Source organism: Triticum urartu, chromosome 5A (genome assembly GCF_056163025.1).
Source record: "Triticum urartu cultivar PI428250 chromosome 5A, HENAU_Tu73, whole genome shotgun sequence".
Classification (NCBI taxonomy): Eukaryota; Viridiplantae; Streptophyta; class Magnoliopsida; order Poales; family Poaceae; genus Triticum; species Triticum urartu.
Genome location: NC_141877.1, coordinates 99,037,169 through 99,109,257, shown reverse-complemented (window position 1 = coordinate 99,109,257; position 72,089 = coordinate 99,037,169).

The following is a 72,089-nucleotide window of genomic DNA, read 5'->3' as shown; positions in this document are numbered from 1 at the left end:
CTGGTCGAAGCGTACGCAGCGTTGTCATTCTGGTCGCGAACGTGTATGTACATATATACTTGTCAATGTAGAGGCGCGCACGTGTCGTAGTAGAGGCGCGCACGTAGCATGTACACGTACATACAGCGGTCAGGGTGCAAGAAAGAAAATACGGCCACGTATGTGTACATACGGGCGAGGTCTCGAACGCCTACTCGCGCATACGTACGGCGAGGGCTGGTGTATATGGCTGGGTCGGAACGGAGAAACACCATCGTCGTCGTGTTCATGGGGAGGCAACGGAATGCGTCGTGTTCATGGGGAGGCAACGGAATGCGTCGTGTTCATGGGGAGGCAACGGAATGCGTTGTGTTCATCGGGAGGGCTTGGACGGAATAGGCGATGGAAACGAGGTCTGGCATACCGTAGAACGGATGAAACAGCCTTGTGTTCGATCGGCCACATTCGAAACGGGATCCTGTTCATTGGGAGGGGTGTGACGTACCGCAAAACGGAGGAAACGGACCTCCTACGGTCGAAACGGGGGTCCTGTTGATCGGGAGGGGTGTGGCGTACCGCAAAAAGGAGGAAACGGACCTCCTACGGTCGAAACGGGGTCCTGTTGATCGGGAGGGGTGTGGCGTACCGCAAAACAGAGGAAACGGACTTGTGTTGGAGCGCTACGGTCGAAACGGGGGTCCTGTTCATCGTGAGGGGTGTGGCGTACCGCAAAAGGGGACTCCATGGGATACTGTTCATCTCCACTGTCGACCTCCTCTAGCCTCCACGGGCTCCGGTTCATCCAACCTCCATGGGCTCCTGTTCATCCAGCCTCCACCACGCGCTACTCCACCGGCTACTGTTCAACCACCCCTCCACCATCTACTGTTCATCTAGCCGTCCACACCACGGGGTCCTGTTCAACCACCCCTCAACGGGCACCCCTCCACCGTCTACTGTTCATCCAGCCGTCCACACCACGGGGTCCTGTTCAACCACCCCTCCAGGGGCACCCCTCCACTGTCTACTGTTCATCCAGCCCTCCACACCACGGGGTCCTGTTCATCCACCCCTCCACGGGCACCCCTCCACCATCTCCTGTTCATCCAGCCCTCCACCACACCACGGGGTCCTGTTCAAACAGAGGCAACGCCACCGCTCACTGTTCATCCAACCCCCCTGCAATGCTAACTATTCATCCCATCAATCAGCTTCAGTTAGCAGCAGTAGCGAAGGAATCGCTCGATCGGGTTCAATTAACAGCCATCGATCGATCGCTTGGGTTCAGTAACGTGTAGCCTGCAGTGCAATCGCTCGGGTTCAGTTATAGCCCAACGCCTCGCTCGGGTTCAGTTAGAGCCAACGCCTCGCACACACGCGCGAACGTGTACGAGAGAAACGCGCATCGCTCGGCCCCCGACCTCCCACCGTAACCAGGAACTCCCGAAATTTTCCTCCCCCTGGCTTCTACCACGGTTTTTCCGTCATGGACGGCCCAAAGAATGTCATGCAGTTGCGTCCCGGCCCGCCCAGGATGAAAAACCGATTTTCTGTCATGATTTTTTGTCATAGAAGTAGGAGCCCACCACATCTATGGTGATACCGGGTTTTATCACAATTATCGTCATAGAAGTGTCATATGTATGACAGAAAAAAATTCGTTCGGCCCAAAATGTCATGGATGTGTCTTTTTTTGTAGTGAATCCTCCAAAATTCCTTCAGAAATCATAGTACATTGCCATTGTAAACTTGGGAAAAGGTGCAAAAAATTGAAATCCCTTATGGTTAATATTTAACAGGAAAGGAACATCACCTTGATATACAGCTTCTTCAGGCACAGAAAGCATCTCATGCAACCGACAACTTGGTCCAGGTTGGGGCCTACAGATTCTAGTGCCAAGACCTTCATTGTGCCCAGAATTTGGGTGAAGCTTTGCTGGATGACAGACAAACATACATCTTCAAAACTGGAAATAATGTTGATATCAAGAAGGAGAGGTATAAGGCGACTGTTGTACCTGAAAGTAGTAGTATTTGACAGACGAGTAGCCCACCACTATCAATTTCGACGCAGAAATGACATTGATTCTTGTTGGACCTTGTTGATCAACTACAAGTAATCTCTCAAGTGAAGGTGTCTCCTCAATGACCATATTGTGGTCCACCTTTTGTGATCTCTCGTTGCAGCACCAGCAACACACATAAATAGTCCGGAGAGTCCTGGAGGTGATGTGCAAGGTACTCGACCAATTCATCACCTGAAGACGAAGGAACTCGAGTGATGTACAACCGCGGAGCAGAGGCTCCATGTCATCCTTTGGGATGTAGACGGCGACAAGCTCGAGGTGCTTCAGTCGTGGAAGAAAAAGAGCGGGCACGTCATTAAGGGGGGATGGCAGTTCGTGAACTTGGCAAGGCGCGGCGTGGGAGCGACTTGGAGCGCAGACGTTGGTAGCAAGCGCATATGCCCATCATTAAAACTGAGCTTCTTGAGCTGATCTATGGCGGGGGATTGGAACCACTCGTCAAGCTTGGCTCAGTCCTTGCCATTGGAACGGAACTTTCCCATGATAAGGCCTTTCATTGGTCCATGGTGACTGCCGAGGATCTCGGAGAATGCATCCAAGCTTTGGCGATAGCCATGGCAGAGCTCGTGGGCGTCGAGAAGGCCGACAGGGGTGAGGAGCCATAGGGGGCACCACCACCGGGAAAAGGTGGCTGTCCTTGCCCGATATTTGATTGGGAGGAGGAATATGATGACTCTCAACATATCACCGGGAAGGTTGTTGATGAAGTCTAGGCCAGCTAGAGTTGCTTGCGGTTCTTTCTCGACCCGCCTCCGCTTGTTGGCAACCTCGTTCTCCACCTCGTCGGCGGCAATGGAAACCTCTGTCTCCATATTCACGCCATGCTCTGGTGCTTCAGCAGCCCCGGTGTCGCCACTCCCTCTGATGGGGCACTTCGGCGGCATCCTCATAGACTAACGGCTTTGAGGACTCAAAGCAGCGTTGAGGATGCGGGCGGAGAGAGAGGATTGTGTGTGTGGCGAGGATTGGGGGTGCGGCCGCTCGGCCGCGCCATTAATACAGACCAGTGGGAGCGAGGCGGAAGGCGGTCCAACCTGTCTCGCTTCCCGGTGAGAACGACTGCTTAATCTCTATGAATGAAATCAATGCTTAATTTCAGAATTTTAGTTGCAAAAATTAGATAGTGCTATTGATTTTTAGCTGCATATTTTGACAAATCGCAATGTATCTTGGTTTAGCGCTGAAGTATGGCTTTAATTTGCATACCGTAATCTAAACCGTTTGCGTTGAAGAGATGCACAGATCATGTGTTGAACAGCTTGCATGCTTCCCGATGAGCCTGCGCACTGGGCTGCGCTCACACACCTCCCGTTCAGTCAAGCAGCTGTCCGCACGGCACCTCCTATAGACATCAAAACAAAGACATGTGGGGGTCACGTGAATGGTCAATAGAACGCACACGGTTTGAATTATACAAACCTTTGAGATATTAAAGTGGCAGCTATTTTTTCAAAATACCTTTGTTGGCTGATTCGAGTGTTCCTTCTCTAAAAATGGACACAAAAAATACCACAACATGTCGGGTGCCATTCCATGATAGCATGCCAAGTTTCATGAATTTCAGACGAGTTTTGGATTTACTAGAATTTAAAATCCAGGTATCTCAACGTTTTGCGGGCAATCAACAGTCCCCTGGTGTTTGAAATTCATTCTCATTTCTTGCATGGGACCTAAGCATGCACCCAAGGACACAAATTTGATTTTTCAACCAATTTATATCCACTAGAGCATGTGCATTTATTTCAAATTTGAATTATGCACATAAAATGCCTAGAAAACCCAGTTAATGTATAAAAATGTACAAACGAACCCCGAAAAATTCCAAAACTTAACACAACACTCCTGTTGTTCTATGTTGGCACTAGAAAATTTTTGAAAGCAATAAGATGCAATGGATATCGTTTTGTCCCCAAAGGTGGCACGTTCCATACCAAAACCATCAGGCTCGTTGTGAGAAGCTCTGGTTTGTGAGAAGCTTATACCCAAACCTGCCCAAAATGGGACAAATTTTTTACCATGACATGTTGATACCACTCCATGATACCATGCCAAGTTTCATGAATTTCAGAAAACTTTTGGATTTAATAGAATTTAAAAACCAGGTATCTCAATGTTTTGCTGGCAATCAACAGTGCCCTGGTGTTTGAAATTCATTCCCGTTTCTTGCATGGGACCTAACACTACAAGAAAAATACACTTCCGTGATGATACGTGTTTGTCACAGTACGTCGTTTTTTTGTCATGCATGTACATCCATGACAAATTTATGACAGAATCAAGATAGTCACACTTGTGCTGTCATAGAAGTGTTCCATGACATTACCAAAATTATCATCACGGAAGTGTCCACTTCCATGACGATAAATCGCGCGTCATAGAAGTGCTTTCGTCAAGGGTGACCGACACGTGGCATCCACCGTAACGGAACGCCATTAAGCTATCGGGTCGGGTTTTGGACCCTATAACCTGTTAATAGCCCCGACCAATGAGGATTTTCCATGTGTAAAATCATCATTGGCTAGAGGAAACACGTGTCGGCTCATCGTCGGGACAGATGTCATCCACTCACTGGACAGAATGCGCCTATGATACGTCGGCACGTGGCACGGCCCAACAAGTTTAAATGGTCCGGCCCAACTAAAGGCCCACAAGATTTTGCGGACCATAATGGGCTGGCCCAGCTAAAGGCCCACGAGATTTTGCGGACCATAATGGGCTGGCCCAGCTAAAGGCCCACAAGATTTCACGGGCCATAATGGGCCTGCCCAGGTAAAGGCCCACAAGATTTTCTTGTGCCATAATAGGCCGGCCCAGGTAAAGGCCCACAAAATTCTTGCAGATCATAATGGGCCAGCCCAGCTAAAGGCCCACGAGATTTCGCAGACATTAATGGGCCGGCCCAGCTGTAGGCCCACAAGATTTTGAGGACCCTAGTAGGTTGGCCCGTTAACTGGCTGCCATGTTTTGGGCCAAATGCCGGCCCATATTTGATCCGGTCTATTAATGGCCTGCCACGCTACGGGCCTAATAGTGGCCCATATGAGATCCGGCCTATTAAAAGCCTACCACGTTCTGGGCCAAATTACGGCCCAGATCAGGTCCGGCCCTTTAAGAGGTTTTGGGCCTAATTATGGCCCATATCAGATTCGGCCCGTCAATAGGACACTATACTTTTGGGCCCACTTGCTAAAGGCCCACTTAGTAATTCGGCCTGATATTAGTTTTGGCCTGTTAAGGGCCCGTTTAACATTTCGGTCCTATATTAATTTCAGCCTGTTAAAAGCCTGTCATATAGTTGGGCCTAACTACGGCCCGGTTTGCATCTGGCCTGCTCGTAGCCGATATCTGATAGGGCCAAACAAGGACCGAGACAATTTTTCGGCCTGTTAAAAGCCCGTCATTTGATTCGCACAATCATGGGCCGGGGTTCATTTCGGGCTGCTGCCGGCCCATGAGCTGATCAGCACGTTTCAGGCCCAACCTACATCGTGATTGCATGACGGCCCGATTATGTACCGTAATTTTACGGTTTGGCCGGTTTACTGCGAAGACATGATATATATACAGTAAAATAACTGCAGCATCGTGAATAAGAAAAAACTATACTATACAATAAAGAAATTATGGCATATTACATCCACTTGGCATCAAAGTTCGCCACTATGATAATAAAGCACAAGGAGACATCAGATTACATACACTGGGCATCAAAGATCGCCACCAGTGCAAATAAACACGCCGACAAAATAAACCGACAACACTTCAATAGAGTTCAAGAAAGGTTAGCCCTGCTGGGGAGCTTCAGCGCAAGCAGCTGAGCAAGATGATGAGACTGTGCTTGTTCAACACTTATATCTTCCTCACTCTGAAAGATAAACAAGCAGACAGATGACATGTTTTGCACATAAAAGTATCAGTGCTGACAATTCATCACATTTCTTACTGACGAATAAAGTGACACAGTTTAAATTTGCATTAACACAATATGGTATTGTTCAGGTCAAGACATGGCAGGAAATGACATTGTGAAGGAGTTGGCAGCTTCACGACACCACTCGATTACAGATCAAGAACTCATATGTATCAATGGTTAGTGTGCTGTCAATTTATACTATTTCAGATTGGCAAATAAAGAGACGATTTAAATAATAGTAGAATGATATGACATTGTTCATAGTTAAGACATTTCAGAATATGACATTGTGCTGTAGTGGGTAGGTTCACCACACCACTGGATTACAGATGAAGAACAGAAGCATACATGCAGTGCAAAAGAAGATCACTTGCTCTGTATAGTTTAATTTACATGGTATGAAGAAGGAAGTTGGTTGTACAACTGAAAACTTAAATTGAGAAAGGACAAACTTTTGTTTATGAACTACATAATAAACTTTAAACAAGCAATTTGATGCAAACACCAAAAATAAACAGTTGTTGCTGTCATGCCTAACCAAATATATACAACAAAGTTTGAAGGCTTGAGATGGACAAACTTACATTATTGATGAAGATAGGCTCTATAAAGGCCTTGTCCATGCTGATGGGAGGGGCAATTCAAGAAGTTCACCATAGAATCTTCTTCAAAAGCATTGCCTTTATTCTACATTTTGTTAAGAGTAAATATAGATGTGATAATATACGAAAAAATGGAGAATATTTAAGATAAGATGAAGAGTGATGCTACATAACCAAGTAGCTATAAATGTAAGTGCAGCGATACAGGCAAAAGGTACAGCCAAGAGCAATGCACAGCTAAACTTCTTCAGTACCAACCTTATGGTAAGAGTAAATATAGATCTGATGTGTAGAAAATGGAGGGCAAAGGAAAATAAGCCGCAGAGTGATGGTACATGAACAACTACCAGTCATTATAAGTACACTGATAAAGGACATCATGTACTTACAAGAACAATGCAGAGCTAAAAAACATTGGCACTGGATATATTCTACACTAATGTAACCATTCATACAGATCAGATAATTTGGAGCGAACAATTGATAAGCAAGCTATCATGCATACTATGGTCACATAATGAACCAGGTATGTATGCAAGTACAGTGATACAGGACAACAGGTACTAACAAGAGCAAAGCAGCGGGCGGCATATTTGCGATATCCTGTCGTTCTTGTCAAACCGGAATTCTTCTTTGAGCAGATTTCCTGCAAAGAAGATCCGTAAGGCACATGCGGAAAAGTAGAAGTTCAAATTGTCATGTGATTTCATAGACAGTACCTCATCCTGGGAATGAGACCAGTGCATAAAAAGGTTATTCCATTCAATGTCTTCTAAATTTAGCATAGGATACTTCACCAGAAATTCGTTTATAGAATTGCCATCAAAGTGTGATTTCCTCAGGTAACACCGATACTGCTGCAATGCTTCCTTGAAAAGCACAAGCAAGATTTGCTCGTCATGACTATCCAGATTGACCCTCGCCTAGTTACAACAATGTAATGTAAATCATTCATGTGTTCAATCAGCAGAAAACAGGAAAATAATAGCCATGAATAATAGCACTTACATGTAAGTTGGTCAGGAAGATGTGAAAATGGTGTTTGTCTTCACAATAATCTTCTGATGATGGGAATATATGCACGTAGTCCCTAACAACATTGAAAGCATTGTCTTTTAAATTGGGAATAAATGGAATGGGGTTCCAATCTGCAGGAATTGGCCCTCTCTGCAGTTGGGATAGGTCTTCGGCCAGTGGACTTGCTGTACTTTTTGCTGGAGTGGGATTTTTCTATGGTACAGCTAGTGCTATGGCAAATGAAATCGGTATACCTTTTGCTGGAGTGCAGGTCCTGTGTGGTGGGGCTAGTGCTGTGGCCAGTGAAGTATGGGTACAGTCTGCTGGAGTCGGTCCTACGTTTTGTGGCACTAGTTGTACAGCCAATATAAGTGGGGTGATGTCTGATTTCTCTGGCACCACCATGTTTTTCAAGGACTTTGTTGGTGCTCCTTCAGGTTCGGCAATCACCCTCTTCCCTTTTGATGTCTGGTGCACAAGAACAACATTTGAGTGGAAAAACATGGTATGATGACAGATGGAATGTGTATTGATAATGGATGGGCATGACATCTCGACATATATGATGAGTAAACTAAGAAGATGGCGGTGCAACAAAGTCGAAGAAATGCAAGACAACATATGCAAGATACCCGCAATCAATAAAACATTGCCAAATTAGAACAGGCACCTTGATGGGTGAATAGGACAGGCCATCTGCATTTGACTCCTCGAGGTTAGAATAGTCATTAGGATCATATTCTGAACAAGAATCAACAGGTGGGGAGCGTATGAGTTTCATTGCATCCAGAATGGCACTCAATGCCTTGGTGCAAATTTTGTAAGTCATTGCAGTGTTTAGCTTCAAGATTGGACTGCTGCTAGTGCGACACAAAGCAGCTACACAGATCATAGTGTAGATATAACGGGAAAACCTTAAGCATCAGAGTAAAATCTGCAAAGTGGAACTTGCTGGAATATATGTGCTAGTATTGCCAGTACGGCTAGAAAGGCTTCGGATACCAGCTCTCTTCAAGTGAAGGTGCGGTACTGTTAATATCAATTTAACTCTCAAAGGCGACGCAGCTCCCCGCATTTCCTTGCTATTCTTATAGGATTCAAGTGGGCAGGCCACTACAAATCCTATTCCTATGTTTACAAGATCCTACGAATCAAAGAGGCTCAAAGTGTCCATCACAACCGACCGTATAGACCTCTACACTGCAAACGTCCCTACTCATCTTCAGCATAAGGAACATACTGTACTACTACCATACTCCCTCCGTTACAAAATATAAGTCTTGGTAGAGATTTCCACTATGGATCACATACAGATGTATTCAGGTACATTTTAGAGTGTAGATTCACTTATTTTGCTCCATATGTAGTCCATGGTGGAATCTATACAAAGACTTGTATTTAGGAACGGAGAGAGTACATATTAAAGAAGAACGGAAGAGGAACATGGTAAAGAAGAGCAAGCAGATTTTGGATAATAAAATGTTGGTTGCGCAGTGCCCACACATGATGAACCAGAGCGCATTAAGAATGCAACTCCTAGCTGTCTCTCGACCATTTCAGGCGGTTGGATGAAGATCCTACGTCTCCTAACCCTTCTTCTTCCTCGTCTCTGATTCTTCCCATACAGAACACCGCACGGGCCGCCGGCCGGACCACCGGCCCCCACCGCCTGTGTTCCTCCGCCACCCCACCCCCAACCCCCACCCGCGTTGAGTTTTCTTCGTTCGGCGAGGCCCCACAACCACCCGAGCCCCTTCGATCGCACCAGCGAACTCCGGCGAGCTCTGAAAAATCGAATGACCCAATTTTGAAATTTAGTCTACTGTGATTTAACTAGTGTGGAATATAAAAGGGGAAAACCATAAGCATTGCGAGTATGGTGTTGAGCGTGCCATGGCGGATTTGAAGGTGCAAACCAGACAAAGGCAACTTCGCAACCAAGACAAGAAATCGTAGTAAAGCAGTGGCGATCTATTTTCTTGCTGTGATAAATAAGTTGAGCAGATACGAAAGAGTACCGCCTCTAGTGCGGCGCTGTGTACGCATCTGCTGAGAATTTGACGGTGCTGCGGTAGCGATGGCTGTCGGCAGCGTGGAAGCAGATCTAGGAGGGTAGACGGTGGCGGCGGGGCACGGTGGACGAGACGGTCGTAGGAGCGGCGCCAGCAAGGTGGACGACGGCGGGGATGAAGCGAGAGGACGGGATGCAAGGATCCCGGTCCGAAGCCGTGGATGAGAGAGGTCGATCTCTTGTAATGGACGGCGGCGTCGGGGTATCAGCTCCGGCATGGTGGAGGAGGACGGCGGTGGATGGGGTGGCGGACAGCGGCGGGCGAAGGAGGGTGGGGTGGAGAGGGTGTTTTGGCACCCACGGAGTACGAATGGGGAAAAGGAAGGTAGAGAGGAAGGGGGAACCATGTATTCAGGGCGCGCTTGTCTGAAATGCGAGGAAATTTTCAAACTTAGCCCCCATTTCAAATATCTACTACATCACAACAACACTAGTCGGTTGGGGATAGGACGGTAATCTTGCATACACCGAATATTTGCCGACAAGTGTTTGTTTTTGGCGCCCACCGTGTATGAATATGAATCGGGGAGGGAGACGATTTCGGCCGAGGAGACACTGTGTTTTGGCGCCCACTGTGTATGAATCCAGGTGAGAGGCAGTTACGTCACATTTGGGTGAAATTACAAACCTACCCCTATCGAAACCTATAGAAATCCAGCATATAGGCTTTGCGTGGCAGGGATAGGCAACAGTGATTTCCATCTCGCAGATTTTGGTTTTGGGCGGTTAGTGCGACTTTCCCCGTTTCGTTCAAATTTTGCAGAGTGCGGGATCCATTTTCAATTGGAATTACATTCTATATACATCATTTTTTATATATACTTTCAAAAGCACAACACCATTTATACATAAATATGGTTTACAAATGGCATGATCTCAGATTCATAAGGTTGTATCCATCAATTTGGATTTTCAAATATTTGAAACCACTTTATGTTGAAATCCAATGTATGCATTCCTCGCTAACTGTCTCCAATTAATGTGTGTTTCATGCGGGTTTTTTTACTTCTCAAACATGTATAATGTGTTTCACACACGCAACATATAGTGTAATCCCGTTTAGACATTAATTGCATATAAACCATGCATTGTTTGTAAATGAAGAATCTATGGATCACCAATATTGATAAACTATATAACATTACATGTGTGCCCAAATTCAAATGAATATTCATGTTTGATACACCAATTTGCGTTATGGTATTATCGATGTCGTGATCTCCAGTTTAAATATTTGAATCCCCTTTAATCCAGATATTCGTCTCATATAGCTATCACTCATGCTTATATAGGACTATCTCTCTGGACCTATACGCGTTCATCGTCTCTCAGGTATCTCTCATGCTACCTGTATGTCGATAATGATCTTTTATCTTCGTAACACACTGACGGTATTCTCTCCCTCGACCTTCATCACTCTATCTCTCTCTAAGTATATCTCGCTCCCTGCTATGTGTCTCTAACTATGATTCTCCATGTGGAATCTCTTTCTCTCACACAAACACAAAACTTTGTCTCCCGGGGTCTTATTTCTCTCTACTATTCCCATGTGTGCCACTCGCACACCCCTCATACAGAGATGTATTTCGCTCCTTAGATATGAGAACCTACGACTCTTCCTCTTCAATATCTCTTTCTCACACACAAACACAAACTCTGTCTCCCAGGGTCTCATAGTTCTCCATTGTTCTCTTGTATGTCGCTCACACACACCCTCTCTCCCTAGAGATATCTTGCGTTCCCTCGTATGTCTCTCTAGCTATCACTCTCGTTGTGAAATATCTTTCTCTCTCGCAGACACAAAACCCCGTCTCTCTGGATCTCATTTCTCTCTGATATCTGTTTGTATGTGACTCACACGCACCCTCTCTCTATCTCTCACACCCACACACATAACACAGCCTACTGATCCACTCTACTCCTATCTCTAACGCACACTAGATAGCATCTTTATCTTTCTACTTATCTGTTTCTCCATCAACCTTCTTTCTCGCACTCACTCTTGATTCCTATCACGCACACAACATATGTTTCTCTCTACATGCAGTCAAGTGCCCTCTCACACACATATATAACTTCACCCTTTGAACCACCCGACGGTCATCTCCAACACCCAAACTAGTGGATGTCCCTCTAGCTAGCATCTCCATCTCTGTATCTATCTGTAGTTTCTCCGTCAACATTTCTTTCTCGCACGGAGTCTTGCTTCCTATCACCCACACTATATATGTCTCTCCATACATACGCATTTATAGGTTGGTCTCTTTTGCACAATCGTTGCGCCTCACTCCCTTTGCTCGCCATAGATGCATGCTCCAGCCCACGCCACTAATCTTAAAGACAAAAACACATGCTCAATTGTCGGGACTTCTTCCATGCATTCTCACATGCATGCATATTGTCATACCGATCCGTCTCTCCCATGTCGTTGATCTTATGACTTATGTCTTCTTTCTTTTATCTCGATCATGCGCGCGCGCACACACACACATCCCACGTATACATGTATACCTCTCACACATGCACGTTCAAGGTCTCTATGTCTCCATACGTAGTTAATTACCCCCAATCCTAACGCCACATCGAATCGTTCTCCTATTTTGTGCACATAACTTCCGCCTGGATGGGTAAAACACACACTCACACTTAACAATCTCCTTCTAGCTACCCCCCCCCCCGCCTCTCACTCTTCCCCTATATCCCCGAAACCAATAAGACCATCCCTTAGTTTAATCCCCGCCTACATGCACCATCGATATATAGTAGTCTTCCTCGGTGTCTCTCGAACAAACACGTTCTCTCGAAGTCAACTCCTCTCATGCATATAGGTCCTAATGCGTTTCTCCAGGCTAACTTTGACCGAACGTTAGAGCAATAATATATGGCATGCAACTTACACAAAGCATACCTTCAATTTTGTATGTCAAAGGAGCTTCCAATAATATAATTTGCATAGTATACATCTCATGTGCTATTAATCTTGTCAATAGTCAAAGGATGTCTTGAAAAACACATTAGGCCCTATATAGATGGAAGCAGGGAGTAGGTCCCATGCAAAAAATGAGAATAAAATTCAAACATCTGGGCATCGTGTCTCGGTCGATAACATTGAGAAACTTGGTTTTAAAATCGTGAAACTTGGCGTGGTGTCATGTCATGGTAGTACCATGCTGTGGTAAAAAAATTGGCAGAATAGGAACAAATTTTGGTATAAGCTTCTTGCAAATCGGAGATTCTCTCAAGAAGGCTCATGGTTCTGGGAGGGAACGTGTCACCTTTGTGTGCATAATTCAAATTTGAAATACAAGCACATGTTCCAGTGCACCAAAGTTGGTTGAAAAATCACATGTGTGTCCTCGGGTAAATTTCTAGGTTCCATGCAAGAAATGGGAATGAAATTCAAAATTCTGGGCGTCGTGGCTGGCTTGGAAACATTGAGAAACTTAGTTTTTTAATTCCTGTAAATCCAAAACACGCATGAAAATAATGAAACTTGGCTTGGTGCCATGACATGGCACCAACAAGCTGTGGTAAATTTGCAGTGCGATTTGCGAAGGCGCACACATTAACAATCAACAAAGTCATTTTGGAAGAAGTGTTGTCACGTTACAATCGGAAACACAAGTATTATTGAAACTGTGGGCATTCTACTTACTAGTACCATTTATGTGCCGCCACACGTCCCCTTTTTTTATTAGCTAGGAGGCGACATGCAGGGTAGCTATTTCAGTACGAGAGGCGTGCGATCAGACCCCTGCGCGTGCTTATTGGGAGGAGAGCCCTTTGACCTCCATCTGCCGTCCACCTCTCTCCCAAGGTCTCCATTAATGGTGCCCGAGCCTCTGTTTAATGGCGTGGCTATGTCTCACTCGACTGAGATTTAAGAGAGAAAAAAGAAAATCTGAAAGCACGGATCTTGATGTAAGATTTGACGGACCTATATAGCATCTACTGCGACTTATAGCAAGACTGATGAATATATAAGGATGATTAAAAAAATTGATCAAAGAACGGCTTGCCCCTTCTGATTTTCATTACTGAAAACCACCACAATTCACAAGAAGTTTAGCACAACTCCAACCTAACACGAAGGACTAAAATCTACCAGATTGAAATCGCAACATCCCAAGAGGCCAACAAAGGCCAATCATCCGCGCTAGAACCGAACATTTCACAACCGATGACACAATCCACATCCTAAACCGATTATTACACCAAAAGAAACCAGGGAACTAGTCTCTGCGGCGAGCGGCAATGAGCTCTTTCGTGTCCTCAAGACCCTGCTTGAGAAGATCCACGGATTCCTCCACCAGCCTTTGGCGCTCATTGCGGAGCATGTTATTGTCGTCCATACGTCTCTTCAACAAGGCACTAGTCTCCTCCTGCAAGTCTGCACTTCGGACGATCTTCTCCCTCAGTAGGTCGCGCTCGGCCCGGAGCCCCTCATTGCCCTCCCTTAGTTGTCGGATGGCGCTGGTAGCCTGTTCAAACGAGGCTATCATGTCGTCCTACAACCTCGCCAAGCGGGAGATCTGATCCGTCTGGCTATGGACGATTGCATGCATGCGCCTGTAACAGTCATTGCATGCCTGCGAGAAATTTACCCAGGCTGCCGCGGCGCGGCGGGACATCTCTACTGCATTTGTGGTGCGGCGGGACATCTCTGCTGCTTCCATGGCGCGGCCGGACCAGTCTGCTGCATCGACGGCGCGGCGGGACCTCCGTGCTGCTTCAGTGGCACGGCGGGACCTCTGTGCTGCTACTTCCGCGCGGCGGGACATGTCGGCTGCTCTCGCAGCGAGGCGGGACATCTCTCGTGCTTCCGCTTCCATGCTCGCCTCTCCCTGGTGGCAATCTCTCGACCCAGAACTCACGCTAGCCATGGCAGACGCAAGGGAAGGATGCTGAATGACTTGTTTGTTTTTGTGGATGAGGAGTTGAGGAGGAATGTGCGGTCATCTTGGCATACTAGTATTTATAACCGAGTACTAATACGCTCCTAAGTGGGAAACTATTTAGGTTGTGATCGGTGTGAACAGGTTTGCAATTCAATATAGCATGGAGTAATTTGGAATGTGACGAGACGCAAGCTCAAAATTTATTGACGGTTCTAGTTTCGAAGTGTGGCACTATTCCCGGAAGGAGTACTTCTTTTTCTACTCCCTCCTTTCTGGTTTTATAGGGCTTATCTCAAAATTTTTGTTTTTCCATTTTATAAGGCTCAATTTGGTTGTCCCCAACACATGTTCAGATTCCAAGGTGCATTAAATCATTGCATGCAAGTATTAAGAGAAAATTGACCAATGCATGTACTTTATGCATGCATGCATTGCAATTAATGCATTAAACCTATCTCTCGGGACTTCTCGCACGCACCATTGTGCCACCCACAAAAACTTGTACTCTGAGTTTAGTAGTACGTTATACAGGAAGAGAAGAGATGCACGCCCGCACTCGTCCTCTCACACACGTGTCTATTTTTTGTCGAAAAGGAGGATGATGACCCCCGGCCTCTGCATCTGCGAGTCACACACGCAAATTATTGAAATATATCAAGTGCAGTGCTTTGATGTGTCGCGTCAACTCGTACATCAACGAGAAGTTTGATTATCCTCTCCCTCGCGGACTTAACTACACATGCCTTTGGCTGTATGACAGGTTGGCCACACACCTGTAGGGCCCACCTGTCATACACGCAAAGGCAGAAGCGTCCCTCCCTCGCCCATGAGCGTGGTGGCTGGCAAGACTAGGAGAAGCTTTCGCTACACGCTCTCCCTCCCGCACGCGGTGGACATGCAGCAGTTCAATCGGTGTCAGATGACCAGAAGCGTACTGTAGTACTCCTCCAGTGAAGTAGTATTCCATCATTGTTCGACTTCCCGAAGAGGCGAAGAGCCAAGCGCAGCCCGGACGCTCGTGTGGCAGTTTCATGTGTATAGTAGTCTAGGATAGCGTGTACCATGCCTGTAAGCTTAAAATCGTTGGGTCAGCTCCATGCTATGTGGCCGTCTCAAAGTTTAAAAAAAATTAAAATAGTCTTCTGGCCCTACCCGAAAACTGCCACGCGTACTGCCCGGGAAAAGCCCTGCCCTCAACTTTTAACTACGCGAAAACAGTTCGAGCTTGTTCGTTCTATATAAATACAATACTTACTGTATGTTTATTCACCCGTGGGGTTGTTCAATGAATGGAGGGGCGGGGAGCACAAGTGAACAATATTGTAGTACTACTAGTAGTAAGTACGAGTCGTACAGTAGTCACCTCAAATAGAGAGTTTCTTTCCTTTAATGCCACGTACACAAATTGAAACGCTTGTTGTGGAGAGAAAAAAGATAATCACTCCACTATATATGGATGCAGGGGCCTGAGCGCTTGCTTTACTAGGGTTGCTCTCTTCATTCTCTCATCCTCTCCAGATATAAACAAGACATCGGTAGTGACATTTTCTCTCTGCTCACCGCTGGTCACAGATCCGGTCAGATCCCTTCGGCCGGTATGTGTAGAGGACTAAAAGGTGCATCATTCACGTGGTCATCGCCGCCGAGGGAGGAAACCCACAGCTGTCGGAGGGGCCCGATCCTCTGCCCATGCCGTTCTCTCTGACACATGGCCGGCTCGGGAGGTCCTCCGACCCTTCTTCCTCCCTGCCGTATTGTCCGCAGATCCGACGTGCCGCCGCCGACATCCCGGCGACCCTCAGGTATAAGTTCTTCGAAAGCGGCCTTGCTCTACTGCCCCAGCTCCCCACATGTTTGCATGTGCATCTTTTTCTACTCCCGTCAACTCTTCCAAAGCCACCTAAATTTTTAGTATTATTAGAGGTAAAGCTACTTCATGCATTCGAATCTAGGGCTTTGTTCAAACAACAAAGAAAGGGGGGAAAGTTGTAGCATGAATCTAGGACTTGATTCAAAGAGGAAATAATATGGTGAAAGTAGTAGAGACCGGATACCCAACCGGTCTCTTGGTTGAAAAGGGAAATAATGGGAAAACGCAGTACAAACTGGATAAGGAACAGATCTATTATTGGTTGAAAAAAGGATAGAAAGTGGTGGCTGGTGGACAAGTCAACAGAGTATGTCCAGGATTAGATTTGCTGCCATCACATAGTAAAAGGTCTCCAGGATTAGACTTGCTGCCCTCATATAGTAAAAGGTCTCAGGATTAGATTTGCTGCCCTCACATAGTAAAAGGTCTCCAGGATTAGATTTGCTGCCCTCACATAGTACAATGTCACTCCAGCTGTTTTCCCCAGTATGATAAGTAAGTTGCTCCTTTATGCTGCTGAGTGTCCTGGTGTCCCCACGGTCCCATGCCCTTAAACCAACTCTTTAGCTGTTCCTGATTTACTGTGTCTGGTAAACAAGCAATGCCACCATTAAAGTAATCCCATATTTGAGGAATCTCATTATTGATCATAATGCTTCTGGTAACATGACGCATCGCTGACGTTTTAAAATTTCTATTGTCCTTGCGTGATTGCCATGAACATAATTAAGATGCTTCTTTTCATTTTGTATATGTGTCGTATATTCTTATTGACCAGCAACTGTTTAATTTCTATATTTTTGTGTAGATAGGGATATCCATTTCACCTTGTTGCTATTGTGACCTTTTGTTGAACTGCAGAAAACACTTTTTTTGGAATGAGTGTCTTGTGCAGTTCAACTAAAATGTCACGTAGGCAACATCTCTCAATTTTGGTGGAACTTCACAAAATGGTGATTGGAGTTTCCAAAATCTCCGTCAAGTTCTGCTAGTAATCTCGTGCAACATTTTATTAGCCTTTGCAAGATGGAGCCGTCACTGTCACCACAATGGCACTTTATTTTAGTGGAACTGCACAAAAGGATAAGAAAATTATAGTTGCACCTTACATGAGCCGGACAACCAACCTTAATGTTCCTCAATTTTAGTGCAACTACTAAAGAAGAACCTGCCAGCTGACAAGAGCAAGTACTTCTTGCTAGCTAAATGATGCAATCTTTGCTTCATTTCAGGTGAACTGCAGAAAAAGGCACATGAATTGAATCATGGAACTCCAGGCAGACCTCATCCAAGTAGAGCTGGAGGTTGAGTTCAAGGAGGCCGCTATTAAAGCGAAATCATGCTCTCCTGTCTCCTTGTTTGTGCTGTGCAAACATGCTGTGCAAACAGAAATACTCATCTACAGATGTTGTGACGGTCAAGAGCATTCGCCAAGTTTTTCGATTATATGACATGGCTAGCCAAGATGGATTTAATCCCGATATTCACTTTATCAAAAGGCTCTAATGGGTTGGTTCTGAATCTTGCAAGCTGGGAATCTGTGAGATGTGTAGGCATCTTTGTTGTACTTATTATTTGGATCTTATTTGTTGGTTCTGAATCTTGCAAGCTGGGAATCAATGAGATGTGTAGGCACCTTTGTTGTACTTATTATTTGGATCTTATTTGTTGGTTCTGAATCTTGCAAGCTGGGAAACATGGCATGATGATGCAGAGGACAGCAACCATAACAAACAGTTCAAACTCGATAGTATTATCTTTTGTGAAAGTGCGACAAATGTGATGATCGTGTGCGTCCTGCGAATAATAATTCTAATTGTTGTGCATGTTGATCCTGTGGCACTGATAGAACGAGCGAATGCATTACTTGTTTTAAGTACAAATTTCTATTAAAGCTAATTAAATTTAAGTAAAGTGACCACTAACTCCTGCTATTACAATACCAATACAGACCCACTCGTGAACCGACGTGTGGCCGAGGGTGCATCTTCTGCCGGGCGTGCAGCGGACGAGGGAGGGGTAGTAACTGTTATCGCCTGTACACAATCAGCTTACTGTTGAATCTGGTTCCCCAAGAGCTGAAAAATGAACTGTTACCGCCGCCTACACACTCGTTCACTCGAAGAGACTCCAATGGCGATCCGAGGGGTGAGCCTACTGGATATGGACTTCAGCAAGGAGTTCCCCTTTGAGTTCGCCGTTCAGTCCTATGGCTGCACCAAGTTGAATGTGATGTACACCAACGATACGGACTCGGTGAAGCTCTGCCTCGCCTCAGTCCTATGGCTGCACCAGGTTCTCGAGCATTCGCCCGTTTCATCAGCACCGCCGACTGCACCTTCGCTACGGTGGAGAGAAGGAAGAACGTGACGATTCGGCCATCTGGTGCAACAAGCTTGTCGACATCCAGAAGCAATACAAGATCATCAGCAACGGGCAGGAGAAGGACTCCGTGGTTGACCTCGCTGAGACCATCGTCGACCCCTGATACGCCAACATGAAAGAAGACGACCTGAACACATGGGAGGTACCTCTGAATCTAGCCTACATAACCTACGCGGCCAAGGGCGCATACACATGCTACGACATGTACATGTAGATCTTGGACATGAGGGTGTGTCTGCTTCCCGTAACCGACGAGTACACAGACAGCCGCAGCGTCATGATCAAGCGTGCCAGGAAGGTCTACATGTTGTACTTTATCCGTTTATAAGAACCTTTATCATGTGAGTGTTTCATGCATTAGCCTATGTGTCGTAATTATCTGTTTTGTCCGAAATATTTCTTTTAAGAACCCATTAACCTGATTGCTTTTTTTAGTGGCAATTTGCTTATGTATGTAAACTAGTTCACTTGTCCGTAAAAAAAACTAGTTCACTCGGCTGTCGTGCTTTGAATCTCCTTCCTCCCAACATATTCCCCTCCTCAGGTGGACCCAGCAGGTCTCTGAATTTTCTCCCACTTTCTTTTTTGATGTAAACTGAGTTTTCTCCCAATACTTTCCCATAGAACCAACTCAACTGTCCCACGTCTAGCCTAAAAAATAATAATACCCCATGTACTATTAACTCATAAAATTAAAATGATATTTTATTTCGGAAGTTGAAAGTTCTTACAAAATAATAATAATAATTGTTCATATATAACTTGGCAAGTTAACTCCTAGTGATTGCGTACATAAGCTTGCAAAGATTTTACTAACGTGTAATCATGTGTTTATGTTTTTATAACATTTCTCCGTCTAGCCCAACATGATATTTTCACCCAGCCCAGCAAGTCCGCGGCTTTCGAGAAAAATGCAAATGGGATTTAAATGGGCTGCATAGATGCTATATCATTGTTTCACCCAGCCCACCAAATGGACTAAAAAACAAATGGACTGACAGCTGGGTCCACGGCCACAGCCCAGTTTTTTTGTGATTTGCCAAGTAAGTCGCTTTGTCAGGCCTATTGGGCTGCAAATATTTCAAGACGAGGAGAGCTTTCATTCGGCTAGCCGAGAAAATGGCCCATCAGTAATGAGAAATGGGATGTACATTTTTAAAACACATCAAACCGGCAATTAGTTTCAAATATCTTTTTTTTCATTTCGAGATTTTAAATTACATTAATTTTTATGCGTGGAGAATTTGTTGGATTTTATATCGATATACATTTATTTTTAAAATCAGTTTGAATGTGAGTCGAAATTTCGGGATTAAAAACAGTTCGGACCGCACGGAAATATGCAAAATTTCGTATAATTTTTTAACCATGGCCACAATATGGGCTGTAATGCTAACAAAAAGAATATGGGCTCCAAAAAAACCTTAAGAATTAGCAAATGGGTTGTATGATGTTTTCCACAGATTTGAGGCTTTCCTAAAAAATTGTTGACGCACAAGCAGTGACTGTTGGATGGCCATCCAACGGCCGTCGTGCTTCTTCAATCTTTGCTCTTCCTGCTCCAGCCGCTCAAACAGGCGCCGGCAGGACTGCCTGCTCCCTCCTCCCCGCGGCTGGCTCTGCTGCCGCGCAGGCCTCACCGCCCCACCGTACTCCCATCGCTGGCCTAGCCATCTCTCTACTCACCCACACCTGCTGTTATTCTCTGGCGACGGCAGAAGAACCAATAAACCCTCGTACAGTCGTACTCCCCTCTGCGTGGGAAACAACTGCCGAGTCTTCCCTGCCTCCGTGTCGTTCCCTTCCCAGGCCTCGCTGTCATCCACCGCCCTGGTGCTCTCGGCACGGCCTGGTCAACGTGGTCAACAACCGACATGCATCTAAAGTGGACTTTACGTGGAGAGGCCGACAGCTGGGTCCATGGCCGCACGCAAGGAAATGCCTCCTTATTACGCGCAAAATAATGATTCCTCCACTTGACATCAGGGACCCACCGAAAGGGCCTTTGTATTTCGTGAAAAAAATGTTACCGCCGCTGACAGCTCGGACCCACCAGCTATATCTTCGCACGCAAGGAAGTGCCTCCTTATTACGCACAAAAAAATGAATACTCCCCCTGTTAGCTGGGACCCAGTATAGTGGCAGGCTGACTCGTGGGCCTACTAAGTTGACGGGGACGGAGGGCTTTGTCAACTTAGTCAATATGCACGATTCTAGCTCCAGTGACCGTATGATGTCCATCCAATGATCGTAGTGCTTCTTCAACCTCTGGTCTTCTTGCTCCAGCCGCCCAAACCAGCGCCGGTCGTGCCTCGTGCTCCTGCCTCCCGTGGCCGGCTGTGATGCGGCGGAGGCCTCACCGCCCCCTACTACTCCCACCACTGGCCAGGCCATCCCTCTACTCACCCACACCCCCTTTTATTCTGCGGCAACGGCAGCCTCACACCGCAGCGAACCAGTGAACCCTCGTACTCCTCTACGTGTGGGCATCCACTGTCGCGTCTTCCCCGGCTCCGTGTAGTCCCCTTCCTAGGCCTCGCCATCGTCCACCGCCCTGGTGATCTCGGCGCGGCGTGGTCAACGTGGTCAAGGAACGGCTTCCATCGGACGTGGACTGTACGTGGAGAGGCTGACAGCTAGGTCCACGGCCATAGCAAGGAAGTGCCTCCTTATTATGTGCAAAATAATTATTCCTCCACTTGACAGCGGGACCCACCGGACGGGCCACCGTATTTCGCGAAAAAACATTTCCCCCTGACTGCTGGGACCCACCAGCTACATCTTCACACGCAAGGAAGTGCGTCCGGGCAACAAAACAATTCGCCCCCTGACTGCTGGGACCCACCAGCTACATCTTCGCAGGCAAGGAAGTGCCTGACAGTCGGGACCCACCTGGTCGAAGCGTACGTAGCGTTGTCATTCTGGTCGCGAACGTGTACGTACATACTGGTCGATGTAGAGGCGCGCACGTGTCGTAGTACAGGCGCGCACGTAGCATTTACACGTATGTACATCGGCCAGGGTGCAAGAAATAAAATACGGCCACGTATGTGTACATACAGGCGGGGTCTCGAATGCCTACTCGCGCATACGTACGGCCAGGGCTCGTGTATATGGCTGGGTCGGAAACGGAGAAACAGCGTCGTCATCATGTGCACGGGGAGGCAACGGAATGCTTCTTGTTCATGGGGAGGCAACGGAATGCGTCGTGTTCATGGGGAGGCAACGGAATGCGTCTTGTTCATCGGGAGGGCTTGGACGGAACAGGCGATGGAAACGAGGCCTGGCGTACCGCAGAACGGAGGAAACGGCCTTGTGTTCGACCGGCCATGTTCGAAACGGGATCCTGTTCATTGGGAGGGGTCTGGTGTACCGCAGAACGGAGGAAACGGACCTCCTACGGTCGAAACGGGGGTCCTGTTGATCGGGAGAGGTGTGGCGTACCACAAAACGGACTTGTGTTGGAGCTCTACGGTCGAAACGGGGGTCCTGTTCATCGGGAGGGGTGTGGCGTATCGCAAAACGGGACTCCACGGGATACTGTTCATCTCCACCGTCGACCTCCTCCAGCCTCCACGGGCTCCTGTTCATCCAGCCTCCACGGGCTCCTGTTCATCCAGCCTCCACCGCGCGCTACTCCACCGGCTACTATTCAACCACCCCTCCACCGTCTACTGTTCATCCAGCCCTCCACACCACGGGGTCCTGTTCAACCACCCCTCCACTGGCACCCCTCCATCGTCTACTGTTTATTCAGCCCTCCACACGACGGGGTCCTGTTCAACCACCCCTCCACCATCTACTGTTCATCCAGCCCTCCACACCACGGGGTCCTGTTCATCCACCCCTCCACGGGCACCCCTCCACCGTCTACTATTTATCCAGCCCTCCACCACACCATGGGGTCCTGTTCATCCAGAGGCAACGCCACCGCTCACTGTTCATCCCCCCCCCCCCCCCCCCGCAACGCTCACTGTTCATCCCATCGATCGGCTTCAGTTAGCAGCAGTAGCGAAGGAATCGCTCGATCGGGTTCAGTTAACAACCATCGATCGATCGCTCGGGTTCAGTAATGCGTAGCCTGCAGTGCAATCGCTCGGATTCAGTTAGAGCCCAATGGCTCGCTCGGGTTCAGTTAGAGCCAACGCCTCGCACACACGCGCGTACGTGTACGAGAGAAACGCGCATCGCTCGGCCCCCGACCTCCCACCGTAACCGGGAACTCCCTGAAATTTTCCTCGCCCTCGCTTCTACCACAGTTTTTTCCGTCATGGACGGCCCAAAGAATGTCATGCAGCTGTGTCTCCGGCCCGCCCAGGACGAAAAGCCCATTTTCTGTCATGATTTTTTGTAATAGAAGTAGGAGCCCACCACATCTATGATGATACCGGGTTTTGTCACAATTATCGTCATAGAAGTGTCATATGTATGACAGAAAAAAAATTCGTTCGGCCCAAAATGTCACGGATGTGTCTTTTTTTGTAGTGTAAGCATGCACCCAAGGACACAGATTTCATTTTTCAACCAATGTATATGCACTGGAGCATGTGCATGTATTTCAAATTTTAATTATGCACATAAAATGCCTAGAAAACCCTGTTAATGTATAAAAATGTCCAAACAAACCCCGAAAAATTCCAAAACCTAACACAACACTCCTGTTGTTCTATGTTGACACTAGAATTTTTTTGAAAGCAATAAGAGGCAACAGGTATCGTTTCGTACCCAAAGGTGGCACGTTCCGTGCCGAAACCATCAGGCTTGTTGTGAGAAGCTCTAGTTTGTGAGAATCTTATACCCAAACCTGCCCCAAATGGGACAAATTTTTTTACCACAGCATGTTGATGCCGCTCCTTGATACCTTGCCAAGTTTCATGAATTTTAGACGAGTTTTGGATTTACTAGAATTTAAAAACCAGGTATCTCAACGTTTTGCCAGCAATCAATAGTACCGTAGTGTTTGAAATTCATTCCCATTTCTTGCATGGGATCTAAGCATGCACCCAAGGACACAGATTTGATTTTTCAACCAATTTATATGCATTGGAGCATGTGCATGTATTTCAAATTTTAATTATGCACATAAAATGCCTAGAAAACCCAGTTAATGTATAAAAATGCCTAAGCGAACCCCGAAAAATTCAAAAACTTAACACAACACTCCTATTGTTCTATGTCGACACTAGAAATTTTTGGAAAGCCATAAGAGGAAATGGATATCATTTCGTCCCCAAAGGTGGCACGTTCCATACCGAAACCATCAGGCTTGTTGTGAAAAGCTTTGGTTTGTGAGAAGCTTATACCCAAACCTGCCCCAAATGGGACAAATTTTTTACCACGGCATGTTGATGCCGCTCCATGATACCATGCCAAGTTTCATGAATTTCAGACGAGTTCTGGATTTACGAGAATTTAAAAACCAGGTATCTCAACGTTTTGCCAGCAATCAACAGTGCCCTGGTGTGTGAAATTCATTCCCCTTTCTTACATGGGACCTAAGCTTGCACCCAAGGACACAAATTTGATTTTTCAACCAATTTATGTGCACTGGAGCATGTGCATGTAGTTTAATTTTGAATTGTGCACCTGAAATGGCTAGAAAACCACTTTAATGTATAAAATATCCAAACGAACCCTGAATAATTCCAATTCTTTTATGACACACATATAGTTTCACTGCAGATAAAAGGTCTAGCAATTCAAACACCGTCCATTGCCGTTGTGACCCCATTATGTAATTCAAATGAAGATGAAAAATCAAGTAGATCCCACATAGTTTATTATCACCAACCGTGTGAGATGTAGTAGAAAATATCCTGGAGCACCGTCGGTGTATAGTACGCCTATGGCTTACGCGAGAAGGTGCGTCGGCTACAGTCCACAGCCAGCGTGTCAAGCACACTAGCTCGCTCCCCAAATACTCCCGTCTCTGCATCACTCGCAATCTTGTAAATATTATTGCCTCGTAATCTAGAAAATATCTACCACATGGAAGGTTTTAATGTTTGATAGCACAAGATTAGTATGTGCGGACCGTGGGCGATGTCTGTTACTCCCGCTCTGCTTCAGTCCCTTGATTCAAATTTTCAACAGCCCCGGCATTTTACTCCCGCCTCTGCATCCCTCGCAATCTCAAAAATATCTGCTCACCCTTGATCCAAATTTTCAGTAGCGTCCTTGTTACTCCCGCCTAGTAAATTTTCAGTTGTCGTAGTATTTCCTCAGACACCACCTTGCCCCCTCCCCTCCTCCACACACACCACACACTCCCCAAAACCTCCGCTCACACACACACACAACCCTCTAAACCATTGGTAGGTCGCCGCCATCGTTGGCACCTCCATCCTCAACCTCTGCCTGTGTGCCGGGGAGCTCAAGCAGCCAATGGCCAAGAAGAGGTTTATCGCGGCTGTCGGAGTAAATGACCACGGGTAGCCTCATCGCCCTGATACGTCTCCAACGTATCTATAATTTTTGATTGTTCCATGCAATTATATTATCAACCTTGGATGTTTTATATGCATTTATATGCTATTTTATATGATTTTGGGGGATAACCTATTAACCTAGAGCCCAATGCCAGTTTCTGTTTTTTCCTTGTTTTTGAGTATCGCGGAAAAGGAAAACCAAACGGAGTCCAATTGACCTGAAATTTCACGGAGATCATTTTTGGACCAAAAGAAGCCCACGGAGTACCAGAGATGGGCCAGAAGAGTCCCGAGGCACCCACGAGGGTGGGGGTGCGCCCCCTACCTTATGGCCGCCTCGGGGACCCTCCTGACTTGTTCCTGACTCCAACACCTCTGATATATACCCAAACTTCCAGAAAGAAACCTAGATCAGGAGTTACGCCACCGCAAGCCTCTGTAGCCATCGGAAACCAATCTAAACCTATTTCGGCACCCTGCCAGAGGGGGGAATCCCTCTCCGGCGGCCATCTTCATCATCCTAGCGCTCTCCATGACGAGGAGGGAGTAGTTCACCCTCGGGACTGAGGGTATGTACCAGTAGCTATGTGTTTGATCTCTCTCTCTCTCGTGTTCTTGATTTGGCATGATCTTGATGTATTGCGAGCTTTGCTATTATAGTTGGATCTTATGATGTTTCTCCCCCTCTACTCTCTTGTAATGGATTGAGTTTTCCCTTGGAAGTTATCTTATCGGATTAAGTCTTTAAGGATTTGAGAACACTTGATGTATGTCTTGCATGTGCTATTCAGGTGATCCACTTGATGTATGTTTTGGTGACAATGGGATATTCAGGTGATCCACTTGATGTATGTTTTGGTGATCAACTTGCGATTTCCATGACCTTGTGAACTTATGCATAGGGGTTGGCACACGTCTTCATCTTGACTCTCCGGTAGAAACTTGGGGGCACTCTTTGAAGTTCTTTGTGTTGGTAGAATAGATGAATATGAGATTGTGTGATGCATATCATATAATCGTACCCACGGATACTTGAGGTGACATTGGAGTATCTAGGTGACATTAGGGTTTTGGTTGATTTATGTCTTAAGGTGTTATTCTAGTACGAACTCTAGGATAGATTGAACGGAAAGATTAGCTTCATGTTATTTTACTACGGACTCTTGAATAGATCGATCAGAAAGGATAACTCTGAGGTGGTTTCGTACCATACCATAATCTCTTTGTTTGTTCTCCGCTATTAGAGGCTTTGGAGTGACTCTTTGTTGCATGTTGAGGGATAGTTATATGATCCAATTATGTTATTATTGTTGAGAGAACTTGCACTAGTGAAAGTATGAACCCTAGGCCTTGTTTCCTAGCATTGCAATACCGTTTACACTCACTTTTACCACTTGCTACCTTGCTGTTTTTATATTTTCAGATTACAAAAACCTATATCTACCATCCATATTGCACTTGTATCACCATCTCTTCGCCGAACTAGTGCACCTATGTAATTTACCATTGTATTGGGTGTGTTGGGGACACAAGAGCCTCTTTGTTATTTGGTTGCAGGGTTGTTTGAGAGAGAACATCTTCATCCTACGCCTCCCACTGATTGATAAACCTTAGGTCATCCACTTGAGGGAAATTTGCTACTGTCCTACAAACCTCTGCACTTGGAGGCCCAACAACGTCTACAAGAAGAATGTTGTGTAGTAGACATCAGCCCCCCTATGGTATTTCGAGACATCGGGGCTAGCCGTGCCCCTCACACCTCCTGGACGAACGACCAGCTTCTTGGGCCAGCTGGACTAGGAGGCCGGCTGCTGGAAGACGGCAAGACATCAGAAGGCGGCCATGAGGGCGCCGACTCCTGGCAGCCGGCCCCTTGTGCCCTCAATGTTTGCACCCACTTAACCACGACGAGATGAGGCGTGGCTACATTGCAGCCTACCACCCCTGAATCCTCGGTGCAACGTGGCCATAGTGCGGTGACCTAAGTGGACACCCCTCACTCTGCGGGGCACTGTTGCCACGTGACCCTTGACATCACCTACGACCTAGGGAGCCATGCTCCCACGACGGGCGGTCGGCACGGCCCGCAGACGGGGGGCGCTACCTGTTCGCGAGCCACCAGAAGGCGACGAACCCCAAGCAGGTAGCGACGAGGGCGGGCTGACTCCTAGTAGGTAGCCCTGTTGGGGAACGTAGTAATTTCAAAAAAATTCCAACGCACACGCAAGATCTTGGTGATGCATAGCAATGAGAGGGGAGAGTGTTGTCCACGTACCCTCGTAGACCGTAAGCGGAAGCGTTATGATAACGCGGTTGATGTAGTCGTACGTCTTCACGATCGACTGAACTTGTACCGAACGTACGACACCTCCGCGATCTGCACACGTTCAGCTCGGTGACGTCCCACAAACTCACGATCCAGTAGAGCTTCGAGGGAGAGCTTCGTCAGCACGACGGCGTGATGACAGTGATGATGAAGTTACCGACGTAGGGCTTCACCTAAACACTGCAACGATATGAATATGGTGGAGGGGGCACCGCACACGGCTTGGAACAATCAACTAGTCTATTCTAGGGTGCCCCCTGCCCTATATAAAGGAGCAACGGGGGAGGCCGGCCGGCCCTAGTTGCGCCCAAGGAGAGGAGGAATCCTCCTCCTAGTAGGAGTAGGATTCATCCTTTCCTAGTCCTACTAGGAAGGGGGAAGGGGGAAGGAAAGAGAGGGAGAGGGAGAGGGAAAGAGGGACCGCGCCCCGTCCGCTAGTCCTATTCGGGATCCCCTTGGGGGGGCACCTCCTGGGCTGCTGCCCTATCTCTCCCCTAAGGCCCACTAAGGCCCAATACTTCCCCGGGGGGTTCCGATAACCCCTCCGGCACTCTGGTTTTCTCCGAAATCACCGGAACACTTCCGTTGTCCTAAAATAGTCGTCCAATATATCAATCTTTATGTCTCGACCATTTCGAGACTCCTCGTCATGTTCGTGATCACATCCGAGACTCCAAACTATCTTCGGTACATCAATACACATAAACTCGTCATACCAAACGTTAAGCGTGCGGACCTTATGGGTTCGAGAACTATGTAGACATGACCGCGACATGTCTCCGGTCAATAACCAATAGAGGAACCTGGATGCTCATATTGGCTCCTACATATTCTACGAAGATCTTTATTGGTCAAACCGCATAACAACATACGTTGTTCCCTTTGTCATCGGTATGTTACTTGCTCGAGATTCGATCGTCGGTATCTCGATACCTAGTTCAATCTCGTTACCGGCAAGTCCCTTTACTCGTTCTGTAATGCATCATCCTGCAACTAACTCATTAGTCACATTGCTTGCAAGGCTTATAGTGATGTGCATTACCGAGAGGGCCCAGAGATACCTCTCCAATAGACGGAGTGACAAATCCTAATCTCGATCTATGCCCTCTCAACAATCACCATTGGAGACACCTGTAGAGCATCTTTATAATCACCCAGTTACGTTGTGACGTTTGATAGCACACAAGGTGTTCCTCCGGTATTGGGGAGTTGCATAATCTCATAGTCAGAGGAACATGTATAAGTCATGAAGAAAGCAGTAGTAATAAAACTGAACGATCATTATGTGAAGCTAATGGATGGGTCTTGTCCATCACATCATTCTCTAATGATGTGATCCCATTCATCAAATGACAACACATGTCCATGGCTAGGAAACTTAACCATCTTTGATTAACGAGCTAGTCAAGTAGAGGCATACTAGGGACACTCTGTTTGTCTATGTATTCACACATGTGCTAAGTTTCCGGTTAATACAATTCTAGCATTAATAATAAACATTTATCATGATATAAGGAAAGATATATAACAACTTTATTATTGCCTCTAGGGCATATTTCCTTCAGTCTCCCACTTGCACTAGAGTCAATAATCTAGTTTACATCGTCATGTGATTTAACACCAGTAGTTCGCATCTTTATGTGATTAGTTCACATCTCCATGTGACTAACACCCGAAGGGTTTACTAGAGTCAATAATCTAGTTCACATCGCTATGTGATTAACACCCAAAGAGTGATCATGTTTTTCTTGTGAGAGAAATTCAGTCAACGGGTCTGCCACATTCAGAGCCGTATGTATTTTGCAAATTTTCTATGTCTACAATGTTTTGCATGGAGCTACTCTAGCTAATTGCTCCCACTTTCAATATGTATCTAGATCGAGACTTAGAGTCATCCAGATCGGTGTCAAAGCTTGCATCGACGTAACTCTTTACGACGAACTCTTTGTCACCTCCATAACCGAGAAACATTTCCTTATTCCACTAAGGATATTTTTGACTGATGTCCAATGATCCACTCCTAGATCACTATTGTACCCTTTTGCCAAACTTATGGTGAGGTACACAATAGGTTTGGTACACAGCATAGCATACTTTGTAGAACCTATGACTGAGGAATAGAGAATGACTTTTCATTCTCTTTCTATTTTCTATCGTGGTCGGGTTTTGAGTCTTTACTCAACTTCACACCTTGCAACACAAGCAAGAACTCCTTCTTTAACCATTCCATTTTGAACTACTTCAAAATCTTGTCAAGGTATGCACTCATTGAAAATATATCAAGCGTCTTGATCTATTTCTATAGATCTTGATGCTCAATATGTAAGTAGCTTCACCGAGGTATTTCTTTGAAAAACTCCTTTCAAACATTCCTTTATGCTTTCCAGAAAATTCGACATTATTTCCGATCAACAATATGTCATTCACATATACTTATCAGAAATGTTGTAGTGCTCCCACTCACTTTCTTGTAAATACAGGCTTCACCGCAAGTCTATATAAAACCATATGCTTTGATCACTTTATCAAAGCATATATTCCAACTCCGAGATGCGTGCACCAGTCCATAGATGGATTGCTGGATCTTGCTCACTTTGTTAGCACCGTTAGTATCGACAAAGCCTTCTGGTTGCATCATATGCAATTCTACTTTGAGAAATCCATTAAGGAATGCAGTTTTGACATCCATTTGCCATATTTCATAAAATGCGGCAACTGCTAACATGATTCGGACAGACTTTTAAGCACCAATACGAGTGAGAAAATCTCATCATAGTCAACACCTTGAACTTGTCGAAAACATTTTTGCGACAATTCGAGCTTTATAGATAGTAACACTACTATCAACGTCCGTCTTCCTCTTGAAGATCCATTTATTCTCAATGACTCACCGATCAACGGGAAAGTCAATCAAAGTCCATACTTTGTTCTCATAAATGGATCCCATCTCAGATTTCATGGCCTTAAGCCATTTCGCGGAATCTGGGCTCATCATCACTTCCTCATAGTTCGTAGGCTTCTCATGGTCTAGTAACATGACTTCCAGAACAGGATTACCGTACAACTCTGGTGCGGATCTAACTCTAGTTGACCTACGAGATTCGGTAGTAACTTGGTCAAAAGTTTCATGATCATCATCATTAGCTTCCTCACTAATTTCTGTAGGAATCACTGGAACTAATTTCTGTGATGAACTACTTTCCAATAAGGAAGAAGGTAAAATTACCTCATCAAGTTCTACATTCCTCCCACTCACTTCTTTCGAGAGAAACTCCTTCTCTAGAAAGGATCCACTCTTAGCAACAAACATCTTGCCTTCGGATCCGTGATAGAAGGTGTACCCAGCAGTTTCTTTTGGGTATCCTATGAAGACGCACTTCTCCGATTTGGGTTTGAGCTTATCAGGTTGAAACTTTTTCACATAAGCATCACAACCCCAAACTTTAAGAAACGACAACTTTGGTTTCTCGCTAAACCATAGTTCATACAGTGTCGTCTCAACGGATTTAGATGGTGCCCTATTTAACATGAATGCAGTTGTCCCTAATGCACAACCCCAAAACGATAGTGATAAATCGGTAAGAGACATCATAGATCGACCATATCTAATAAAGTATGGTTATGACGTTCGGACACACCATTACACTGTGGTGTTCCACGTGGCGTGAGTTGTGAAACTATTCTGCATTGTTTCAAATGAAGACCAAACTCGTAACTCAAATATTTGTTTCCGTGATCAGATCGTAGAAACTTTTATTTTCTTATTACGATTATTTTCCATTTCACCCTGAAATCCTTTGAACTTTTCAAATGTTGTAGACTTATGTTTCATCAAGTAGATAAACCCATATCTGCTCAAATCATCTGTGAAGGTCAGAAAATAACAATACCCGCTGCGAGCCTCAACAGTCATTGGACCGCACACATTAGTATGTATTATTTCCAACAAGTCTGTTGCTCGCTCCATTGTTCCGAAGAATGGAGTCTTAGTCATCTTGCCCATGAGGCATGGTTTGCAAGCATCAAGTGATTCATAATCAAGTGATTCCAAAAGTCCATCAGCATAGAGTTTCTTCATGCGCTTTACACCAATATGACCTAAACGGCAGTGCCACATATAAGTTGCACTATCATTATTAACTTTGTATCTCTTGGCTTCAATATTATGAATATGTGTATCACTACCATCGAGATTCAATAAACCATTTATATTGAGTGTAGGACCATATAAGGTTTTATTCATGTAAATAGAACAACAATTATTCTTTGAGTTAAATGAATAACCGTATTGCAATAAACACGATCCAATCATATTTATGCTCAACGCAAACACCAAATAACATTTATTTTAGGTTTAACACTAATCCCGAAGGTAAAGGGAGTGTGCGATGGTGATCTTATCAACCTTGGAATCACTTCCAACTCACATCATCACCTCGCCCTTAACAAGTCTCTGTTTATTTTGCAACTCCCATTTCGAGTTACTACTCTTAGCAACTGAACCAGTCTTAAATACTGAGGGGTTGCAATAAACACTAGTAAAGTACACATCAATAACATGTACATCAAATATACTTTTATTCACTTTGACATCCTTCTTATCCGCCAAGTATCTAGGGCAGTTCCACTTCGAGTGACCATTTCCTTTGCAGCAGAAGCACTCAGTTCCAGGCTTGGGTCTATCTTTGGGCTTCTTCATGGGAGCAGCAACTTGCTTGCTATTCTTCTTTGAAGTTCCTCTTTCTTTCCCTTGCCCTTTTACCTGGAACTAGTGGTCTTGTCAACCATCAACATTTGATGCTTTTCTTGATTTCTACCTTCACCAATTTCAGCATCGCGAAGAGCTTGGGAATTACTTTCGTCATCCCTTGCATATTATAGTTCATCACTAAGTTCTAGTAACTTGGTGATAGTGACTAGAGAGGTTTATCAATTACTATCTTATCTGGAAGATTAACTCCCGCTTGATTCAAGCAATTGTAGTACCCAGACAATCTGAGCACATGCTCACTGGTTGAGCTATTCTCCTCCACCTTGTAGGCAAAGTACTGTCGGAGGTCTCATACCTCTTGACACGGGCATGAGTATGAAATACCAATTTCAACTCTTAGAACATGTTATATGTTCCGTGGCATTCAAAATGTTTTTTAAGTCCCAGTTCTAAGCCGTAAAGCATGGTGCACTAAACTATTAAGTAGTCATCATACAGAGCTTTGTCAAACGTTCATAACATGTGCATCTGCTCTTGCAATAGGTCTGTCACCTAGCGGTGCATCAAGGACATAATTCTTCTATGCAGCAATGAGGATAATCGTCAGGTCACCGACCCAGTCCGCATCATTGCTACTATCATCTTTCAACTTATTTTTCTCTAGGAACATATCAAAAAAATAAACGGGGAGCTACATCGCAAGCTATTGATTGATACGTCTCCAACGTATCTATAATTTTTGATTGTTCTATGCTATTATATTATCGGTTTGGATGTTTATGGGCTTTATTATGCACTTTTATTTTATTTTTGGGACTAACCTATTAACCCAGAGCCCAGTGCCAGTTTCTGTTTTTTCCTTGTTTTAGAGTATCGCGGAAAAGGAAGATCAAACGGAGTCCAATTGACCTCAAACTTCACTGAACTTATTTTTGGACCAGAAGAAGCCAACTGAGTATCGGAGATGGACCAGGAGAGTCACGGGCTGCCCACGAGGGTGGGGGGCACGCCCACCCCCTGGGCGCGTCCCCCTGCCTCATGGACAGCCCGGAGATCCACCGACGTACTTCTTCCTCCTATATATACCATTTTTGAAGAAATCGTTAACTGGTAGCTGCTCGGTCGGCTGGTGAGTAGGGGACTAATAGGCTAATCGGCAAGTTAATCGGCCATTTAATCAATTAATCGGATGATTTATCAGGTTATCGTCTACTCTGGGACCCTATGAGTAGGGATTAATCGGCAAGTTAACTGGTTAATCGGATGAATTCTTGAACAGGGATATGTCCCCATATACCCTAAAAACTTCGGAGAGCAGAATAGATCAGGAGTTCCGCCGCCAGAAGCCTGCGTAGCCACCGAAAGCCAATCTAGACCCGTTCCGGCACCCTGCCAGAGGGAGGAATCCCTCTCCAGTGGCCATCTTCAACATCCCAGCGCTCTCCATGACGAGGAGGGAGTAGTTCTCCCTTGGGGCTGTGGGTATGTACCAGTAGCTATGTGTTTGATCTCTCTCTCGTGTTCTTGAGGTGGTACAATCTTGATGTATGGTGAGTGTCGGTGTCAAAACCGGCGGATCTCAGGTAGGGGGTCCCGAACTGTGCGTCTAAGGCGGATGGTAACAGGAGGCAGGGAACGTGATGTTTTACCCAGGTTCGGGCCCTCTTGATGGAGGTAAAACGCTACGTCCTGCTTGATTAATATTGATGATATGGGTAGTACAAGAGTAGATCTACCACGAGATCGGAGAGGCTAAACCCTAGAGGCTAGCCTATGGTATGATTGTATGTTGTCCTACGGACTAAAACCCTCCGGTTTATATAAACACCGGAGAGGGTTAGGGTTACACAAGGTCGGTTACAAAGGAGGAGATATCCATATCCATACTGCCTAGCTTGCCTTCCACGCCAAGTAGAGTCCCATCCGGACACGAGACGAAGTCTTCAATCTTGTATCTTCATAGTCCAACAGTCCGGCCAAAGGATATAGTCCGGTTGTCCGGAGACCCCTAATCCCAGACTCCCTCAGTAGCCCCTGAACCAGGCTTCAATGACGATGAGTCCGGCGCGCAGTGTTGTCTTCGGCATTGCAAGGCGGGTTCTTCTCCAGCTTTCGAATGTTTGTAAAGCAGTCTCCGGTCCCATAAATGTTTGGACCTCTAGGCTTCTGTGCCCAATAAGGGCTTTCTCCCACACGTCGAATGAATACGAGGCGCCAGGGTGTTTTCACATTCGCCCCCCTAGCCGGATAAATAAATTGTCTATTAAAGGGTCGGGGATCCTTAGATCCGATCCATACCATCCTCCCCCAGCGAGAGTCCATCAAAGCGCATTCCGGAAAGATCCATTCCAGCATGGCCGACCTCCGCAGCTCCTCCTCCCAGCCCCGAAGCCCTAAGCTCGGTGATTGGGAGAGGTGTTCAGTCCCACACAGCCATTTAGTCGAACTGCAGACTAAGGGATTTCTTCCTCCGGCGTACATGGTGCCCGTTCGAGCCGGGCTTGCCACCTATAATGGCGGGGAGCAAGCGGAGAGCTTTCCCTGTCCCTCTATGGGGGAATGGGTCTGCCTTGTTCCCTATCTATTAAGGGGACTTAGATTTCCAATTCATTCGTTCCTCCGCGGACTCCTGGAGTTCTACGGCCTCCAATTACACAATTTCACCCCCACCTCCATCCTACATATCGCCGGCTATGTGGCTCTCTGCGAGTTGTTCCTGGGCTACGAGGCTCACTTCAAGCTGTTTAAAAGGCTATTTTTCCTCGTCCCTCGCACACAGAGGGGGTCACTTTATCAAGTGGGCGGAGCCGAAATATGGCCCATCGCCGATACCGGATACCTGTCTGGTACTCCAAAGAAGTCACCCGAAGACTGGTCTTCAGAATGGTTTTACATGGAGGACGTTCCCCTTCTGGACCCTGTTCGGCGGGGTCTTCCTGAGTTCAACAATGCTCCTCTGAAGAAACGCCAAAGTTGGCGCCCACGGAGCCCCCGGGTGGAAGACAATGGAGAAGTCCTCTATCTGATGAGCCAAATTAAAGCACTGGCTCGATCAGGATTGACAGTAATCGAAGTTATGTCGATTTGCATAAGGCGGGGAGTGCAACCAGTTCAATATCGTGGGCACCCCTTGTGGTGTTATAACGGGGCAGATGACGCCACCTGCTGCGGGCGTAAGGGTCCGGACAATGCTGCCGCTTTAGCGAGAATTCTGTCCGAATTGTTCAAGGGTGAGGAAGAGGAGTTCACCCGCATCAAGCCACGGGATGGATTCTCCATGTACAATCCTCCAAGCTGGGTAAGTTATATCTCCCTGCTCCCATTTTTCCCGCATTCTTTGTCTTAAGTATTCACCTTGCCACTTTGCGGCAGGAACTGCAAAAAGCCATAAAGGAGGTCAGCAGCCCTTCTCCACAACCAGAGGACCCTGACCAGGCCCTCGACTCCGGACTTGAAGAAGATCCGGTTATATTCGTGGAGCTGATAGACCGGCCGTTCTATCAGTTAAGCTGCGACGATGCCATGGTGGCCATTACGGCTGACTATCCCGGACTGCTCCCTGCATCGCACATAAGAAAAAACAAAAATACCAACTTCAAAACTAGGATCCCCTTTTAGACACTTCACCCACCATATACACATGGCATTTTTACAGGGAAGGCATTTGGGACGACCTGCCGAACCCGCAGCCACGCGCCAATAGGAGGCACCAAGGCCGGGTAGGCCAAAAAGGAAGGCGGTCAGGACGGAGACGTCGGCGCAAAGGTATAACAAACCCTGCTCCGTGGTTGTCATCTTTCTCGAAATATAATGACGCCCGTGTTTCTTTAACAGAAAAAATGCTCGCCGGAATATGTCCGGCGATGTTACCTATCACGCTTCCACCAGCCGGGCGCCAGGACCGGACATAGAAGCGGAAGCCGATATGGGGCGGGCGCCGGATAATCCCCCTACAGAGGATGCAGATAGATTATCCGCTACAAACTCAGAGGTGGAAAGCGCCATGAATCACAGGCGCCGTCGGGCCGTACTCCTGACGCCTGTTTCTCACCAGAGGCATTTGATGCCTTCAATTCTGGAGAGGCGTACCTTAGAGCTGCTCAAGATGGTCTAGCCAGAGCCACAGATCAGTATGTAAAGGATGTACGGGTAAGTAAATCTGATGATTTATATGTATCAGTAGCCCTGAGACTTGAAATAGTTAGCAGAACTGATTTAAGGATCATCTTTATTGTGCAGGTTCTTACAGAGAAGAATACTAGGCTGTCACAGGAGCTAGAGGAATGCAAGACCCAACTGCGGGCTGCTGTGGCCGCATTGCAGGAACGAAAAAAGTCTCCTACTGGTAACAGTTACTTTAAAGAATGATGGTTACCATATAATGTGTGGCATGTCTGCAGATCTAACAACAGATGTTGCAGATGAATCTGGAGAAAATCCGGAGGACCAGCATGTTATGCGACAGCTAGAGGCTGGCAAACGCGTGCTGACTGAGGTTAGGCGAGAGAAAAATAATCTCCAAGACGCCAATATTAAGCTGAGCGTGGAACTAAAAAACGTTCGGGGCCAGCTTGCAGACTTTGAGAAGGAGAATAAGCGGATTCGGCGCGGCATTTTCAGTAAGTGCTTGAACGAATCCTTTTAAAGGAGTTCGGCGAAGAAGACGACTAACAACATTATGTCTGTAGGTATGCTGACGGGTCGTCCCGCGGAGGAAATGCCCGGGTTTGCGGGTGATCTTCTATCCGAGCTGTCACATCTGCACGAACAAGTTCGGCAGGTGATGTAGGGTGTTCTCCAGGCCTTGTGGCCGTCTTTCTCCCTGCCAGAGGGTGTTGCAGAGCTTGCGGAGAAGCTCAAGGGAGCACAGCGGCGCTTCTGATTATGGAAGATATCAGCCTGCCGACAGGGTGCCAGAGAAGCCCGGGCCATGGTGAAGACGCGGTATACCAAGGCAGACCCAAATCACATGGCCGAGGCCGGACCTGTGGGGCCCAATGGAAAAGAGATCCCCGTTAGCTTAGTTTATGGGCAAGTAGAATTAGCCACAATGTATTCCCAACAGGATTGTAAGCTCGACCGCCTGTTGGATGGTATAGAAGAGGAATTTAGTCAGTCTGCATGACTATGTAATGAAAGTGACATGTATAATGCCTTCTAGCCGGATTGTAGATAATTTGTCTTGGCGGACCTTTTCGCTTCAACCTCGGGACCCGAAAGTCTGGAGTGTATCCGAATACCCGCGCAGTTATATAAGAACCGGGGTATGCATGGAGACCAGGCGTAGGGGTCATTAGTGCTTGAACATACAAGTGCCCAACTAGTTATGTTATATTACATGGGTAGTAAGAAACATCTTCCAGGGAGAATAGTTCCGTTAAGGGTTCCTTTCCCTGGGTAAGCATGCCCTAAAGTGCATGTCTGGATTGCGATAGGAAACGCAGGAAAAACATCTGGGGGCAGATATGGACAATAAATAAAAATCATCATTTGTTCACCGACCGAATATTCCCTTAAGAACGCTAGCTTTCGGCCTCACCCAGTCTGAGGTACACATCCGGCTGACCCGGCAGTAACAATCGCAGAGGTGCTCCCCATATGCCCTAGCCGAATTAACGGGAACATAGGGCATAAATACAAGAGCCAGGCAACCCAACTTGGCCAAAACGTAAGTCATATCGATGCATATAGTGGCGAAAAAAGGTACATGCGGAAGCATGACGCATGTGCGGGGCCTGAGGCCCAGATAAATAATTAAGCTTCTGTGAAAGAAGCCCCCAGGTATGATGAGCGCAGCTGGCGCGTCTATAATGTGCAAGCGAGGCACAAGTTGGCCCTTGAAGGCCTAGAGAAAGAATAAAAGAAAGTAAGAAAGAAAAACAAGACAAATACTGTATATGCAAAAAATGGACAAAGGGAGGGGACGAACATAGAGTCCGGTGCTAGGCGTAGAATCTTCGGAGCCTGGACGCGTTCCATGGGTTCGGCTCGAGTTGACTAGTCGATGCATCCCGCAGTCGGTACGCTCCATCGGGCAGAACTTGGTCAATAATGAAGGGACCTTCCCATTTGGGCTCGAGATTGTTCTTTTTCTTATCCAGCAGGCGTAGAACTAGTTCGCCAACGTTATAAGTTTTGGCCCGTACTTCTCTGCTTTGGTATCTGCGAGCCTGTTGCTGATAAAATGCGGAACGGGCTTTGGCTACGTCGCGCTCCTCCTCCAGGGTGTCCAGACTGTCCTGCCGATCGAGCTTGGCTTCTCTTTCTTCGTGCATGCGCACTCGAGGTGAGTAATGAATTATGTCACAGGGCAAGACTGCCTTTGCGCCGTACACCATAAAGAAGGGTGTATATCCGGTACTACGATTCGCCATGGTCTGTAGCCCCCAGAGTACGAAGTCGAGCTCCTCTACCCAGTGCGTGTTAGACTCCGTTAAGGAACGCACTAATCTGGGTTTAATGCCGCTCATTATAAGACCGTTTGCTCGCTCGACTTGACCGTTGGTTTGTGGGTGATAGACTGAAGCATAATCGAGCTTAATGCCCATTTTGCTGCACCAGAGTTTTACATCATCGGCTGTGAAGTTTGTGCCGTTGTCAGTGATGATGATGTGAGGGACGCCATAACGGTGTACGACCCCAGATATGAAGTCTATCACTGGTCCGAATTCGGGTGTTTTAACAGGTTTGGCCTCTATCCATTTGGTGAATTTATCCACCTTGACTAGTAAGTATTTTTTCTTGTGGGTTCCCCCTTTAAGGGGTCCAACCATGTCAAACCCCCAGACCGCGAAGGGCCACGTAATGGGGATTGTTTGGAGGGCGGTGGGTGGCATGTGGCTTTGATTTGCAAAGAGCTAGCAACCGGCACAACATTGGACCAAGTCATGTGCATCTGCCTGGGCCGTTGGCCAATAGAATCATGTACAGAAGGCCTTGCTTACAAGAGCCCAGGCTGCGGCATGGTAACCGCCAAGTCCGGCGTGGATTTCTGCCAAAAGGTTCCGCCCTTCCTCTTCGGAGATGCACCTTTGAAGGACTCCGGTAGTGCTTTTTTTATACAATTCTCCCTTGTGGACCCTGTAGGCCTTAGATCGCCGCACTATGCAGCGTGCCTCATTTTGGTCCTCCAGAAGTTCCTGCATAGTTAGGTAGGCCAGGAATGGTTCTATCCACGGGGCGATAATGGCCATTATTACGTGGGTTGAAGGTGTTATTTCGGTGGCGGAGCCTCCGATTGTGTCAGAGTATTCGATATCGGGCATTTTGGCCGGGTCCGGACTATTGTTACCAGTGTCCCGTTCCCATACTATGGATGGCTTGAACAGCCTTTCCATAAATATGTTGGGGGGGACCGCGTCGCGTTTTGCGCCGATGCGGGCGAGGATATCCGCCGCTTGATTGTTTTCCCGAGCCACATGGTGAAATTCGAGTCCCTCGAACCGAGCTGACATTTTTAGGATGGCGTTTCGGTAGGCCGCCATTTTCGGATCCTTGGCATCAAAGTATCCATTTATTTGGTATATTGCAAGGTTTGAATCCCCACGCACCTCCAGGCGTTGAATGCCCATGGAGACTGCCATCCGAAGACCATGCAACAGAGCTTCATATTTGGCTGCGTTGTTGGAGTCTGTATACAATATTTGCAGTACGTACTGAACGGTATCTCCAGTTGGGGACATCAGGACGACGCCAGCCCCTAGACCAGCCAGCATTTTAGAACCGTCGAAGTGCATGATCCAATTGGAGTATGCGCCGTACTCTTTAGGGAGTTCGGCCTCCGTCCATTCAGCGACAAAGTCGGCCAATACTTGCGACTTAATGGCCCGTCGAGGTTTGTATGTTATGTCAAATGGGAGGAGCTCAATGGCCCATTTAGCAATCTGGCCCGTAGCGTCGCGGTTGTTTATAATATTATTAAGTGGCACTTCCGAGGCTACTGTAATCGAACACTCTTGAAATTAGTGTCGCAGCTTCCGGGATGCCATCAATACCGCATAGGCTATCTTTTGATAATGTGGGTACCGTGATTTGCATGGAGTGAGGACAGTGGATACATAGTATACCGGCTTTTGAAGAGGGAATTTATTTTCGGCAGCTTCTCGTTCGACGACGAGCACTGCGCTTACAACTTGATGAGTTGCTGCAATGTACAACAGCATTGGTTCGCCGATGTTTGGCGCGGCCAGGATTGGGTTGGTTGCCAAAATGGCCTTTATTTCTTCCAATCCGGCTGTGGCAGCGTCCATCCACTCAAAGTGTTCGCTGCGCCGAAGGAGGCGATAAAGGGGTAAAGCCTTTTCTCCTAAGCGGGAGATAAAGCGGTTTAGAGCCGCCACGCATCCAGTTAACTTCTGGATTTGTTTGAGGTCTGTTGGGGTAGCCAACTATGACAAAGCTTCGATTTTGGCCAGATTAGCTTCAATACCTCTACTGGAGCCAATGAAACCCGGGAGCTTTCCGGCTGGTACGCCGAAAACGCATTTTTCCGGATTGAGCTTGATGTCGTATGTTCGGAGGTTGTCGAATGTGAGCCTCAAGTCGTCTATCAAAGAGTCGATGTGCTTGGTTTTGACGACCACATCGTCTACGTATGCCTCTACTGCTTTTCCGATTTGTTTCTCCAGACATGTCTGAATCATGCGCTGATATGTTGCACCGGTGTTTTTTAGCCAAAAGGCATTGTGTTCAAACAGAAGGGAACGTATGGTGTGATGAATGTCGTTGCGGCTTGGTCGGACTCCGCCATCTTGATTTGGTGGTAACCGGAGTATGCGTCGAGGAAACACAATGACTCGTGTCCTGCGGTGGCATCGATAATTTGATCGATGCGGGGGAGGGGGAAGGGATCCTTTGGGCAAGCTTTATTGAGGTCCTTGAAATCGACACAAAGGCGCCAGGATTTATCCTTCTTTGGTACCATCACCAGATTTGCTAGCCAGTCCGGGTGTTTTTATTTCTCTAATGAATCCGGCCTCCAATAACTTGGCTAGTTCCTCTCCCATGGCTTGTCTCTTAGGTTCAGAGAAACGCCGAAGAGCCTGCTTGACCGGCTTGAATCCCTTTAGAATATTGAGGCTGTGCTCGGCCAGCCTGCATGGGATTCCTGGCATGTCTGAAGGGTGCTAGGCAAAAATGTCCCAGTTCTCGCGTAGGAACTCTCATAGTGCGGCATCTACGTCAGGGTTTAATTGTGCCCCGATGGAAGTTGTTTTTGTAGGGTCCGTTGGATGGACTTGGAATTTGACTATTTCATCCGCCGGTTTAAAGGAGGTGGACTTGGATCTCTTATCGAGTATCACATCGTCCCTGTTCACCGTGGAGCGCAGCGCAGTCAGTTCCTCAGCCGCTAGGGCTTCGGATAATGCCTCGAGGGCCAGTGCGGCTGTCTTGTTTTCGGCGCGGAGTGTTGTGTCCGGATCACTAGCAAGAGTGATAATTCCGTTGGGCCTGGGCATTTTGAGCTTCATGTACCCGTAATGGGGTATGGCTTGGAAGATTGTGAAAGCCTCCCGCCCTAACAGGGCATGGTAACCGCTATTGAATGGGGCCACTTGGAACGTAATCTCTTCGGACCTATAATTCTCCGGCGTGCCGAACACCACATCTAGTGTGATTTTGCCTGTACAGCGTGCTTCCCGACTGTGGATTATTCCTCTAAAGGTTGTGCTGCTTCGCTCGATGTGGTTCCAGTCTATTTCCATTTTTTGAAGGGTTTCCTCATAGATGAGGTTTAATCCGCTGCCGCCGTCCATGAGTACCTTGGTGAGTCGAAAGTCATCCACAATTGGACTGAGGACTAGTGCGGCTGGTGCTCGGGCTGTTCAGAATTTAGGTTCATCACTGGCATTGAAGGTAATAGCTGTGTCACTCCATGGATTTATTGCTGCTACATGGCAGATTTCGGCCATGCTGCGGAGTGTTCGCTTGCGCCTATTATTTGACTCAAATGTCTCAAAGACTGTTAACACCGTATTGTTATCCACGGGATGGTGCTCTGTGGCATTTGGGATAAGAAGATCCTCACCACTTTTGGCCACCTGCCGGAGTATCCAACATGCTCTAAGGCTGTGCGTTGGTATTGTATCCGCTGTACTATGAATTTTGCAGGGTCCATTGATCCATCCCTCCAGTACAGTTCCATGCCCTATAGAGGGTTTTGCTTTTTGGTAGTTGACTCGGGTATCTTTTGATAGTGCACCCTTTTATTTCAGACTGGGTTCGTATTTAGGGCCGGATTATCCCAAAAGTTTGTTTCGGTTTTCTAGGCACTTTCCATCGCACGGTACTTTCGTCCTATGGACGCCAAGTCAGCGAAGCGTGATATCTCACGACGATTTATGGCGTTAAGGATTCCCTTGTCCGTGCAATTATTGCAGAAAAATAAGATTGCGTCTTCCTCGGGACAGTCCTTAACCTTGTTCATCGCAAGGAGGAATCTGGCCCAATAGTGATGTACTGTTTCCTGGGGCTCTTGCCTGATGTGGGAAAGATCGCTTATGTTTGGGTGGGTGGGCAGAATTGAATCCGAACCCTTACCCGATCTGGGATCCAAGGGCCGAGGAATTTCCGGTTCCGGGGTGTTGCCCGATAATCCTGGCCCGCTGCCTGTCTCTAAGTTTAGGGATTGGATGATGTCCTCCCGCGAACGGGTATCCGGCTCGGAGAGGTCAGGAATCCGGACATAGTTGGTCCTCAATATGGAGGAGAGGTCGCCGCATTGTTCCTCCACAACTGCAATATGATGGGTGACCGGCGGAGAGATAATCTCCCTTTAATCGGGTTTAAGCCCAATCCGATCATAGTCCGTAGCGACTCCTTGGGCGGCGATGCGATCCAAGAACTCGTTTAGGGAGGCGAGCTCCACCGGATCCATCTGTTCGGCGAGTGCCGATTTGACGTGGAGGCTATTTTCGATGACCTGAGAAGTCATCGTCGGCGCGGCGGCCGAACAGGCGGTCATGATGAAACCGCCTAGCCGGAGAGTTTGGCCGACAGCCAAAGCTCCCCCAACAGTAGTACCGTCTTTAAAGACGAGACGAGACATCCTTCCTTCTGGCGACGGCACAGTGGAGCTCTGAATGAAAGCACCAATGTCGGTGTCAAAACCGACGGATCTCGGGTAGGGGGTCCCGAACTGTGCGTCTAAGGCGGATGGTAACAGGAGGCAGGGAACACGATGTTTTACCCAGGTTCGGGCCCTGTTGATGGAGGTAAAACCCTACGCCCTGCTTGATTAATATTGATGATATGGGTAGTACAAGAGTAGATCTACCACGAGATCGGAGAGGCTAAACCCTAGAGGCTAGCCTATGGTATGATTGTATGTTGTCCTACGGACTAAAACCCTCCGGTTTATATAGACACCGGAGAGGTTTAGGGTTACACCAGGTCGGTTACAAAGGAGGAGATATCCATATCCGTACTGCCTAGCTTGCCTTCCACGCCAAGTAGAGTCCCATCTAGACACGAGACGAAGTCTTCAATCTTGTATCTTCATAGTCCAACAGTCCGGCCAAAGGATATAGTACGGCTGTCCGGAGACCCCTAATCCCGGACTCCCTCAGCGAGCTTTGCTATTATAGTTGGATCTTATGATGTTTCTCCCCCTCTGCTCTCTTGTAATGGATTGAGTTTTCCATTTGAAGTTATCTTATCGGATTGAGTCTTTAAGGATTTGAGAACACTTGATGTATATCTTGCGTGGGATACCCATGGTGACAATGGGGTATTCTATTGATCCACTTGATGTATGTTTGGTGATCAACTTGCGGGTTCCACCCATGAACCTATGCATAGGGGTTGGCACACGTTTTCGTCTTGACTCTCTGGTAGAATCTTTGGGGCACTCTTTGAAGTACTTTGTGTTGGTTGAATAGATGAATCTGAGATTGTGTGATGCATATCGTATAAATGCCGGTGCCACGTTTCAGCGTTGCATGACAGAAGTGCCTCCTCAAGCAACTCGGCAGAAATGCCCACGTCTATGTAGACGATATTGTGGTGAAGACGGAGAAGCACGGCACCCTCCTGGAAGATCTCCAGGAGAATTTTGATAAGCTACGCCATTTTCAAATCAAGCTCAACCGAGAGAAGTGTGTCTTCGAAGTCCCAGCCGGCCAGCTCCTTGGTTTCCTTGTCTCAGAACGCGGCATCGAGTGCAACCCTATGAAGATCAACGCCATCGAGCGGATGAGAGGCCCACCCGGCTGTGAGACATCCAGAAGTTCACCAGATGCCTAGCATCCCTTAGCCGTTTCATCAGTCGGCTGGGCAAGAAGGCTCTTCCCCTGTACCAGCTCATGAAGAAAACCACTTGCTTTGAGTGGAACCACAAGGCAGACGAGGCTTTCCTCCAGCTTAAGAAGATGTTGACCACGCCGCCTGTCCTGGCGGCTCCGGCTGCTAAGGAGCCCATGCTCCTCTACATCGCCGCCACCAGCCGGGTGGTCAGCACTGTCGTTGTGGTCGAGCACCCAAAGGACGGGAAGGCACACCCGGTCCAGAGGCCCGTCTACTACTTGAGTGAGGTGCTATCGGCCTCCAAGCAGAATTACCCCCATTACCAAAAGATGTGCTATGGCATGTACTTTGCCACCAAGAAGCTCAAGCAGTATTTCCATGAACATTCCATCACGGGCGTCTGCATAACCCCACTTGCTGAGATCATAGGCAACAAAGATGCATCAGGCTGGGTGGCAAAGAGGGCCATCTAGCTGGCTCCGTACACCATCCTCTACCATCCTCGGACCGCCATCAAATCCCAGGCACTGGCCAACTTCCTTGTTGGCTTGGCTGAGACCCAGTACCTGCCGCCAGCGCCGGATTCCACCCATTGGAGGATGCACTTTGATGGCTCAAAGATGCGCACCAGTTGTCGGGTGGTAGGTGCGACATATGCCAACGGGTGGCTTATCATTGTGGGAGCCAGTAAGACATCGCCGGTGCCTGGAAACGGGATAAGGCGAAGACATGCACGCCGGCGGATCTTACCCAGCTTCGGGGCTCTACTTGGAGATAACACCCCTACTGCTGTTCTGCGGGGTCTCCGCATGCTCACTAGTCGAACAAGTAGCTACACAATGCTCCTTGAGCTGTTTGGTAGGAGGAGGAAGAAAGGCACGGCTAGCCTGCTTCTTCTCCTTGTGGGGTGTCTAGGACTAGCAGGGGGTCGAACCCTTTGCATGGGTGCCCCGGGGGGGTTTATATAGGCCTACCCCCCGGGGGTACAATGGTAATCCGACTGGGCGCGGGGCCCAGCCGTCTGTAACTGCACTCGCCGGCTTCTACGCCGGCTGCGGGGGCCCACCGACTAGTGAGTCCCGCCGGCTGCCGGCCCCTTGGTCGACAGGTAGGCCCCACTGTCCAGGGCCTGGTCGGCGGCTAGTTACTGTGGCTCCATCTTGATGATGTGGGCTTCGTCGTGGTAGGCGCGGCTATAGTGCCGCCACCCGTCGGGCGATCGCTGTAGCCTCACCGCGTCTTATCTCCTTAATGGGGCGTCTCATTCGAGGGAGGCGGCAAGCCGGCTGCGGGGAGCCGGCTCTGTCTTGGGCCGACTGGTTGGAGGCGTGGCCGCCTTCGGGCGTCTCTCTGCCCGAAGGGGCCCGCCATCTGTGAGCCACGCTGGCGGCCCGTCGTGGGTGACGCCAAGGTCAACATGGCAACAGTGCCGCGCCGGACGGGTCATGCCTACTCCGTACGGCGCACTGTGCCAGGCGTGCTCCGGGATTCGGGGGTGGCAGGCTTCACTGTAGCCACGCCCCGTCGCACCACCGTTAGGTGGGTTCAAACTTTGAGGGTACGATCTTGGCGCTTTATGGGAGCCGGCTTCTTGGAGTCGGCCTCTTGGAGCCGGCTTCTTCGAGTCGGCCTCCCATGGTTTTCTTCATGAGGGGTAAAGTCGGGCCGCCTTCTTCGAGCTGGCCTAGGTGACAGCCAGCAAGGGGAAGGCAGCCCCATGTCTTGGATTCCTGAGAGCCGGACGGGCTCGTAATTTTTTCAGAAGGGCCAGGGGAAGCCGGCTAAGCTACTGGCTATTTACTCCGACAGTAGTCCCCGAAGCTGATCGAGCCTCGAGGCGGACAGAGGGACGAGAAGCTTGGTCAGCTTCCTATCTTGAAGAGCCGGCTTTGCTTGTGCACGCCGACTTCAGAGAGCTCCGGTTCTCGCAGGCGGGGACGCGGACCACGTGGCGAGGAAATCCTGCCAACGCACGCGCGCGACGGGACGTCGCCGCAGGCCCGGGCCCGCCACTCGCAGGCCTCGGTCCGAGCGCGGATCTTCCGTGGCCCACATGGGCCGCTCGTCTTCCCGCGGCGGTTTTTATTCCACCATCATGGCACATTAATCGCGGGACGTGGGGGAGTGGGCACGATCGATCCTCTCGCTTTCCCATGCCACGCCTCCTCGGTCCCGCCATGCGAGCCTATAAGTAGGGGGAGGAGGGGGAGCGATAGAGGTTCGCACGCTCTCTCTCGCTCCGCCCCCTCTCGTCCTTGCTTCTTTCTCTCGTTGCCGCCGCAGCCTCCCGTCTCACCGTCGCGGCGCCTCCACATCGCTTCGCTCCCATGGCGCTGTCAAGCTCGTGGGACGGCTCCAACGTTCATGAGGATCACGTGGAGTTCCTCCGCCAGACTCGACGCCTGCCCGACGCCAACCTCGTGCGGGTCCGTCTGGCGCCGAAGACGGAGATCTCGCCGGCGCCGGAGGAGGGCGAGCGGGTCGTCTTCCGCTCGCACTTCCTGCGCGGCTTCGGCCTTCCGGCGAGCGGATTTCTGCGCTCCTTCCTCGAGTTCTACAACCTCCAGCCGCATCACCTCACGCCCAATGCGGTGATGCTGCTGTCGGCCTTCGTCTCCCTCTGCGAAGGCTTCTTGGGTCTGCTCCCCACGCTGGAGCTCTGGGGAGAGTTCTTCCAAAGCAAACTCGGCACCGTCGTCGCGGGCGTGGCTGCCCCCTGCGGGGCCTTCATTGCCATGAGGAGGGCGAGCGAGAACAACCCATTCCCGCCCATCCCCCTGATCCATTCGGTGAAGATCTGGCAGAAATCATATTTCTACGTGAAGAACGTCGCCGAGCAAGGAGACCGCGTCAACCTGCCGGCTTACGTAGCCGGCCCGCCGGCTGGGAGGCAGCCCTCGTGGAGTTTCCGGTCACTGTCTCAGGCCGAGAACGCCGCCGTCTCCCGGCTTCGGGTGATAATCCAGTCGGAGGGCCTGAACGGGGCCGACTTGGTGGCCGCCTTCGTGGAGCGCCGGATATCTCCTCTCCAGAGCCGGCCCCACATGATGTGCCAGATGAGCGGCCGCTTTGACCCAAGCCGGCTGAGCACCAGGGAGATGCCTCATGCGGAGGTATCGTATATGGTAAACTACATCTCGAATTGCAAGCTCGCCGAAGACTGGCGATACGGCAAGGCGCCGTATTCTCGCGCCAACCCTCCGCCCGTGGTAAGTTTTTATTTTCTTCCTTCTTTTCATTGGTAGCCGGCTTCATGGCGGCCGGCTTCTAATCAGTCGGTCCTTCTTAGCAGAACCCCCTCCTCCCGCCGACGACCGGGATAGCGGGGATAGAACGCCAGTATGCCCCCGACCGCACAGCGGACGACGTCGACGATCCGGACTTGGGGGCGGCCGCCATGGAAGACGCCATCGTGGGGGACGACGCCGAGCCCGGGGGCACAAGGCTCACCGCCAACTTCGAGGACTAGCCGGATGATTTCGAAGCCGAAGTCGCCCCGTGTCGCCAGCCGGCGGCCGACCATCAAGGCGCGGGCTCGTCTATCGCGCCGGCTGCCGGCGGTGGCGCACAGAAGCGTCGGGCCGCTTCGGGCCTCTTCGGCAGTCGGCCGAAGAAGTCCAAAGCCTCCACCGCGGCGACCAAGCGAGACGAGGCAGCTGCGAAAGCGGCCCGCTTCCGCAAGGCGGTGAAGTAGCCTCAGGCGGTCTCAGCGTAAGTCTTCAATTGCCTTGCCGCATGCTCTTCATCATTCTCTTCTTGTTCGAGCATTCTTCATAATTTCTTCCGCTTGCTGGACAGGGCGCCGCTTTCCCTTGAGCGTGGTCCGGGCGGCTCCGTAGTTAGGCCGGCTAGAGGTTCTTCAAGCTCCCGCCGCGTGGACCCTCGCGCCGACCTCAGGGAGGCCATAGAGCGGAACGCCCGTGAAGCGCGGGAGGAGGCGGAGAAGGCGGCCGCCCAGGCGTCGAGGGAGCAGGCCGACGCGGCAGCCAAGGCCCAGGCGGAGGCGGCGACCGCGGAGTCGGAGGCGGAAGGTTCGCGCAACCAGCCTCCGCTGCTCGCCATTCCCCTCCGAGCCGTGGCCCCCGACACTCCATTGCCCTTGGCAGAGGAGATCGTCCAAGACCCGCCGCTAATGGAGAGGAGGGAAGACCCTGTGGTCTTTGCAAGGAAAGCGCCACCAGCAGCGCCAACCGGAGTGGGACAAGGCGGCCAATCGTCAGCGGCGCCAGAGGGGCCGACCGGGGGTGATTCGGAGAACAGAGCCGGCCTCGAGGTGCAGCCGGTGACGGGCCGGCGCGTAGGGGGAGGCGCCGCTCCGCGGGAGTCGCGCCGAGTCGCGGGCGCAGGCCAGTCGGCGGAAGATCTGGAGGCGGCCAGCACTGCCACATCCGAGTGGACTCCCAGCGGGGGGACTGGCGAGCTGAATGTGGCGGCTCAAGGGGTCCGGAGCCGGCTGCAAGCTCAGGCCGCCCTGCTGCAACAGTTCAACCAGGAGTTCTTATCGACGCGAGCCACCATCCGGGCAAGTCCTTCATTCTTGGCTGCTTTTGATTTCTTGATTTCTTCCATGGGGGCATGTCAGCGCACCCACTAGGTGTAGTCCCCGAGATTCGGGCCGACTGCTGCGCAGTCGGGTCGGATCTTTCTCGACGGCTACCTTACTTTGCTTTTTGTTTGAACTTTCAGGAATATCACAACCTCCGTGCTGCCGCCTTCAACTCCCAGTCTCGGGAGTTGAGCCGGAGGACCGACGACCTGGCCGACAGCTGAAGTAAGTACTCGATCTTGTCTGTCTCCTGTGGGGGCGCGTCAGCGCACCCACTGGGTGTAGTCCCCGAGATTCAGGCCGACTGCTGCGCAGTCGGGTCGGATCTTTCTTGACGACTCTTTCCTTATTGGTTTTTCTTTTTCTTTGTCTTCAGGGGCCAACGCCGACTTGAGGAAGGAGCTCGGCGAAGCGAAGGCCGCCCTTCATACCAAGGAGGCTGAGTACGCCGCCTTGGTCCAGGAACGGGATCGCCTAGCCAAGAAGCTGGCCGACCAAGAGGAGAGCCACAAGGCGGCCCTGCAGGCGGCGCATGATAGCGAAGCCGCCTTGAAGGCACAGTATGAGACCGAGGCGGCGAGCTGGGCTGAGACTCGGCGAGCCCTGGATGAAGGCTTTGGCCGGATCGAGGATTTGATCGACGGTAAGCCGCCTTCCTCGCCCCTCCCCATCCCCTTGCCGCCTGGGTTTTTGGCTTATCTTGAGCTGCTGCTTGTTTTTTGGTGCAGACTACTTCCCCGGCTACTCCGCCTTCGCCGCCCAAAGCATTGAGGCCCATCGCGAGGCGCGTCGTCAGGCGGGGGCCAACATTGCGCCGGATGCGAACAGGACGCTCGAGGAGCAGCTCTTGGCTGTCCAGGTGCGGTTGCAGCCGGCTCATCGGATGCTTCGCCAGCTACAACGTGTCGGGGCGCAAATGTTGGCCGCCCTCTGGCCCGGCGAGACGATCCCCCGCACCCCAGGCCGAACTGCCAACTGGCTAGAGGTCGCAGTCGGTCGCTTTGAAGCTTGGAAGGCGTCGGCGGCCCGCCTCGGAGCCGGGCGGGCGTTGGAGTTCGTTCAGGCTTGGTACCCAGGGCTGAGCCTGGACCAGCTGCGCACTTGGCGGATGGAGGCCGATGCGGAGCTGGAGGAGGTGAGGCCGGCTATCGCCCAGTGAGCTTCGACGATCGCCGAGTGCACCGACATCAGCGTTTTCGCAACCGAAATCGATGATGACGGTGTCGCTCAGCCGGAGGAGTGGTTCGGGCTGAACCCGGCGGTGGGTGAGGACTCGGCGGAGGAGATTGCCTCCAGCGACAAGGGCGAGGATGACGAAGAGGAGGACGGCGAAGACGTCGAGCCGGCTGGTGGAACAACCGGCCGACCTCAGGCCGACCGTGCCTCCAGCAACGAGGCGTGTGGAAGCGCGCCCTCTGCGGGAAGCGGCAACCAAGCCGAAGTTCGCCAGCCGGCCGCTCCTTCAGCCGGCACGACCGTCTCCGCCAACCAGTCCGGCTCGTCGGTCGCTCCGCCGTCTTGACCTGCCGTCTCTATCTTTCCTGCTTGTTGTCTTTTGAACAATCTTCATTAAGTTTTCGTAGTTCCACCCACTGGGGGTGTATCCAAACTATGTTGAATGCTGGCCTCTCGGAGGTATTTTATGTAAATATTATTATGTGCATGTTTGGTTTCCATTCGCGTATGCTTTTTATCCTTAGGCTTTTTCCTTTGCCGCCTTCCCTCTTTGGGGAGGCAAGTACTTGAGCTTTCTTGGATTGAAGTGAAGTGAATGGAAACCGGCCGGCCGGCTAGTCTGGTAGCCAGTCGGCGGTGGGAGAAAAAACCGGCTTTTGTTATATTAGTCCGTTAGTCCCTAGCCATTTTTCGTGTGGGCGCCCGTTCCTGCCTTTAACTCTTGCCAGCCGGACAGCCGATTCTTCGAACTGCGACTTTTGGCAAGAGAAGGCTTGGGAGCCGGCACACTACTTGTCTGACTGCGGGTAGGACTTCTAATATAACTCCAGTCGGCCAGTCCCCGAGCCGACTAGTCGAACTCGATGTCGGACGGAACAAGTAAATGAAATGACAAGGTCATAAGCATGATACTTTTCATTCATAGATAAGGGATGGCAGTCCCCGAGCCTTCCTCGGGGAGCCTATTGTCTTGCACTTAATACAAAAGTTAGCGCGGTACATACTGCATTTCAACTGTAAAATCTTCGAAGGAGGTTGGCGTTCCATGGTCGTTCCGACTCCTTGCTGAAGTCGTCTCTCTTGCGTGCCTTTGGCTTCTGTGCGTCGATCAGGTAGTAGGAGTCGTTGCCTAGAGCTCTGCTGATGACGAAGGGGCCTTCCCAAGGGGCTGAGAGCTTGTGCTGGCCGGCTGTTCTCTCGATCAGCCGGAGCACAAGATCGCCCTCTTGGAAAGATCTTGGCCTGACCTTCCGACTGTGGTAGCGGCGCAAACCCTGCTGGTAGATGGCAGACCGGCTGAGGGCTAACAGCCGGCTTTCTTCCAGCAGGTCGACGCCGTCTTCTCGTGCTTCCTTGGCCTCCGCTTCCGTGTACATGGTTACTCGAGGCGAATCGAACTCGATGTCAATTGGGATGACCGCCTCGGCACCATATACAAGGAAGAAAGGGGTGAAGCCGGTTGACTTGTTTGGTGTAGTGCGCAGGCTCCAGAGGACAGCCGGCAGCTCATCGAGCCAACAGCCGGCTGAGCGCTCCAGAGGTACGACCAGTCGAGGCTTGATGTCGGAGAGGATGAGGCAGTTGGCTGGCTCGACCTGGCCGTTTGACTGCGGGTGGGCGACGGATGCTAAGTCCAGTCGGATACCTTGGGCTGCGCAGAAACGTGCCAAGGCTCCTTTGGCAAAATTCGTTCCATTGTCGGTGATGATGCTGTGTGGCACGCCGTACTGAGTTGTTATGTCTGCGATGAACGTCACAGCAGTCGGCCCATTCAGCTTCTTGATCGGCTTTGCCTCAATCCACTTGGTGAATTTGTCCACGGCGACGAGCAAATGCGTCATGCCGCCGCGCGCCATCTTGAATGGGCCCACCATGTCCAGTCCCCAAACGGCAAAGGGTCAAGTGAGGGGAATGGTCTTGAGTGTCGAAGCCGGCACGTGTTGCTTGGAGCTGAAGAGTTGGCACCCTTTGCAATGTTTGACTAATTCTTTGGCGTCATCCAAAGCAGTCGGCCAGAAGAAACCATGGCAGAAGGCTTTGGCGACAAGTGATCTTGAGGCCGCATGGTGGCCACATTCTCCTTGGTGAATGTCTCTGAGGATTGCAATGCCCTTCTCTTGCTCGACGCACCGTTGGAGGATTCCAGTGACACTGCGCTTGACTAGTTCTCTATTAACGATTGTGTATGCTCCGGCTCGATGTTGGACTTGTCTTGCTTCTGTTTCGTCAGCCGGCAGGTCTTGGTTTACTAGGAAGTTGAGGATGGACTGAGCCCATGATGGAGCCGCGACTTCTTCTACTGCCAATGTGGCTACTGCCACCAGGGTGGGCGGGCTGGGTGGTGAGATGCTGGAGTCGGCCGCCGGCTGTTGTGCAGGTGCAGTCCCCGGGCCGGCTACGGCGGTCCCCGAGCCGGGTGTGGCAGTCCCCGAGCCGGTTGCCGAAGTCCCCGAGCCGGGTGTGGCAGTCCCCGAGCCGGTTGCCGAAGTCCCCGGGCCGGCTGCGGGAGTCTTGGGGTCGCCTGCTTGGTCCTTCGAGCCGGACCCGGCCGCATCGGGGTCGGACGGCACGAAGATGGAGTCGGACTCTGGAGACGGCTTGATGGACGGCTTGAGGAGGCGTTGTAGAGCGACGCCGGTTGGAATTGCTTGCCGCGTAGAGCCTATTCGAGCCAGGGCATCGGCTGGGTCGTTGTCGGCTCGCGGTACGTGGAGGAACTCGCATCCTTCAAAGTATCCGCTGAGTTGTTGGACCAGGAAGCGGTAGCTCGCCATATTTGCGTCCTTGGCATCCGAGTCGCCGGATGATTGCTGGACCACCATGTCCGAGTCGCCATAACATAGGATCCGGCGAATGCCAAGTTCTTTGGCAAGCCGGAGCCCGTGTATGAGCGCCTCGTACTCGGCCACGTTGTTGGAGGCGGCAAAGTGGATCTGTAGCGTGTATCTGAGCTTGTCTCCTTTGGGAGAGGTAAGGACGACGCCGGCTCCCAAGCCGGTGCGCATCTTGGACCCGTCGAAGTGCATGCGCCAAAGGGTGGAGTCGGGAGCCGGCGGCAGGTACTGGGTCTCGGCCCAGTCGACGAGGAAGTCGGCCAATGCTTGGGACTTGATGGCGGTGCGAGGCTGGTAGAAGATCGTGTAAGGGGCCAGCTCGATGGCCCATTTCGCCACCCGGCCGGATGCGTCCCGGCTGCCTATGATCTCGGCCAGTGGGGCGGTGCATATGACCGTGACGGGATGGTCTTGAAAGTAGGGCTTCAGCTTCTTGGCGGTGAAGTACACGCCGTAACACATCTTCTGGTAGTGCGGGTAGTTCTGCTTTGAGGCGGACAGCACCTCGCTCAAATAATACACCGGCCTCTGGACCGGCTGGGCTCGGCCTTCTTCTGGGCGTTGGACTACGATGACGGTGCTGACCACCCGGCTGGTTGGGGCGATGTAGTGGAGCATGGGCTCTTTCTCAGTCGGCGCCGCCAGAACGGGCGGCGTGGCCAGCATCTTCTTCAGCTCGTGAAAAGCTTGGTCGGCCTGGTCGTTCCACTCGAAGTGAGTGCTCTTCTTCATGAGGCGGTAGAGGGGGAGAGCTTTCTCTCCGAGCCGGCTGATGAAGCGGTTCAAGGAGGCCAAGCACCCGGTGAACTTCTGAATGTCTCGAAGCTTGGTGGGGATCGCCATTCTCTCGATGGCCTTGATCTTCACTGGGTTGCATTCGATGCAGCGTTCGGAGACCAGGAAGCCTAGGAGCTGGCCGGATGGCACTCCGAACACGCATTTCTCGGGGTTGAGCTTGATTTGAAATCGGCGCAAGTTCTCAAACGTTTCCTTGAGGTCTCCCAGCAAGGTGCCGCACTTCTCCGTCTTCACCACGATGTCGTCCATGTAAACATGAGCGTTTCTGCCGAGCTGCTTGAGGAGGCACTTCTGCATGCAACGCTGAAAAGTGGCACCGGCATTTCTCAAGCCGAATGTCATAGTCAGGTAACAGAAGGCTCCAAATGGCGTGATGAAGGTGGTCTTCAGGCGGTCTTCCGGATCCAGCTTTATCTGGTGATATCCGGAGTAAGCATCCAAGAAACTCAACAGCTAACATCCAGCTGTGGAGTCTATCACTTGGTCTATCCTTGGCAGGGCAAAGGGATCTTTGGGGCAGGCCTTGTTGATGCTTGTATAGTCTATGCACATGCGCCACTTGTTGTTCTTCTTTAGCACGAGGACCGGGTTGGCGAGCCACTCTGGAAAGAAAACTTCCATAATGAAGCCGGCTGCCAAAAGCCGGGCTATCTCCTCCCCTACAATCCTGCGTTTCTCCTCCGACAGTCGGCGAAGGGGTTGTCTGACTGGCTTTGCGTCTTCTCGAACATGTAGTTTGTGCTCGGCGAATTTCCTCGGAACACCCGGCATGTCCTTGGGGGACCATGCAAAGATGTCCCGATTCTCACGGAGGAAATCAGCGAGCTCGCATTCCTATTTGATGTTTAGGTTTGCCCCGATGACGGCAAACCTCTCTGGATGCTCGGGGTCTAGAGGTATCTTCTTCGTCTCCTTGGCCGGCTGGAAAGATCCTTGAGCATCATGCTCCTTGGGGTCGGGGGACACGGCCGACTGCTTGCCGGCTATGGCCACGACTCGGTCCAGCATCTTCTTTTCTTCGGCAATCACAAGGGACTCGGCCAGCCGGCTGCTGGCTGCTGCGCACTCAGAGGACTTTTGTAATCGCCGGTTATGGTGATGACGCCTTTGGTGCTTGGTATCTTCATCTTGAGGTATGCATAGTGGGGAACTGCCATGAATTTGGCCAAGCCAGGTCGGCCAAGCAATGCATGGTAAGGGCTCTCCAGGTCCACCACTTCAAACCAGATCGCTTCCCAGCGGAAATGCTCCTTGTCCCCAAAAAGTACATCGATCTTGATCTTGCCAATGGGGGCGCAGGACAGGCCGGGTATGATGCCATGAAACACTGTCCGAGTAGGCACGAGCTGCTTCGTCTTGACGTTTAGCTTCTCCAGGGTGTCACGGTACAGGATGTTGATGCTGCTCCCGCCGTCTATCAACACACGGGAGAAGCGGGCGGCGCGTCTGTCCGTTGCAAGGGTGGCTTCCAGAACCAAAGCATAAGAGTCGGGAGACGGCATCACCTCTGGATGGTCGGCCCGGCTCCAGCTGATGGGCTTTTCTGACCAATGCATGTGTCCGGCGGGGTTGGCAGCGACCATGCTGACTACCTGGTGCTCTCGGCGTTTGCTGCACCGGTCTTCGGGCTGGCTTGTAAAGACGATGTAGGTTGCTTGCTCGTCGGGGAATTCGTCATGCACGGCTCCGACTGCGGGCCGAGCGGCTGGAGGCGGTGGGGCCGGAGGCGGTGGGCCAGCAGGCGGAGGCGGCACGAGCCCCTCGCCTTTAGAGATTCGGGTGAGCCAATGGCACTTCCGGGTTGTGTGGTTGGACGGCTTCGCGCCGCTGTGGAACTTGCACGGGGCGTCGAGAGTTTGCTCGTAGGAGAAGGCGGGCTGCCAAGCCGGCCTGCCGCCCTTGGGCTTCTTGGGCGCCGGTCGCTCTTCAGGCGGCGCTTCTTCGACTGTGGCCACCTGCCGACTGGCGGGAGGCGGCGCGGGGCCCTTGCGCTTGAGGTCGTTCGAGTGGGGGTGTCGGCCGGAATCTCCAGCCGGCGTCTTGGGCGCCGGGTTGAGTACCTTTCCGGACGCGTCTACCCGAAGCTCGGTCTTCATCGAGGAGTCGGCAGCGGCGTACTTGTCCGCTATGCCCAGAAGCTCGTCGAGGGTAGTCGGCTCATCGTAGAGGATCTTGTGCTTGAGGAGGGTGCCTTCTCGGCATCCGGCTGATGAAGTATTCTATGGCTTGCACCTCGTGCACCCCTTCGCAGGAGTTGCGGAGCTCTGCCCAACGTGTGAGGTAATCGCGAGTGGACTCGGCGGGGCCTTGTACGCACAAGGAGAGCTGTCTGGGCTTGGGAGCCTGCTTGTAGGTGCTGGTGAAGTTGCGGATGAAAGCTTCGGTGAAATCTGGCCAGCTGTTGATGCTGAGAGGCTTGAGGCTGTTGAGCCAAGTTCGCGTCGTGCCTTGCAGCATGAGGGGCATGTACTTCACGGCAACGCGCCGGTTGCCGTTGGCTATGCTGACCGCCGTGGAGTAGTCGATCAACCAATCTTCCGGCTTCACGGAGCCGTTGTACTTGGGCGTGTCTCTTGGGAGCGAGAACCCTTTGGGGAAGGGCTCGTCGCGGATGCGGGGGCCGAAACAAGGCGGGCCGACATCGTCTTCTTCTTCCAACGCCAGGGATCGCGCCAGGCGGTCGATCCGATGGCGGGCGTCGTTCTCGCCGACTCCTTCGCGGCGACCTAGTCGGCCGTTGAGAGTCGGGTGCGCCACCGGCGGCGGGGTGGGATATCTCTCTCCACGGGGTCGCGGCGGAGGCGGGTTGCCTCGCCATTCCATGGCTCGGGGATGGCCGTCTTCGTCTCGCTCGATGGAGATTCGGGTCCGGCTACGGCTGGCAGCCGGCTCTTTCTCGCGCCGCGCGCGGGTGTCTCTCGTAGCCGGCGTCCGGGACGTCGCACCGTGATCTCGGCGTGGGGGAGGGCTTCCCGCGCGGGCGTCTAGTTCATGTCGCTGCGCGGCTGCGTCAATCAGTTGCTGGATGCGCCGGGTCATGTGGGGGAGGTCTTCGGCCTCCAAGCCGTCCAACTCGTCTACGGCCGCCTGGGCGGCACGCAAGTTCTCGAGCGGAGTGGCATAGACCGGGCGGTCGAATCCCAGCGTGTCGGCGATGACAGCGCCGCGTTGGTTGACAAGGCCGGCCCGGCTTGGCCCGCCCGGGGCTGGCGCGCCGAAGGCGGCGCGGTCAGCTTCGCGTTGATAGGCCTCAGTGAGGCGTCTTACGGAAGCCAGCCTCCGGCCCTCTGCGAGGAGGGCGAGGCGGCGTGCCTCCAGTGCTTCGTCGTCGGCATCAGCCGGGAGGGGGGTGGACAAGTCATGGTCCGCCGCGTGCGGGGCGTCGTGGGCGCTCTCGCCGGCCGGGCCGCCGTGGCCGACAACCATCACTTCGGTGGTGGCAGCGTCGCAGCCGTCGGCTCGGGGAAGCGGGTCGTTGTAGATCGTGACGTTGGTGGGGAAGGTGTCGAACGAGGCCATGTCGGAGTCGACAGGCATCGGGTCGATGGAGCCAACCGACTCCAGGTCCGCAGCGGGCTCGCTGGAGACGTGGAGCTGACCGTGAAGGGTGGCAAGATGGTCGGTGCCCGCATCGGAGGCGAGCTCGTCGGAGATGAGGGTTTCGTCGAGGAGGTCGGCGAGGCTGCTCGCCACGCAGATGCTGGCGACGCCTTGCAGCGCGTCGTGGCAAGCGCCATCGGGCGTGCCGGGCTGGCTACGCTCGCGGGGGAGGAATAGGGTTCCCATCCAGAACTGGTATCCGGACGACGGTGCACCTGGCCCCACGGTGGGCGCCAAATGTCGGGTGGTAGGTGCGACATATGCCAACGGGTAGCTTATCATTGTGGGAGCCAGTAAGACATCGCCGGTGCCTGGAAATGGGATAAGGCGAAGACATGCACGCCGGCGGATCTTACCCAGCTTCGGGGCTCTCCTTGGAGATAACACCCCTACTGCTGCTCTGCGGGGTCTCCGCATGCTCACTAGTCGAACAAGTAGCTACACAATGCTCCTTGAGCTGTTTGGTAGGAGGAGGAAGAAAGGCACGGCTAGCCTGCTTCTTCTCCTTGTGGGGTGTCTAGGACTAGCAGGGGGTCGAACCCTTTGCATGGGTGCCCCGGGGGGGTTTATATAGGCCTACCCCCCGGGGGTACAATGGTAATCCGACTGGGCGCGGGGCCCAGCCGTCTGTAACTGCACTCGCCGGCTTCTACGTCGGCTGCGGGGGCCCGCCGACTAGTGAGTCCCGCCGGCTGCCGGCCCCTTGGTCGACAGGCAGGCCCCACTGTCCATGGCCTGGTCGGCGGCTAGTTACTGTGGCTCCATCTTGATGATGTGGGCTTCGTCGTGGTAGGCGCGGCTATTGTGCCGCCGCCCGTCGGGCGATCACTGTAGCCTCACCGCGTCTTATCTCCTTAATGGGGCGTCTCCTTCGAGGGAGGCGGCAAGCCGGCTGCGGGGAGCCGGCTCTGTCTTGGGCCGACTGGTTGGAGGCGTGGCCGCCTTCGGGCGTCTCTCTGCCCGAAGGGGCCCGCCATCTGTGAGCCACGCTGGCGGCCCGTCGTGGGTGACGCCAAGGTCAACATGGCAACAGTGCCGCGCCGGACGGGTCATGCCTACTCCGTACGGCGCACTGTGCCAGGCGTGCTCCGGGATTCGGGGGTGGCAGGCTTCACTTTAGCCACGCCCCGTCGCACCACCGTTAGGTGGGTGCAAACTTTGAGGGTACGGTCTTGGCACTTTATGGGAGCCGGCTTCTTGGAGTCGGCCTCTTGGAGCCGGCTTCTTCGAGTCGGCCTCCCATGGTTTTCTTCATGAGGGGTAAAGTCGGGCCGCCTTCTTCGAGCTGGCCTGGGTAACGGCCAGCAAGGGGAAGGCGGCCCCATGTCTTGGATTCCTGAGAGCCGGACGGGCTCGTAATTTTTTCAGAAGGGCCAAGGGAAGCCGGCTAAGCTACCCATGGCTATTTACTCCGACACCAGTCTGGGAGCCGGCTTCGTTGTCACCTCTCCCAAAGGCGACAAGCTCAAGTACACATTATAAATTCACTTTGCCACCTCCAACAACGTGGCCAAGTACGAGGCACTCGTCCACGGGCTCCGACTGGCCAAAGAGATTGGGATCTGCCGAGTGTTGTGCTACGGCGACTCAGACTTGGTGGTACAGCAGTTGTCCGGTGACTGGGATGCCAAAGATGAAAACATGGCGAGTTATCACTTCCTCGTCCAGTAGATCAGTGGATATTTTGACGGGTGCGAGTTCCTTCATGTGCCATGGGCCGACAACGAGCAAGCAGATGCCCTGGCACGGAATGGCTCCACCCGGCAGGCTATACCAGCCAGTGTCTCCCTCCAGTGCATGCGCAAGCCGTCTATCAAGCCTTCGCCAGAATCAGTGTCCATCTTCATGCCGGCTGCTCCTGGAACAGTCGGATCTGACGCGGGGGCTGCAGCAGCCGCACCCGGCCCGGGGACTTCACAACTCGGCACAGGGGCTGCAGTAGCCGGCCCGAGGATTTCGGTAGGCGGCCCGGGGACTGCAGCAGTCGCACCCGACTGGGGGACTTTAGAACCCGGCCCGAGGGCTGCAGTAGTCGGCCCAAGGACTTCAACGACACAACAAGCGGCGGCCGACTCCAACCCACCGCCTCCCAACCCAACCGCCCTGGTACCAGTGGTCGAAGCACCATCATGGGCACAACCCATCCTCAACTTCCTGGTGAGCGGAGAGTTACCAGCCGACGAGATCTTAGCCCGGCAGGTGCAACGCCGGGCAGCAGCATACAGAATAGTGAACAGAGAGCTTGTCAGGCGCAGCGTGACTGGCATCTTCCCGCACTGCGTAGAGCCAGAGAAAGGCAAGGCAATCCTCAGAGACATCCACCAAGGCGAGTGCGGGCCGCCATGCGGCCTCCATATCCCTTGTCGCCAAAGCTTTCCGCCATGAATTCTTCTGGATGACTGCTTTGGGCGACACCAAGGATTTGGTCAAGAATTGCAAAGGGTGCCAACGATTCAGCTCGAAGCAACCCCTGCCGGCTTCTGCACTCAAGACCATCCCCCTCACTTGGCCATTTGCTGTCTAGGGGATGGACATGGTGAGCCCATTCAAGACAGCACGCGGCGGCATGCCTCATCTACTTGTCGCCGTGGACTAGTTCACCAAGTGGATTGAAGCAAAGCCAATCAAGAAGCTGAATGGTCCGGCTGCTGTGACCTTCATCGCATATGTCACCGTCCAGTACGGTGTACCACATAGCATCATCACCGACAATGGCACCAACTTTGCTAAAGCTACCTTGGCCCGTTTCTGTGCGATGCAAGGCATCTGAACGGACTTAGCGTCCGTTGCCCATCCGCTGTCAAACGGCCAAGTCGAGAGAGCAAACGGCCGCATCCTGTCCGGCATCAAGCCCCGACTAGTCAAACCGCTGGAGCGCTCGGCCGGCTGCTGGCTCGAAGAGCTGTTGGCCGTCCTCTGGAGTCTCCGGACCACGCCAAACAAAGCAACCGGCTTCACTCCTTTCTTCCTTGTGTACAGGGCCGAGGCCGTCACCCCAACCGACATTGAGTTCGAATCGCCTCGGGTCACCATGTACACAGAGGCGGAGGTGAAGGAGGCACGAGAAGATGGCGTCGACCTATTGGAGGAGGGTCAGCTGTTGGCACTCAGCCAGTCCACAATCTACCAGCAGGGCATGCGCCGCTACCACAGACGGAAGGTCAAGCCATGATCCTTCCGAGAGGGGGGCCTTGTGCTCTGACTAATCCAGCGAACACCCGGCCAGCACAAGCTCTCGCCTCTTCGGAAGGGTCGTTCATCATAAGCAAAGCCTTGGGCAATGACTCCTACTACCTCATCGACGTGCAGAAGCCTAGGGCACGCAAGAGGGATGATTCCGGCAAGGAAACAGAGTGCCTGTGGAACGGAAATCTTCTCCGAATAATTTTACAGTTAATGTAGTATGTATCACACTATCTTTTGTATTAAGAGCAAAGACATCAGGTTCCTCGAGGAGCACTCGGGGGCTACCCTTTTTTATCTATATGATAAAATTATGCCTGTGAATGTGTTATCTCATTCCTCCGCCCGGCACCGGGTCTGACTAGTCGGCCCGGGGGCTCGCCGCCTTGTCCTATGTTGATACCACCTACAGTCGGACAAGTAGTGTGCCGACATCTAAGCCCTCTCATGCCTTAAGCCGCTGCTCATAGAGCGACTGTCCGGCTGGCAAGAACTAAATGCAGGAAACGGTGTCCACGCGAAAAATGACTAAGGAAAAAACATCATGACAGGCCAAACCGGCTCTTGCCTCAACATCCGGCTACTGAGCAGCCGGACGGCCGGCTTCTCAGTTAGCTTGCTACGTTCTAGGAGGCCGAAGTACTTGTCTATCCTAAACGGCCAAGTCCCTGACCCAGCCACAGACCACAGAGCGGCTGTCCGGCTGGCAGGGCGGCAGCCAAGGGAAGGTGGCAAAGGAAAACGCCAAAAAGAACAGAAAAGCAAGACAAAGTTAGAACCCGGCAGAGCACAAATTTGCACGAGAATAAATTAATTTACATAGCAAAAAGCTCACAACTAGCATTCAACAGAGTTTGAACATACACCCCCAGCGGGTGGAATTGCGTGAATTTAACTTGTTCAAAAGATTACAAGGACAGGAAAACAAGAAGGATAAAGTGGCCACCTAGGCCAGAGGAGCAGCAGGAGGATCCGACGGGTCGGTGGAGGCTAAGGCGTCGGATGGTGGAGCAGCTGACCGGTGGGTCTCAGCTTGGTCGGTACCGGCAGTAGTCGGTGTGGCTGGACGCGGCTCGCTGGTCGAGCCTTGGTTGTGCTGACGCTGGCCGTCCGCTCCGTCGTTCGGTGCGACGTCTTCGCCGTCCTCGTCCTCGCCCTCATTGCTGGAAGCGATTCCCTCCGCCAAGTCCTCCCCATCCTCCGGGTTCAGGCCGAACCAGTTGGGCGGCACCTCAGCGCCTTCCTCGTCCAGCTCGGGGATGAAGACGGTGGTGTTGGCGTACTCGGCGATCGCCGCCGCGCGTTGGGTAAGCGCACGACTCACCGCTGCCAGCTCCGGCCCGGCCTCCTGCCGGAAGGTGGCCAGCTGGGCCAGATCAAGCCCCGGATACCACGCCTTGACAAACTCCAAGGCCGTCCGAGTGCCCGCCCGAGCCACGGCGCCCTTCCAGGCCTGGAAGCGCACGACTGCTATCTCCAGCCAGTCGGCAGTCCGACTGGGGGTGCACGGAACCTGGGCGTCTGGCCAGAGGGCAGACAACATGTAAGACCCGACACACTACAGATGGTGGAGAATTCGATGAGCCAGCTACAAGCGCGTCTTGACGGCCAGAAGCCGCTCCCCAAGATTGCGGGGCGCGTTCGGCAGAATGTCAATGTCTGCCCTCCTCCACTGACCGCGCCGCGCCTCGATGGCCTGGCTGACGGTGTTAGAGTAACCGGGAAAGAATTCTGCACAATAGGAAATGTCAGGAAGCGTAGAGGCCAGAGGCTGGCTCATGCCACAGTCGACATTTGTGTAAAAGAAGAAGCAACTTACTATCGATCATATCCTAGATCTCCCCGTAGTCGTTGGAAAGGAACTTCTCCTTCTCGGCCCTATTCGAGCATTGAGTCTCGAACTTGGCCCTAAGGAGGTCTTCACCCTCCTTCAGCTTCTGAAGCTCTGCCTTGTGTCGCTCCGCCTGGTCCGCCACCTCCTTGACCAGGCGATCGCACTCCTGAGCCGCCTGGCTGCACTCTTGCTCCTTGGTGTGGAGCATGGACTCAACCTCGCCCAACCGCTTCCGCTGATCTGTGGCGGCCTCTGCAAAGACAAAAAATAAAGAGTCAACACTAACCAAATATAAGTAGTTGTCGGGAGATCCATCCCGGCTGCTCAGTAATCGCCCCAAATCTTGGGGGCTACACCCAGCGGGTGCGCTGACGCGCCCCCGCGAGAAAGAAGACAGAATGCTTACACCGGCTCTGGTTCAGGTCGGTGGTCTACTTGGCCAGCTCCTGGACCTGGGAGTTGTAGGCAGCTGCGCGGATGTTGTGATAGTCCTGCAACGAAGACAACAGAACTCACCTTGATGCTCCGACCCACCTGCTCAGCAGTCGGCCCAAAACTCGAGGGCTACACCCAGTGGGTGCACTGGCACGCCCCCACAGAATATCACAAGAAATGAAAGCAAGAAATAAGAAGCGTACCCAGATGGCCGTCCGCATCACCAACAACTCCTGCGTATATTGCTGGAGAGCGGCGCCTTGGGCATTGAACCGGGCTTGGACGTCCTGCGCGGCCACGTTCAGAACACCCAAGCCATCCCAGGACGTCCAGTCTGGTGGGGCAGCGCTGGTGGCCTTGGTGTCGGGCCTCGACGGGCTCGCGGTCCTGATCTCCGTTGGCCTTGGCGCTGAGGCCACCTTCTCCGGGCGTCGGTGCACCAGAGTACGGATCGGGTGAGTCGGACCCACCACCAGCTCGCTGCCAGATGGAGGTACCAGCGGCGCTCCAGGCTGACTGCCCAGCACGTCGGCAGTGGGCGCGCGCGGAGGTACCTCCACCTCCAAGATGACAGGGCATGTCCCTCCCCTCTCCAGGGCCGGCTGGTCATCACCAACCCCTCCAGTCGGCGCTTGACCCTCCAGCGCCATCGGCTCCGCAGGTTGCGGACCGGTGGGCTCCAGAGCCCTTCTACGGGCGCCTCCTCCTCATGTGCCTTGGCAGCCTCGTCCACCTGCTCCTTGGCCGCCGCGTCGACTTGCGCATTGGCCACTGCTTCGGCCTTCGCTTGTGCCACCTCGTCCACCTCCGCCTTCTCCCGGGCCGGGCCTCCCGCGCCTCCCGCGTGTTCCTCTCCGTCGCCTCCTGAAGGGTGGCGAGCGGGTCCACGTGGCGGGGGTCTGCGGAGCCGTCTGCGGCCCCAATCACCGAGCCAGATGAGGCTCGTGATAGAGAGAGCGGGGCACTATGCATCAAAGAAAAAGGAAATAAGAAATTTGCAAGAAAAGAAAAAACAAACACCAGATCAAAACAATGGAAGGGTCAAGACACTTATGTGGAGACCAACGGGAGCCATTTCGGGCCCTTCTGGAGGAGGGCCGCTTTTGTGGCAGCCTCTTGCCACTTGGTCGCGGTGACGAAGGTCTTGGGCTTCTTGGGCCGACTACCAAATAACCCGGCGCCGGGTGCACCAGTCGATGCGGTTGAAGAACTGGCGAATGTTTGGTCGATACTAGGAGCGTGGCATGGCTCGTTGTCTTCCTTGTCGTCATCCGGCCAGTCCCCGAGGCCGCCTCCTGCGGAGCCGCCTGCTCCCTCGCCGCCGCCTCCTACGATGTCGTCCTCCTCCACGGCGGCCGCCCCCAGCTCGGGGTCATCCGCGTCGCTTTCCGCGCGGTCCACCATGTACTAATGGCCAGGGGGCTTGTGCGTCGTCTGCCGTCCGGCCCGAGAAGTGCTGCATCTCGGCCGGATGGTCAGGCGGCAAGAAGAAATTTGAACTTAAGAAGAGAAGAGAACCTGAAGACTTACCGCAGGCGGTGGGTTAGCACGGATGTACGGATCCTTGCCGAACCACCAGTCCGTCTCCGAAAGCTTGCAGTCAGAGAAGACATTCACCAGCCGGACCACCTCCATGTCCGGCAGCACCTTGGTGCACATCCGGCATGGGTCCCAGCGCCTGCTCATGTTGCTGATTATGTGGGGCCGAGCTTGAAGGGGCAGCACCCGGCGCTCCACGAAGGCGGCCAGCAGATCTGAGGCCCTGAGGCCCTCTGACTTCGTCATCTCCTAGAGACGGATGAGAGCGACAGAGGAAGCGGCTGACAGGTTCTTCGGCAGGAATTTCCAGTTGGTGCGGGGCTCGACAGGCGAGCTGGCTGCATAGGCTGGCAGGTTGACATAGTCCCGCGTCGAGTGGATGTTCTCGACGTAGAAATACGACTTCTGCCACAGCTTGGCCGACTGCAGCAGGGCGAGAGCCGGGAAGCGGTGCCCGAAGCCTGAGCGCCGCACCGCGACGCAAGCCCGCATTGGGCCGCCTCGTCCTTGGCGGCGGTGCCGAGATTCAGGTAGAAAAGCTCCCCCCATAGCTCGAGCGAGGGGAGCACGCCAAGATACCCCTCACAGAGGGTGACGTAGGCGGATATCAGCACCACCATGTTCGGTGTGAGATGGTGGGGCTGCACTCTATAGAAGTCGAGGAACGAGCGGAGGAATCCGCTTGCCGGCAGGCCGAAGCCGCAGAGGAAATGTGACCAGAAGACGTCGCGCTCGCTGTCTACCGGTGCCGGCGAGATCTCTGCCTCAGGAGGGACGCGCACCTTCACATATGCCACGCGGGGCAACCGCCGCATCTGGAGAAGGAACGCCAGATGGTCGTCGTGGACGTTGAAGCTGTCCCAGTCGCCGGAGCGGCCGCCGCGCGCCATGGGCACTGTTGCTCGACGGCGGCGCGAGATGGCCGCACAAGGACGAAGCTACAATGATGCAAAGGGGACCGGCGATGATGGGCTGCGGTCATGCTCTGGCGACAAGCAAGGGCGCAGCAGCAACAAGGAGCAGAAGGAGAAGAAGACGAAGGGCAAGGAGGGCGCGCGTGCAATCTATCGCCCCCTCCTCCCCAACTTATAGCCCCCGGCGGTGGAGCCGAGGGGGCAAGACTTTGGGGGCGTGGGATTAACTGTGCCCACTACCCCCACGCCCCCGCATCTTCTGCGCCATAACGGCGTGTACTTAACGCGCCTGGGAAGCGCAACCGCCCGCCTCGGCCGCAGTGGATCCGTGCACGTGCCGAGGCCCTGTAGTGGCGGGCCAAAGCCTGCAGGGACGTCCCGTCACGAGCGTGGGCTGGCAGGATGGCCTGGTCTGCTGGCACCGCATGGTGAGCAGGCAATGGGCGACCAGCTTGTCATCTGGCTGGCTCGCCACCCGTGCTCCACCACGGCGATTTGAATTCACCAGGCGGCCGACCCGGCCTTGGCCGGCTCCTGGCAGTCGGCATCTCCAGAAGATGGAAGAAACAAGATTACCCAGACACTCAAAGTAGGAAGCTGCTGAGGCTCCTCGATTTCGGCCGTGGCACCCCACCAGCTTTGGGGACTACTATCGGAGTAAATGACCACGGGTAACCTCATCGGCCCCCTATGTTATTTCGATACATCAGGGCTAGCTGCACCCCTCGCACTTGGTGGATGAATAGCCGGCTTCTTGGGTCGGCTGGACTAGGAGGCCGGCTGCTGGAAGACGGCAAGACATCAGAAGGCGGCCACGAGGGCGTCGACTCCTGGCAGCCGGCCCCTTGTGCCCTCAAAGTTTGCACCCGCTTAACCATGACGAGACAAGGCATGGGTACAGTGCGGCCTGCCACCCCTGAATCCAGGGAGGAACATGGCCACAGTGTGGTGACCTAAGCGGACACCCCTCACCCGGCGGGGCACTGTTGCCACGCGACCCGTGACATCACCTACGACCTAGGGAGCCATGCTCCCACGATAGGCGATCGGTACGGCTCGCAGACGGCGGGCCCTACCTATCCGTGAGCCACCAGAAGGCGATGAACCCCAAGCAGGCGGCGACAAGGGCGGGCCGACTCCTAGCAGGCGGTCCTTCCTCCCCTTAGAGTCTGTGCGCCATTAACTAGACGAGACAGGGTGTGGCTACAGTGAGCGCCCACCAGGCAGCGAGACTGTAGCCACGGTCCCCCCAACAAAGCCTACATCATCAGTAGCTAGGCTACGGTATAAAGCGATCAGCAAGACCTGCAAGCAGCGGGCCCGGCCTGTCGGTTGTGCACACGACAGCCGGTGGGACCTACCAAAAGGCGGTCCCGAGTAGCCGGCGAAGAAGCCGACGCCCAGAGACGCTAACGGTCGGGTCCTACACCTGGCCGGATTACCATTGTACCCCTGGGGGTAGGCCTATATAAACCCCCAGGCTTCCCCATGCAAGGGGTTCAGAACCATAGAGACACACAGCCACACATAGAGAGAGAGGAGTAGAGCTAGCCTTGCCCTTCTTCCTCCTCGAGCCGAAATAGCTCAAGGAGCCATCTTGTAGCTACTCTATTTGACGATAGTCATCATGCGGAGACCCCCGTAGAGCAGGACTAGGGTTGTTATATCCACGGAGAGCCTCAAACCTTGGTAAGATTCACAGGCGTATGCGGTCTCGCTCATTCCCGCTTATAGAGCCCGACGACGTACTTTTGTCCCCCTCCATGATAAGCCACCCACTGGCATATGTCGCTAGATGTCCCCCACATCGGCCTTTTCGCCCAACGCCGGTGAGGTGGCCGCCGAGGTGTCCCCGTCGTCCTCCGCGGGCTCGATCCGCCATCACCGGTCCCTCGATCCACCCGCCGTCGCGCCCCTACGCCGGTTCGAGGACTTCCCCATCCTTCCTCGGACCCGGCAGCCGATGAGGTCCTACCTCGGGGTCCGGCAACGGCGATGGGGGACGTGGGTCGCCGGGATTATAGATCGGGAGATCCACACCCGCCGGTGGCTCGGTAGCTTCCACACGGCCGAGCTCGCGGCCATGGAGTACGACCGGTGGCAGGTCCAATACCACGGCGTGGCGGCTAGGCTCAATTTCCCCTTCGGCGCACGTCCGGTCTAGCTCATTCCACTGGAGCCATAGGTGGTAAGCTCGCCTATGGCGTGGGAGGACCGCGAGGCATGGGAGCGGCGCGAGGCCGAGGCCGCCGATGATGCCTACATGCAAGAGCTACTCCGGCAGCACCCGGAGCTCATGGAGGCAGAGCAGGCGATCTTTGCCAACGCGGAGGGCGGCGAGGTTATCGTGCTCTCCTCCGATGACGAGGTCGAAGGCGGCGAGGATGGTGGCACAGAGGGCGACGAGGTTATCACGCTCTCCTCCGATGACGAGGTCGAAGGCGGCAGCGACGGAGGTGCGGAGGGCGTCGAGGTGGGCCCCAAGGACGAGGAGATCGACGTCGATGAGTGGAGGAGTGCCTTCCCCAACGACCCCGATGACAGCACTGGCCCGGACCCGGCTCGCGGCACACCGTACATGACGAGAAAGGATTGGCTCAACCACTACTTCGACCGAAAATAGTTTAGCTTAGTTTAAATTTATGTTTTATGTTCGGTTATGCAAAACTATATATGTTTATGTTTAAATGCATGCTACTTTCGGTTGAACCTGCTTTGAACTTGATCAAATTGAAGCTTACAACGTTAAGTTTAGGGGATCAACAAGAAAAGGCCAAAAATTGTTGGAGTATATATATAACAGTTTAAAAGTAAGTAAAAAATATGAAATAAATAGGGGAGCCTCATTCTAATATAGTAAGATGATCCAACAGTGTGATTGTGAAAATATGCATTTATGTGGCCTCAGCGAAAAAAACAAGCATTTCAACTCACTGCAGGATCAATATATATTGAAACATTTGTTCTTTTTGTCCAGGACACATGCAGTCATATTTTTTCAATCCCTCCATTGGATCATGTTATATTATAGGTGTGTTGGTTCAGTATTTTTTCAGAATTTTTGAAAACTTTTACACCATCGAAACCCTTAACTAGTTATGTGGCAAGCTATTGTAGAAAATCCCATTCCTATATATATTTATAGGGTCACGCTATTCGTCACCCTGGGTGATGAATAGTTATTCTTCACCCACCCCCCCCTCTATTTTACCATCAATGCAACATATTTTTACATTTCGTAAATTTTGTTTTATTTCATACATAAAAAAAGAACGTAAGAAAATATGTACTCGCCGTAAAAAATATTTTATGTTACGTAAAATTACGAATGTAAAAACATATTGTAAAACATACATAAAATATGATTTTTCTGGTCTTATAACCTATTTTTTAAATTTTTTATACCAAATTTTACATATTGAATCAATATGCATGTAACTATTTATATTGTAAATGTAATTTATTTAGGAAGCGGCCGTAAGATTACCTCGGGTGAAGAATAATTTATTCTGCACCCTGGGTGATGAATAGTAACACTATATATATATATCCACTAAGGGTTTTAGTCCTTTAACTTCTAAAGGATCGGCTAGAGATGGCTTTATGACTTGTTTATTTCAGTTCTTCACAATGTGATACTCTATATGTGCAACTATTTGCCGTGCAGTTCAATTTCAGCAATAACAGTTTCAACAATACCACTATGAATTACGATATTTGGTTGTTATTACGGATATTGTAGTTAACATGCCTTTTCGTTTTTTAACAATAACTAGTGTACTTTAGACCTACACAATACCAGTTTGAATGACTATTTGCTTGTTTTAGATGTTATGCCTGATGCAGTTAACACACCTTTCCACTTCTTGTTTTGCTTAACTAGCGTGCTTAAGCCTGCACACTAAAGCTATCATTTGTAGATTATGTTGTCTACCATGGATATATTTGATTGATGTTTAGCCTGTTGTGCTTAACATGCCTTTATATGTACTCATGTAGGACAATATTGAGAATAGTGTTGTTTTCCATCGTGGTTAGTTTCATCGCATTGCTTATATGTACTCACAGTTCGGGATATCGGTAGCTGGTACCATATAGCCAGGGGCTAATGAGGGATTAATCGTTGAATCGGACATTTCACTGAATATATTTGTAACCCATTTATTAGTAGGTTAACTAGGGCCACATTTAATATATCTCAGGCTACATAGCAACATGCATTGTACTGAATGACTAAATATGCAATCACAGGCTACATAGCAACAAGGAAGTGTGTTACCTTAATGTTCTGATGATGTCTAGATATACATGTAATAAAATATTATATAATGGGATGGAGGGAGTGTTGTACTACATCATTTTTCAATTGTTGTTTACCTTCTAATATTAACTTGGTGCTTTTAGGTAAATATATCATTGCCAAAGTTCCACACTTTGACCCTTTCTGGGGCAATGAGATATTCATGAACCAGCATCATGTGAGGAAACTGATAAAGATTGTTATTAAAATGGGTCCAAAGACGTCAATCGAACTATTTGTTTACACTTTATGCAAGACGACAGCGAACTGTGGGATGGTAAGTAAGAACCCTATAGCCTTCTTTTTACTGCCTGTAATGAGTTGTGTTAGATGACAATGTCTGAAACTTTTTTCTTTTGCAGTGGATCCTAAAGCAGTTTACTCAAGATTACCTCTCAAACTACATGATTGGCGACCGACCATCACAAGGGGTTGGACTAGAGTCCTACATGCCTTCTGCATCTAGGAGAGCACAATGGCCATTTCACTTCACCTTGTTCAGCAACCGGAATGTCTGTCGCCTCTTTCTTTACCATCTGTAATAGTATAAGTATAGAACCCTGGTTCATCATTCTTTATTTGGTGCTTATGTAATTCTTAAACATATATACTTGTGAATCGAATAATGCATTGGTTGTTTGAACCTGATGGATATTAATAAAGCTATAGCCTACTTTCAAGTTTAAATTAGGTACAATTTTAAATAACAGTAATTAAATTAGGGCGAAATTATTGTGTGCAGGTCATTATAGCGCACACGTTTAATAAAGCACAGCATGTGCGATATACATCATAATCCGACACAGTTCACGGAGAGGAAACGTGTGTAACAATGCACCCAGTTGCCGTTTGCAAAGCTTGTGTGATGTAAGACACTATCATACACGGTTTATAATCAGGAACTGTTTGTGATGTGCCAGGCATCGTAAAACTCCCGTGCCTGGAATCTGCCTAGAAAACTCATGTGCCTAATATCTGCCTGGTTTTAGGTAAAACCACAAAACTCCGACTGTGATGGCAATGCAAGCACGAACGAGTAGCAAGGATGAAGTGTTTGGGATATTCGAGATATCGGAAAAGTTTATATAGGGACAACTGTATGCATCAAGGCTTCATATCCCCGACGGTTTCTGGGTCGTGTGGGAAGGACCCCCCTATCACCGTCACTCACTAGGCAATGGTTCCAAATGCCGTCGCGGAAAAGGGGTTAAAACCGTTTGTATAGCACCGACGCGTACCAGTGATATGAGATGTTCCAAGAGCTGAAAATGATATTTCAGAGTCATGCCCGTGTTAAGAGGTGTGAGACCTCTGCCAAGTACTTTTCCAACAAGATGGAGGATAATAGATCAGCTAGTGAGCATGTGCTCCGAATGTCTGGGTACTACAATCGCTTGAATCAAGTGGGATTTACACTTCCAGATAAAATAGTGATTGAAAGAGTTCTTTAGTCACTATCACCAAGTTACTAGAACTTCGTGATGAAGTATAATATGCAAGGGATAACGAAAACGATTCCCAAGCTCTTCGTGATGCTGTAATCGGCGAAGGTAGAAATCAAGAAATAGCATCAAGTGTTGATGGTTAAGCAAGAACACTAGTTTCAAGAAAAAGGGAAAAGGGAATGAAAGGGAACTTCAAGAAGAATGGCAATCAAGTTGCCACTCCCGTGAAGAAGCCCAAAGCTAGACCTAAGCCTGAAACTGAGTGCTTCTGCTGCAAAGGGAATGGTCACTGGAAGCGGAACTACCCCAAATACTTGGCGGATAAGAAGGATGGCAAAGTGAACAAAGGTATATTTGATATACATGTTATTGATGTGTACTTTACTAGTGTTCATAGTAACCCCAGGGTATTTGATACCAGTTTTTCAGTTGCTAAGATTAGTAACTCAAAATAGGAGTTGCTATATGAACAAAGACTAGTTAAGGGCGAGGTGACAATGTGTGTTGGAAGTGATTCCAAGGTTGATAAGATCACCATCGCACACTCCCTTTACCTTTGGATTAGTGTTGGACCTAAATAAATGTTATTTGGTGTTTACGTTGAGCATGAATATCATTGGATCATGTTTATTGCGATATAGTTATTCATTTAAGCAGAGAATAATTGTTGTTCTGCTTACATGAATAAAACCTTCTATGGTCATACATCCAATGTAAATGGTTTACTGAATCTCGATCGTAATGATACACATATTCATAATATTGATGCCAAAAGATGCAAAGTTGATAATGATAGTGCAACATATTTGTGGCACTGCCGTTTAGGTCATATTGGTGTAAAACACATGAAGAAACTCCATACGGATGGATTTTGGAATCACTTGATTAAGAATCATTTGATACTTGCGAGCCATGCCTCATGGGAAAGATGACTAAAACTCCGTTCTCCGGAACA